Source organism: Peromyscus maniculatus, chromosome 5, assembly GCF_049852395.1.
Source record: "Peromyscus maniculatus bairdii isolate BWxNUB_F1_BW_parent chromosome 5, HU_Pman_BW_mat_3.1, whole genome shotgun sequence".
Classification (NCBI taxonomy): Eukaryota; Metazoa; Chordata; class Mammalia; order Rodentia; family Cricetidae; genus Peromyscus; species Peromyscus maniculatus.
Window position 1 is genome coordinate 57,957,984 of NC_134856.1, and position 72,089 is coordinate 58,030,072.

The window sequence follows — 72,089 nt, forward strand, 5'->3', positions numbered from 1 at the left end:
GGGGTAGGGACAGGTCAATGTCAGGTTTAGGGGTGGACCTTTCCCCTGATCAGTGTCTGATCCCAAGAAATTCCTTTTAGACAAAAGCCAACATTTCCTCAGGGGTTTGAGAAAATATTTTCTACTTGCTAAAAAGAGCCATTCTCCTTATTTCTGCCAAAAAGGACCTTTGGCTCTTCAGTACATACACCTGTGGTACCTTTAGCACATCAAGGTCAATGCTGGCCTCTGGGCTCCTTCAGTTCCTACTCACAAGTACTTGTTAAACCAGTGGTTTCCCCCCTTTAACACACTGTGCAGAGCTGCTATTTTAGTTTCTTTACTGGACTCTGTTCATTCAGTCACTAGCCTTATCCTCTAGCCAGAAGGCTGGCCAGGGAGAAGAGAGGCAGTGGGCACAGACTGCAGTTGTACAGATTGACGTGATAAGAGTTTGCAGAGCCATTGGATGCTCAGAGACTCTCTTTCCACAGTGAATGTCATGGCCAGGGGGAGGTTTAAAGAGGAGGCAGAGTAGGAGATCCTTGAGGTACAACATACTGGCCACTCCCACCTCAGCCTCCATCTCTCCTCCACCTAATCACCCAACATGGCTGCACCCAGGAGCCCTCACTAATGATCCAGCCGCAGACTCTCAGGGCCATGTCCTTGGGCCCTGCAACCTTGAAGTCCCAGCTATACAGGTGGTACCCAACACCTGTATCTTTTGGAGGCCACCAAGGAAGAGGTGGGCAGGGAAGGGCAGAGCAGGGCAGAGCAGGGTAGGGGAGAGCAGGGCAGAGCAGGACAGGGGAGAGCAGGGAAGGGAAGGGCAGGGCAGGGCAGAGCAGGGCAGGGCAGGGCAGGGGAGAGCAGGGCAGAGCAGGGAAGGGCAGGGAAGGACAGGGCAGGGCAGGGCAGGGCAGAGCAGGACAGGGCAGGGCAGGGCAGGGCAGGGCAGGGGAGAGCAGAGCAGGACAGGGCAGGACAGGGCAGGACAGGGCAGGGCAGGACAGGGCAGGACGGGGCAGGGCAGAGCAGGGCAGGACAGGGCAGGGCCAGGACGGGCAGGGACAGGCAGGGCAGGGCAGGGCAGAGCAGGGCAAGGCAGGGCAGAGCAGGGCAGGCCAGAGCAGGGCAGGGCAGGCCAGGGCAGGCCAGGGCAGGGCAGGCCAGGGCAGGGCAGAGCAGGGCAGGCCAGGGCAGGCCAGGGCACGGTAGCCATCCAGGAGCCTTGGGGCCTGGAGCTGCTCTTCCAGTGCCTGTTGAAGGGAACTGGGAAAAATGCAACAACAATCAAAATGCCCACAGCAAATTGTGGGCCATACGTTGAAGAGACTTGTTACCATGGACGTTAAAAGCCACATTTCTGTAGGGAGTAATTTTTAATGCTGTCTTTTCTGACAACTCCCTTTGCCATGGGCCATCTCAACCCTGCTTTCTCTAGGTGGAAGAAACGGACATACAGACAGGCTAAACAACCAGCCACATAGCAGAGCCTTTCGTGGTTCTCCTTTTGTTTCCCCGTGGGACTTGTGGCTTTTGCACTCTGTTGTTCAGACCTACATCTTATCCCTCCAAATGTGATTATTGACATTCCTGGGCAAAGCTGGTAGTCTCCTTGCATAGCCCTTTGAAGTTGCTCAGAAGGGGCAGTCACATGTCCTAGAAGGATAAGGAACTTATCAGAGTGACTTTTCCCTTCTAGTTACTTCTATGCACATTTGAAGGAGGGAGGTTGTCAAAGATATGTTTGCAGAAGTCTCTCTGCAAACACAGAAGTTAGAAGTACTCACAAGAATGTATACACATAGCTCTAGGATGAACCTCTGCACTAAAGGAACTAATGGGCAGGTTGCCAATTAGTATCCACACCCACCATACCTGACAGGTAAAGTCCTTCTCTGGTTTGACTTTTAAGGAGCCTCTCCTGACCTCCAAGGAAGGGTCACCATGAGGTTAACATTCATCTTTAGGGCTATGATTTCAGATCCACTTCTCCATATTTTAAAATTCAAGGGGCAGGAAAGTCACAGAAAAATACTTTCCAATGAAGTTAAGTTTTTATTTAATAGATAGGAAGAATTAGGATAGCACTTGATATGGCAAGACACTATCTGATCAATGTGTGGACAGAATTCTATAGTGTGTTAGTCCATGGGTGTCAATTTGTCTTGTACGACTGTATGGAAAAGCACAGGGTGGGGTCAGGGAGAAACAGGAGCTCTTGTGGTACTGATATGCTGTGGTTAGGCATGTTATTAATTACTTTCACATCTTCCTGACTTATGGCAATCTCACTGTTCCAAAGTGGTGTCTTAGCATCTTTATTACATTGAGTTTCCAAGCCCAGCAACATAGTAGGGGAAAATGGATTTTTAGCTCACAGGGCCAGGTTACAGTGCATTTTGCAGAAGTCAAGGCAGGAACACAGCTAGTCACATCACATCCATAGTCACCAGTGAAGAGAAACTCATTCACCCTGTGGCCCACTTGCCTTTGCTGATGCTCTAGGTTTTATCACTGTTACACAGTTCAGGTCTCAGCCAATGAAACGATTCTGCTAATTATCAGGGCAGGTCTACCTATCTCAATGAATAATCTATAAAACACACAGATATGCACAGACTCAACCTGATTAAAATAATTCCTCCACAACTAGGCAGTGGGACCAAGTCCTGTGCTCATTGCATGAGTTGGCTGTTTGAAACCTGGAGCTTATGAAGAGACACTTGGCTCAGTCTGGGAGGAAGGGACTGGACCTACCTGGACTGAGTCTACCAGGGTGATCGAAGTCCTCGGGAGAGGATTTGCCCTGGAGGAGGTGGGTATGGGGGGTGGGCTGCGGGTAAGGGGAGGAGGTGTGAGGGGGGAGAATAGGGGAACCCATGGCTGATATGTAGAACTGAATAGTATTGTAAAATAATATATATATATATAAGAAAGAGAAAAAGGGAAAAAAATAATTCCTCCCTGGGAGTCCTTCTTCCCAGTTGGCTCTTGTTTGTGTCAGTCTGATAACAAAATCTAACATGTACAATGCCTCAGCATCATTTCCTCACTTAGACCAGATTTATTACCTGAGTCTAGAGTCTCCAATGAAACTGTAGGCTGGATGCTCTTATATAGGAAAGGACTTGCAGAGGAATTTCCTGAATGTGTCTTTCCCATAAGGAAACCCAAGATACATATGCCAGATTACAGGTTTCTGATGACCTTCAGTACACAGTAAGAGCAGGCCACATTGAACTGCTCCACACAGTGGACATCACCCCAGGATACCCATGCTGACCACACAGAATTTAGTCACACTGTAAGCCCCTCACTCTCCTTTAGGTACTTGTTCTAAGCTGTGCCAGCTTCTTTCTGTGGCACAACCAATGCCTGACCCTTTGCTGTTTCCATCCTAAACCCAACAGAACACATCTATTTTTTTAAAGTGGTGATAACCAGGAGTCTGTCCCCAGCATATATGATGGACTTTCCTCTGGTGCATCATATCCTCTTCTGCGCCCTTTCTTCTAGGACACATGGAACCAGGAACTGCTGTGGGCACTCTCAGTGCATAGTGCTGAGGAGAGCCAGGCACTGAGATGGACCTGAAGACTTTCCACTTTCTGAGAGAGGCCTCCATGAACATCACCATGGATACACCTCTGATTAAAGATATCATCCACGCTTCCAAGGTCAGCAGGAAGCTGTTCTCTGACTTGTTTGTAGAGGTCCAGTGGTCCTTGTGCTCATGAATGCCTATGATTTGTTTTCTGATCAGTGTGTTGTGTTCAAAGGGCAGGTTTGCTGTATTGATAAGTATTTTGGTTTTTAGGAAGTTACAGTAGCCAAAATTGGACATAATAAAAACAAAATATGTGTTCTGGCTAAAAGTAACATGAAAGAAGAGATAGAGGAGCTGGACAGACACACAGGCATGCAGACAGCCAGACACACACCCAGCCACCCACAAAGACACTCACACATCCCTGAGCCAACCACCACACACAAAAACATTCAAGGAGAAGGGAGCAAGGTACCAAGATTGGGGTGGAAGATGTTCCTGGCCAAACGGGGCCAAAAAAATGGAGCTTGGGTCTTTGTGCTCTACTGGTACATGGTGGTGGTGGTGGTGGTGGTGGTGGTGGTGGTGGTGGTGGTGGGTTCTAGGACAGAATTATCATGGGCTATCCTTAGTTCCATCCAGCCACAACTCCCACAATCAAGGAAGAGCCAAGAGTCCACTTTTTTCCCTGCCTACCTCTGGCTCTGACAGGAACATTCTTCTTGAGCAGACACCAAGACATCCACACATGCCCACACACACACATCCACTTTGCAAGCACTCACAAACCCCTCCTCCTCTCCTTCCTCCTTCACCTTTTCCTCCTCTTCCTCCTCTGCTCAGGACATCCTTCTCCTCCTGCTGATCCTCCTGGAGAATACAAGAAGACTGGACAGCGGCAATCTGGTTAGAGAGAGTTCCGGGGATGTGGGTGGCCAGGATGGATTTTGCTTCTCTTTTTGGAACTTGGAATGGCAGCTCTTCAGTTCCTAGTTGTAATCCCAACCCACCTCTACCCTCCATGTGAAGTGCAGACCCACCCCTTCCCCAGGAGGAGGGAGAAAGGCACACTGGCCAGTGTGGAAGATGCTCCTCAGCCTCCTGGACCTACAGAAATTGGAACTTGGATCTTGGTGCTCTGCTCTTGCATGTTGACAGGGGGAGCAGTTTCCAAAGAGAAGGCCTAGGGATGTAGCTCTGGGAGAGTGCCTACCTAACATGCATGGGGCCCATGTTTGAGATCCATCAACGCAAACACAGACACAGACACACAGACAGACACACAGAAACACATACACAGAGAGTGATATTTTATTTGTATGTTAATAAATAAAGCATGCCTGGATATCAAGGGGGAAAAGGTCAGCCATTTTTAAGTAAACATAGAAGTCAGGCAGTGGTAGCACATGCCCTCAATCTGATCAGGTGGCAGGCAGGGTCTATGTGTGTTCAAGGACACACTAGGGAATAGCCAAGCGTGGTGACACATGCCTTTAATCCCAGTACCAACCATAAGACCTGGAGGTCTGTACAGACAGGCAGTAACAAGGAAGAGAGGTAGATGGGCTAAAAAAATGAGAGGGTAGAACAGCAAGGCAATAAAGGTGTGTGTAGACAGGAAGTAACACATTTTTGGTAGCTGCCAAGCTGGAGAGTTAATGTTGATGGCTATCACTAGTTCCCTGATCTCTAAGGCTTTCTCCCCTATATTTGGCTGCATCTTTTATTAAATAAGACCACATAAAAATTCAGCTACATTTGATATCCCATAGTGGGGCAAGAATTCATAAAAAAAAAAAAAGTCACTGTGTTGTGGCCTTGCTGGCCCCAGCTAAGCCAGAGCAAAAGGCCAGAGTTTCGCTCAGCTGAAGATGCTAAAGGGTAGAGCTGCAAGTGGCCAGACTGCTTGTGGGGATCCAGAGCCCCTGGCTCAGGAGCCTGGCTCAAGCCGGAGAACATGGCTGGACTTTCTTTAGCTGTTTTTTTCTCCTGGTGGCTAGTAGGCTCTCTCAGGCGCTCTCAATCTCTCTCTCTCTCTCTCTCTCTCTCTCTCTCTCTCTCTCTCTCACCCTGGATTACCACCATGCTAGGTAGCTGCTTTGAATCTCCCTCAGACTTCTACTATTCTATGCAGACTTTGTAAGTCAATTAAGATATCAGATATCTTAAAGGGAGAAACTAGTTAAAAGAGAAATTTTTTTCCACATAAAAAATGGGAAATCCACACCAGATAATAATCAAACACTAAACATTCAGAACAAAGAAAGAATATTAAAAGCAGCAAGAGAAAAAGGCCTCATAACATGTAAAGGCAGACCTATTAGAATCATACCCAACCATCAACAGACACCCTAATATCCAGAAGGGCCTGGACTGAGGACTTGCACACTACAAGAGACCATGGATGTCAGCCAGCAAAACCATCAGCCACCATAGATGGAAAGAAAAACAAGATATTTCAGAACAAAATCAAATTGAAACAATATCTGTCCACAAACCAAGTCCTATAGATGGTACTAGAAAGAAATCTCCAACTCCAAGAAGTTAACTACAACCCATAAAAACACAAGCAATAAATAATCTCACACCACCAAAACCCAAAGAAGGGAAACACACACACACACACACACACACACACACACACACACACACACACAAACACAGACACACACTACAACCACCAACAACAAAATAACGGGAATTAACAATCATTGGACATTAATATCCTTCGATATCCATGGTCTCAATTCACCAATAAAATGATACAGTCTAATGAATTGGATACAAAAACAGGATCCAACATTCTGCTGAATACAAGAAACACACCTCAGCCAGGTGGTAGTGGTGCATGCCTTTAATCCCAGCACTTGGGAGGCAGAGGGAGGTGGATCTCTGCTCAAGACCAGCCTGGTCTACAGAGCGAGATCCAGGACAGGCACTAAAACTACACAGAGAAACCATGTCTCAGAAAACCAAAAAGAAAAAAGAAAAAAAAAAAAGAAAGAAACACACCTCAACATCTAAATCAGACATTACCTCAGAGTAAAGGGTTGAGAAAGATTTTCCAATGAAACAGATCTAAGAACCAAGATGGCACAGCTATCCTAATATCTAACAAAATAGACTTTCAATCAAAATTAATCAAAAGAGATGAAGAAGGGCATTTCATATTCATCAAAGGAAAAATGCACCAAGATGATGTCTCAATTCTGAACATCTATGCCTCAAATGGAAGGGCACCCACATTTGTAAAAGAAACATTCCTAAAGCTAAATCACTCAGAGCCCCACAGAATAATAGTGGGAGACTTCAACACCCCACTCTCAACACAGGACAGATCATCCAGACCGATCATCCAACTAAACAGACAAATAAGGAACTAACAGACATTACACTCAAATGTTCCTGACAGATAGTTACAGAACATTTTATCCAAACATTGAACAATGTTCTACTGAGTTACCACTGGGTCAAGGAAGAAATAAAGAAGTTAAAGACTTCCTAGAATTCAATGAAAATGATGCAAAAACATATCCAAACTCATGGCATATAATAAAAGCTGTCCTAAAAGGAAAGTTCATAGCACTAAGTGCCTTTATAAAAAATGTGGAGAGATTCCATACTAATGACTTAACAGCATATCTGAAAGCTCTAGAACAGAAAGAAGCAGACACACCTAAGAAGAGTAGATGGTAGGAAATAAGGAAACTGAGGGCTGAAATGAATGAAATAGAAACAAAGAGAACAATACAAACAAGCAATAAAACAAAGAGTTGGTTCTTGGAGAAAATCAACAAGAGATAAATCCTTACTCAACTAACTAAAAGGCAGAGAAATGATACCCAAATCAACAAAACCAGAAACAAAAAGACTCCAAGGAAATACAGAGAATAATAGCACCTTTGTATCTCATCTCTATAACAACTCTTGCTACAAAAGCTTTGGCATAAATCATTCTTCTTCACATACCAACTAAATGGACATTAGAAAAATTTTCAGAGGTGATTTCTTTCAGTAGATTTTGTGTTCTGTCTGCCTTTCATACTCCAGTGATACCCCTAGTGTAGACAAGATGCTGGAGCTCTCATATCCATTTGATAAATGAGAGTGCAGCAAGAGTTAAATCAGAAAATCTGATGAGAGAAAGAAGTGGGTCGATAGGGCCTAAGCTGGAATTATATGCTGTTTCAGACCCAAACAACACTGACTGTGAGACTCCTTTATAAGTGTATAATCCTTTAACCACTGCTTTCATCTTATTCATTTAGCCCAAAATCTCTGAGGCTCCAACCTTGAATTTAACGAGTAAAAGTGTGTTTTCATATTAGGCCACCATGAATATAACTGCCATGAGCCGGAGAATTGTGACACTTCTTAATATTAACTCCATGGAAAATATACTGAGAAAACTGCTGGGATCCATGGCAATTCTGTCATTTTATGAGAAGTCTGTATACTGTAGACTCATATGAACACATAAATAAAAAGAAAATGTCTATATAACATGATTTACTCTTTTGTTTTGTTGTAATGAGGAGGTGAGGGTGTAGGTAATATGCCCAAATGCATCAGAACATGCACTAAATAAGTGTGATTTTATATCATATCAACTATTACAATACAACACCTTTTTTTTTTTTTCAGATAAAGCCCAGGTTTATTGAGTAAAGCACTCCTGGATAATGTTTCCCCTCCCCATAAGTTCAAATATGTCCTTGAATCATTACTGACATCCAAGCCAGGCTGAATAAGAAACAAGAAAATCTCAAGGGAATTTGTGAAAATATGAAAAACAAAATGAGGAGCAACAATCCACCATCCTTCCACAGACACTCTTACTTAAAAAGTATGATCACACACTGCATGATATTTAAATAAAAAATGGACCATTTAGATGAGGATCCCATTCTATACATTACAGCATAAAAATACATATCACTAAGCAAAAGCACAATAAAAGATGAACAAAAGCCACTGAAGACTTTAGGAAACCCAAAATAAACTTCACTAAATGGATTTGCCACACATGGCACACTTTAGTTTCTACCTCAAATGTTTCAAAATAGAAACCATAATGAAGTGGTCTGTACCAATAGTCTTGAGTGAACATAGGAAGTAATTTACCTCTTTCAAGGCTATGATGAACTATAAATGAAACAAGATTTTTTTCTTGAAGCCATGGAAAACTGTGATGTCTAAAGGCTTTACCAAATCATTTACATGAATAGGGGTTTTCTCTTGTATGAGTTGGTTCCAATTTCCTGACTTCAAAGTGACATAAATAGGCTTTAAAATATTTACAGGGCTAGAGACATCGACAGACAGTTAGGAAAAGTTCATTCCCAGGTCCTAAGTCTGGTTTTTGACAACTTCCTGTGATTCTTGCTAAAATTAGATCCAAGGCTCTAACATTATTGGGTACCAGCATGCACATTCACATACGTACACAGATATATACTGACACCACATAATTAAAATTAAAACAACTCTTTAAACAAACAATTATTAACTGATGAAAGTTTTTCTATTCTAAGCATTTTTTCCTATAACACAGGTGTTGAGGTATCTAACGGATTACTTTCAGAGCTTTTCGTCAGCATGAATTGGTTCATGTAACAGAAAACAAACATGTAGACTTGAAGCCAGAGAAATCAACCCTTCTAAGTTGGTGGTATCATTTGGGAAGATTTAGAAAATGCTGCCCTGCTGTCAGTAGGGGTAGGCTTTGAGAATTTACATCCACACACCATTTCCAGTTCCAACTCTCTACTTGGTGCTGCAGGTTAAGGAAGTGAGTTCTTAGCCTCCTGCTTTAGCTGCCATGTCTGGCATTTGTTGCCATGCCAATTTCATGGTCATCTTGTATTCCTCTGGAACCAAGAGCCAAATTTAACTCTTATAAATTGACATAGACATTATATTATAATAACAGAAAAGTAACTGATACAAATCCATCAAGTTTTACACCTTAATTATTTAATGTAATTTAAGAAAAATATAAAATCTAAAAGAGTTACATTAACATCGAAATATATAGTATGAGAGTTCCAGCTCTGGAGAGAAAGATACCCTGACTGTCAGAAGTCAGGCTATACCTACAGCTGTGAAAGGAAAGTATCCTGGATATCTACAAGTGTGAGGAGAAAGGTATTCTGATTATTGGGAAGTCAGGCTATACCACAAGCTGTGGAGGAAGGGTTCCCTGGATACCTACAGATCTGAAAAGAAAGGTAACCTGGATAACCAAAGCAGTGAGGAGTAAGAAATACTGACTGTCCCAGAAGTCAGGCTACACCCAAATCTATGTCCCAGTGGGGAATGGTTTCCCCTCAGTATGTGGTAATCCTGCTCCTCTCTGAGAGGGAGCCATTACAGCAGGGTTCCTCACCACTCTGCTAAGATATATCCAGTGGAGATATCCATTGCTGCTCTGCTCCACTTCCCTAAGGGAGTTTCACAGGAGATTTGTCCATCACTTCTCTGTTGCACTCCACAAAGTGTTTCCCAGCAGAGTTGTCCATTTCTTCTGAATTCTGGACCAGATTGTTACTTCTCTGCTTCACTGATGGGGAAACCCAGAAGGAATGTAGCAGTTCGTTCTGGCTCTGGGGAATAGATGTCAACTCTGCTCTCCTCCCTTAATGGAGTTTCCCAGCAGAGGTATCTGTTGCTTCTCTGCTCTACTCCCAGAGACATTCCAAGCAGAGCTGCCATGTGCTTCTCTGATCCACTCCACTAGGAAGGTTCCCAGTAGAGGTGTCCATTGATTCTCTGCTCTGCTCCAACTAGGGAATTCCTGAGCAGAGATTCTACTCAGCTCTGGCAAAAGAAGTTCTTCATCCAAAACTTATTCAAGAGATTCATTTGGGAGGGGGAATCCAGGAGGGTGGTTCCCTCTCCCGGGGTGGAAAAAGGCAGCTCAAAACTGAACAGGCACAACACTTACATGGGGCTTCTTAGGTCCGAGTTTTTTCAGGGAGATTTCTCAGCATGAGAAGTGGTCAGATTTCAATCCCTGAAATTGAAGAAACTCAGAGATAGGCTGGATTTTGTCCTCAGTGACAGTTGATTTTGTGCTTAGGGATTGGTTGGTTTCATGCTCACTTGGTCAGGGGTAGAGTGTGTTTCTTAGGCTCTGGATTCAGGGCCAAAGTGTGTGTCTTTCACTGATTCAGGTTTCAGAATCACAGTGTCTTTCTTTTTTTTTTTTTTTTTCATAATAGGACACCATCTTTTATTTCTTTAAAGTTAGACTAAAGTATTTTTTTTTAAGATTTATTTATTTATTATGTATCCAGAATGTATGACTGCAGGCCAGAAGAGGGCACCAGATCTCATTACAGATGGTTATGAGCCACCATGTGGTTGCTGGGAATTGAACTCAGGACCTATGGAGGAGCAGTCAGTGCTCTTATCCTCTGAGCCATCTCTCCAGCCCCACAGTGTCTTTCTTTAGGCGGCCATTTTACCCTACAAATAGGGTTTTATAAATCATATTTTTCCATGATCTGCGGGGGTAAACAATATAAAAATGGACATCATAAAGCTTGAAAAGATTGCTGTCACTGTCAAATTATTTTCTACAGCATAAATACTCTTGAGTAGTTGAATGCAAGTGTCTTGGATAAAGATGTTATCAAATATTTTATAAGTACTTCCAACAAGTACTCAAAGTCTCTATAATATGCAAAGGCTCTAACAGATAGATTACACTCAAAAAGATCTACTCCTCTATAAAGTGCATAACTTTACTACACTAACTATATTTTTAGGGTTTGTCTGCAGTATGAATTTTTCTCATGATTTCAAAGACTACTCATACAGCCAAAGCCTTTACCACACTGATTACATTCATAGGGTTTCTCTCCAGTATGTGTTCTTTTATGCATTTCAAGAGCATTGTTACAAGTAAAGGCTTTACCTCATTGATTACATTTACAGGGTTCCAATCCAGTATGTGTTCTTTTATGCCCTTGAAGATGGTTGTGTCAAACAAAGGCTTTACCACATTGATTACATTCATAGGGTTTCTCTCCAGTATATGTTCTTTTATGGATTTCAAGAGTATTTTTATGAGTGAAGGCTTTATCACATTCATTGCATTCATAGGGTTTCTCTCCAGTATGTGTTCTTTTATGTATTAGGAAATCCTTGTGATGTGCAAAGGCTTTACCACATTGATTGCATTCATAGGGTTTCTCTCCAGTATATGTCCTTTAATGCCTTTGAAGATGGTAGTGTCGTACAAAGGCTTTATGACATTGATTACATTCATAGGGTCTCTCTCCAGTATGTGTACTTTTATGTATTTGGAGACCGTTGTGACGTACAAAGGCTTTACCACATTGATTACATTCATAGGGTTTCTCTCCAGTATGTGTTCTTTAATGTTTTTGGAGAGAACTGTGACGTGAAAAGTCTTTACAACATTAATTTCATTTACAGGTTTTCTCTCGAAGATGTGCTCTTTTATGAATTTGGAGATAACTGTGATGAGAATAGGCTTTACCACAAAGATTACATTCATAGGGTTTCTCTCCAGTATGCAAACTTTTATGTCTTTGAAGATTACGGTGGTTCGCAAAGGCTTTACCACACTGATTGCATTCATAGGGTTTCTCTCCAGTATGTGTTCTTTTATGGATTTCAAGAGTATTTTTACAAGTGAAGGCTTTACCACATTGATTGCATTCATAGGGTTTCTCTCCAGTATGTGTTCTTTTATGCAATTGAAGAACATTTCTTTGAGTGAAGGCTTTACCACATTCATTGCATTCATAGGGTTTCTCTCCAGTATGTGTTCTTTTATGCACTTGAAGAACATTTCTTTCAGTGAAGGCTTTACCACATTGATTGCATTCATAGGGTTTCTCTCCAGTATGTGTTCTTTTATGCCTTTGAAGATGGTAGTGTCGTGCAAAGGCTTTACGACATTGATTACATTCATAGGGTTTCTCTCCAGTATGGGTTCTTTTATGTATCTTGAGATTATTGTGACATACAAAGGCTTTACCACATTGATCACATTCATAGGGTTTCTCTCCAGTATGTGTTCTTTTATGGACTTCAAGACTATATTTATAAAGGAAGGCTTTACCACATTCATTGCATTCATAGGGTTTCTCTCCAGTATGTGTTCTTTTATGCCTTTTGAAATCCTTGTGATGTGCAAAGGCTTTACGACATTGATTGCATATATAGGGTTTCTCTCCAGTATGTGTGCTTATAAGAATTTCAAGAGTACTTTTATGAGTGAAGGCTTTACCACATTCATTGCATTCATAGGGTTTCTCTCCAGTATGTGTTCTTTTATGCGATTGAAGAGCATCCTGATGTGCAAAGGCTTTTCCACATTGATTACATTCATAGGGTTTTTCTCCAGTATGTGTTGTTTTATGGTGTTTTAGAGTACTGTCTGTTGCAAAGGCTTTACCACAAAGATTACATTCATAGGGTTTCTCTCCAGTATGTGTTCTTTTATGGACTTTAAGAGAACTGTGCCATGCAAAGGCTTTGCCACAAAGATTACATTCATAGGGTTTCTCTCCAGTATGTGTTCTTTCATGGCTTCGAAGATGACGGTGTAGTGCAAAGGCTTTACCACATTGATTACATTCATAGGGTTTCTCTCCAGTATGTGTTCTTTTATGGATATCAAGAGTATTTTTACGAGTGAAGGCTTTACCACATTCATTGCATTCATAGGGTTTCCCTCCAGTATGTGTTCTTTTATGCATTTGAAGAGCATCCTGACGTGCAAAGGCTTTACCACAAAGATTACATTCATAGGGTTTCTCTCCAGTATGTGTTCTTTGAAGATGACTGTCATGTGCCAAAGTTTTATCACATTTAGTATACACAAGTTTCTCTCCAGTATGACCTCTTTCATGCCTACAAAGATAATTGGCACATGTAAGGGCTTTACAATATTCAATACAGGGTTGAATCTTCATATCTGTATGAATTAATTTTACAATTAGGTCCAATTGTAAAAAGGAATATGATCTTTAGGATTTATCACTGTGTTTACACTCATGTTGTTCCCCTTCATTAAGGGTTGTTTTGCATCTTTGAAAATACCTGTAATGGTAAGATCCTTTATTACATGGTTCACATTTACTGAGTCTCTTTTCTATATTAGATTTTTCATACATTTGAAGAGAACTGGAAAAACTCAGAGTTTTATCACCCTTATTGCGTTCATAAATTTTCCTATACTTTGAGTAATACTACATTTACTAGTCGAACTAAAACAAACAGAAATATTTACACAGTCCTAGTATTCACAGGGCTTTTCTGCAGTGTGAGTTTGTGGATGTATTAACAATGAAGCTGGAAAACCAATTACTTGTATACTTGAATCAAATTCAACAGTTATACTCAACATGGGGAATGCTACATATCTTCTAATGTTTCTGAGAGGCATATTACATCTGTCCATATACCTGTGCTCATATGGCTCATATCCAAAGTAACATATGATGGACCTAGTAAAGGAAGAATAACAAAAGGTTTCCGCATTGAATTCACAGTTTGATTTTTTATTCCACATAGAAATGTGGTATAGGGATCAAGGTTTCTCCACAACAAATGTCCCTCGACTCTTCATTTTAAGTGTCCTACTCATTAAACTTAGCACAGTCACAACAAGCACATGACTAACACTAGCGTTACTATGGACTATTTGGCCATTAAAAAGGTATGGAGACATACTTATTACCTCTTGAGCATACCATTTGTAATATGAGTAGTATGAAACTAAATAGATTGGCAGTTCTACACCATAGCTCTCATGGAGCTATGGTTCAAATGGTAATATCTGTTAAAGCATTGTTTCCTTGTCTTCTTTCTTTAAAAAATGCTTTGCAAATGCAATTTGCCTACCTGAAATTGAGGTATATGGTTCTGTGAGAATTTAGTAATCATCATTGCACATGAAACTGTGCTTATTTACACTGTTGCTTTTGTTTAAAGCTTACAGGACACATTACATTTCTTTGGAGGCACATTTGTATCAGCTTGCACATCATAATTACCTTCCATGTCTTCTAGAACTTTGACAAGGTTCTTCAATATTATGGTCTTCCCAACTGTACCCTAAAATATAGTACCAAAAAATGTATGATATATTATTGAAAATTATGGAAAATTTAAGTAACTATCTTCAGTGAACCTTAGAGCCATGCCTGATTTATTCTCCTCACTCCTCTTTCTAATGAAACTATAGAAGAGCATCAAAAAACAAGGAACACCTGTCTCCTTATTTTAGAATATGAAGAAAAATTCACTCTTACCTATGGTAGTGAGGTTCCTGTAAGTCTCCAGCATAACATCTTTGTAGAGCTTCTTCTGAGAAGAATCCAGCAAAGACCACTCTCCCGAAGTAAAGTCGATATGTACATCATCATAGGTCACTGCATTCTAAAACATGCCATACATGTGTAAAACACAAAGTATAATACTGGTAACATTATAAATATATAGTTCTTTGACAGTATAATCATATAATTCTTGTACTCCCCAAACTTATTCCATGATATAGACATTATAATGTAATCACCAAGTCCCTTTGGAAGGAAACTGAATAGGAGGTTCACCTCTGTCATTTCTGTACCCTGTGAATGGGATATCATCTTGCAAGAGAAATGCCTATTAAAAAACATAGACAGACAAGTAAACAGATCCACAGTACACAGTACACATGAGAGAAATTGTATGAACAATTACTAACTACAAAAAATAAAAATAAGATGAACAAGTTGGGTATATTGGCTCATACCTTTAACCAGTCCACTCAAATCCAAGGCAGGTATATCTGCCTCAGAGCTGAGTGCCAGCCTAGTCTATGCAGCCAGTTCCAGGACAGTCAGAAGTATATGTAAAGACTCCCATTCAAAAATCAGTGAAACACACAAAAAATATATAAAGAACTCAGAGTTTTTTGCTAATGTTTCTACAAAGAGTTCTGTATTTATCTTCTGGAAGCTTAAAGTGCCCCTATTGAAACTTACAAAAACATCAATAGATTTGACTAAAAGGCACTGCATATTTAAACATATGGACAGATGAAAACATTAGCAATATAATGTTAATCATAATTGATCAAGATAGGGCAGTAGAGATGGCTAAGTAGTAAAGAGCTCTTGCTGATCTTGCATATAAGTGAACTCAATTGCCAGCACTCACTTGCAGGATCACAACTATGCATTATCCCAAGTTCAGGACTTTTGAGACTGTCTCTTGATCACTATGAGGACAGGTACCCATGTGGTACATATCCATACAAACAAGAAAATACGCAATATCATTTAAATTTTTAAGACAAACACACCAGGCAGGAAGGTGATGTATCTGCAATCCAATGACTCAAAAGGCTCAGACAGTATTAATGTCATGAATACATGCCATCCTGAGAAAGAGAATGATACCCTCTGCCAAATTCTAAAATTCAAGATATGAATGAAGCTCTGCCTCTGCTTCCCAAGTGATGTGATTAAAGGCATGCGCCACCACAGACCGACTGATAACTGTTTTTGTTGTGTATACTTTTACTGTGTTAAAGTTAAAACTATTCATTTTTATTTACCAAAAAAGAAGAAATGTTGTGGAATACTTTTTTTTTTCTCTCTGAGACAGCGTTTCTCTGTGTAGCTTTGCACCTTTCCTGGGACTCACATGGTAGCCCAGGCTGGCCTCGAACTCACAGAGATCCACCTGGCTCTGCCTCCCGAGTGCTGGGATTAAAGGCGTGCACCACCACTGCCCGGCGTGGAATACTATTTTAATATGGGTTAATTTGTATATGCTGTGGAACATTTCTTTTAATGCAAAGATTTGTTACATTCTTTTATGCTGCAGTTGTTTAAATCTATAAAGCTGTGATGCTTTGCCTGTCTAAACTACCTAATTGGTCTAATAAAGACCTGAATTGTCAATAGATTGGCAGGAAAGGATTGGTGGGGCTGGCAGGCAGAAAGAAAAAAACGGGAGGGGAAATTTGGGATGAAAAATGGAAGGAGCAAGAAAAGGAGAGGATAGCAGGGCCCAACAACCCAGCTACACAGTAAGCCTGAAATGCCCTTCCAGACATTCCTTTTACCTCACTCCTGAGGACTGGGAATCCTGTGGTAACCTAAACCCTTACGAATGAGACAGAATGGGGAGTGTATGGCAGCTAAACTGGAGAGCTGCTCTAATATCAAGGTCAGTGGAGACAGTAGAGAGGCAATCCATGGAAACCACAAGGTCCTGGAAGTGAAGACCTACTCCTGCAGAGAAGGTATTCTACAGCTGTTGGGAAGCCAAAGGCAGAGCTGGCAGGGTAGACAGACCCTACCTAGCCCTGCAAGATTTCAGGTGAAGGAAGAAACATAGACAGTAGACATGTTAACATAAGGTTTTGGGGGGAGGAGTCTAAGGAGTCCTATCCCTAGACAAAATTCTACAGGAATCTAATAACTATAGAGATAGAGTACTATTCTTTTCCAGGCTTGAGCCTTCTAGTTGGTTGTCCAAAACAAAGTGGTCTGCCCTGACATCATATACATACATGAAAGACCAAATAGACTTAGCAGCTTATATTTAAATATTTATGTGCCTAGAAATATAAATCTATATGCAATAATAATAACAAAAGAAAAAGAGATAACCAATTTAAGATGTAGTAAGTATGGGGAATGAAGTGACTAGAAAGAGGAAGGAGAAAGAAGTTCTTAGGTGTTTATATTTTAAATATTAATCTTAGGCCACAGAAATACATAGGGAAAATAAAATACAAATGGCTGACAAATGATTAAAAGTGTTTTATATACTTAGCTATTGGACAAATGCAAATGACAACCTCTGTCCCTGTGGAGGTTGGTGTTAAATCTTCAGCTATGTTTTTCAATGGTAATACCAATAATGTTCATGAAATTAGTAAAATTCCATGGGAAGGAATATGAATAGAGAATACATAGAATGCAGAGATTAAAAGGGTGCAATGGCATGGGGGGGGGTAAAGTGGGATGGGGGACTGTGCTACAGGTCGCAGGAATATATCCTAAGAACTCAGCTGGTTAGGGCAGAGCCACTACCTAAAGGGATCAAGGAATTCCTTCAGAGGAAGCCCAATTCCAAGGAGCATTTGGTGTTATTTAGCTGTCTTCTGTTATGAAAATCATGTGTGCCATCATAGCGTTCGCTATTAATTTTTTCCCTAAGAAGTGCTAACAGTGTGGACTGATCACTATTTGGACATATACATTCAAAGTATTTGGAGAACAGCCTCAGGAAAGGTTTCCTTCCCCGCTCCTGCCCCAGCCCATCCATTTCTCCCCTTTCAGCACTGGAATCAGATATCTCCCTTAGCCACTTTCAAGGACTAAAAGAAATAACAATCCAGACCACCACATGCTAGTCTCCTGATTACAGGTAAATTCCACAAGGAGATACCACCTAGGTCAGGTGGAACTTAAGCAATAGCTTTACACAATTTAGTTTGGACCCTCCTTTTTTACAGCCTTACTAATGCTACAGAGCCCTAATCTCTTCTCTCTCTCTTGGTTTTTTGAGACAGAGTATCTCTGTGTAGCTTTGGTGCCTGTCCTGGAACTCACTCTGTAGCTCAGGCTGGCCTGGAACTCACAGAGATCCATCCACTTGCCTCTGCCTCCTGAGTGCTGGGATTAAAGGAGTGCGCCGCCCCCCGCCTGGCGACCCCAAACTTCTTACCTAACCACTTCTCGGAATGTCGACTGAGCACATGAATCCCCTTTTTCATACACTAACCGGTCATTAGCACTCAGTTGACCTCTTCTTTTACCACTCCCATTTTGGGTTGTAAAAGGCCTGACAGTCTCTACCTGAGGAAAATTCTTACCTACCTTTATGACCCCATAGAATTCAAGCCTGGTGGCCTTCTCTGCCAGAGGATTGCTATTGCTTGGGTTTATAATTGGATTTCTGGGAGACTTGGGGGGAATGTAGAGAACTTACAGGAGAAGAACTGAGGGGGGAAAAGAGGATTTTGACCAGAGAGAATGTGTGGAAAAGAACCTAGATGAGGCAGAATTAAGACAAGAGAATTAAGATAGAAATTAGAGGGAGGGGTAGATAAATATATAGAGAAATCAGTCAAGAAAGGAGCTAGGTATGGAAACAGAACTGAAGCTATGTAAATAGGATGTTATAACAGAGGAATTAAAGCAAGTGGGCTATAGAGCTTGGTGTGCTGAGATTTTATTTCCCCAAAATAGTCCTCGCCGTTTGCAGTTTACTCTCCTGAGCCCCTGGGATGTATAGTATTAAGGATCATCCTTCTAATATTATACAAGAGGACTTGAAGTAGGTCATCAGAGGGAGAAGGGAAAGAAATAAATAAAACAAAAGACCTTTTGAAAAACATATGGAAAGCTGGAGAGATGGCTCACAGGTCAAGAACACTGGGTGTTCTTCCAGACATCGTGGGTTCAATTTCCAGCAAATACATGGTGGTTCACAATCATCTATAACAGGATCTGATGTCTTCCTCTGGCATACAGGTATACACGCAGAGAAGTCATACATAAAATACAAATAAATAACATTTTAAAAAACATGGAAATTACGATACATTAATATCACTAACATATACTCACATGCAGAGAAACACAAACAAACACATGGAAAGGGTAAAATAAGGAGAGAGGAGAGAGAGACAGAATTAAAATGGAGTTACTCTGAAAAAGAGCATTATCCCTACAAAACACCAGAGGGTAACAAATAAAAACTCTGCCATGTATGAGTTACTTCTTTGGGAGTTCTTGGCAATTAGATCCCAAAGACTCCTCCAACATTACACCAAATTGCTCTTGGTTATCCTACAGAACTTGATGGTAAGACTTGATTGCCAAAGACACCATATGTTTGAGCCATAGAGCATGGCAAAATCAAAGGGGTAAAGAAGCAGAAGCTTTATCCTTACTGACTTGCTTTCACAGTGCTGGAAGGTGTTATGCAAGTTACTGGAAGAGACAAGTAATCATCACCCGTGCCAAACTACAAACACTTCAAGCTGCAGTAATGACTGACCTGGCAAGAGCTGCCCACTGCTGCGACAGTAACACAAATATCATAGGAGTAAGCAATGACTTCCTGACTGTATCTGAGTCCCTCTCCACAGCAAGAAACACATACCCGGCATGATTATCAGACTAAGAACCTAAAAATAGATAAGGCACAAGCCTTAGGGAAGAATGTATTACTATTATGCTACTAAGTGGACATAGCATTAAACTGACTTAAAACAACTTACCATTACATTGACAGCTGAAAGGATCTCCCATCCCTCAACTAGACTATGATTGACATGGTGACACGTATCTGGCCAAGGTGCAGAGAATAAACAACTGGGGAATGCTCAGTCTTAAAGCCACAGATATAGCTCAATCCCCTCCTAAGTCTCAGGGGTCATTGTGGAAGATGTGGTAGGAAAAACATAAAAGACAGAGGTGTGCTCTCTTCTCCCAGACCCAATCCCCAGAGACTTGTCTCTAGTGCTGGAACAGATCACCAGCTGAAGCCTCCCTTCCCACTCCCTGTCCACATATCCTGTGGATCCCACAGACCATCCTCTCTAAATCTCTCTCCCCACACTCCTTGCTTCATCCCAGCCACCAACACCAGCAGGCATTCCCTGTGAACACACCAGCAGAGCAGGCCAATAAATCAGGTGACACACAGTCATCACACTATCTCAAGATCCAGAGATGAAACAGAAACCAAGGAACATACACATACCCAATAAGGACAAACCCAGACCTAGAATCATCCCAAACTCAGATGCCTAGAAGCCAGCACAGGAACATAATAACAGCCAAGGCTTAATGTGTCCACTAGAGCCCAGCTTTCCTGGGCTCAATCACAGCAGGCCCTGAATATTCCCACACACTTGCAACACAAAGAATGACTTTAATGCCAACTATATGAAGATAATGGAGGTCCTTAAAAAGGAAAGGAATAAATCCCTGAAAGAAAGCCAGGAAAACACACACAATGGTTATTGGAGGAAATGAATAAATTCCTTCAAATAAAACCAAGAAAAAGGAAACAAACAATTGAAGGAAATGGATCAAATTGTTCAAGACCTGAAAATAGAAATAGAAGCAAAAAGAAAATGCAAATTGAGGGAATTCTGGCAATTAAAAGTTTAGGACTGCAAACAGGAACTACAGAGGCAAGCATCACCAACAGAATGCAAGAGATGGAAGAGTGAACTGTAGGCACTGAAGACAAGACAGAGAAAATAAAAATACTGGATGCTCCACTTTCCTATCTAATTCTACAAGAAGCAGTTAACATAGTTCTTCGGATCGGACACTAACTTTCAATTATTCAGAGGACTACAAGACATAGATTTGCAGCACTCAAAAGTTGGGAGGAAAACTGCCATGAATTGGTGGACAGCCTGGGCTACATAACAAAAGAACAAAAATAAAATTCCATTCAGGATAGTAAGAAAAGGCAGAAAAAAATGCAAGTCACTGAAAAACTCTAAGACCTCAAAATGGCATGAGCTGACAACATGTATCTGGTTCATGTATGGGAAATAACTTTTACAAACTTGTATAGCCACTGTGAAAATCAAAATGGCAGTTGCTCAGAATATTGAGTGTAGATCAGCCCCAAGATGCCACTATACCACTCTTGGGCATCTAGCCAAAGGATGCTCCACCCTACCACAGGGAAACAAGCTCAGCTATGTTCACTGCAGCTTTATTCCTAATAGCCAGAAACTGGAAACAGCATAGATGTCCCTCAACCACAGAGTTGATCAAGAAAATGTGCAAAAAAAAAAAATTTTAAAAAAGCCGGGCGGTGGTGGCCCACGCCTTTAATCCCAGCACTCAGGGAGGCAGAGCCAGGCGGATCTCTGTGAGTTCGAGGCCAGCCTGGGCTACCAAGTGAGTTCCAGGAAAGGCGCAAAGCTACACAGAGAAACCCTGTCTCGAAAAATCAAAAAAAAAAAAAAAAAAAAAAAAAGAAAGAAAAGAAAATGTGCAATATTGATACAATGGTGTGTTACTCAGTTATTAAAACAAGGAAATCATAAAACTTGCTGGACAAATGGATGGAACTAGAAAAAAAATTTATTCTCAGTGAGTTAACTGAGACCCAAAAAGACAAACATACTATTAACTCCCTTCTAAGTGGATATTGGCTGTAAAGTAAAGGATATTCATTCTACAATCCACAGACTGAGAAAGGCTAATTAACAGGGAGGGCTCCATGAGGAGACACATGGATCTTCCTGGAAAGAGGAAACAGAATAGATTTTCTGGATAGACTAGAGGTGGGTGGGGAGGGGGCAGGAGAGAGTTGCAAGGAGAAATGGAGGTAGACAGAATGGGGAGACCACTGGATGGGAGACAAACTGTGCCAGGAAAAGTGTGGTCTTGACCAATGTTACCCAGCTACCTATGATTCTATGTATATAGTAATTAAATAAACATGGATTTCACAACTTCCAAAAAATTAACTCAAAGTGATCCTTAAACTCTTATGTTTCTGACCCTCAAGCTACTGGTATTTCTTCCAAAGACAGAAGCCCCATGCTCTAATGCTTTCTGTAGATGGATGTGATCTCTCAGCCCCATATGGCTCCTTGTGGTTTCAGGTAAACCCAGCCCCACTGATGCCCAATCCCAAAACAACACAGAAAAATAATTTAAAATCTGCTTCCTGACACATGGATCATGGCACAAGATGTGGAATCTGATCTATCCACCTGCCCAGCACCATGGACACCTGAGAAATCTCTACAGATCAGAAACTCCCTTTGTCCCCTGGAAGTGAACTTCACTGAATCATACCATGGTGACGGGTGGTAGCAGAAATTTAGAAGTATTCTAATCATGTATTGCTGAAGGATGATCCATATCACCGCTTTCAACCACTTCCTAAACTATTTGTAACATTTAGAAGATAAACGTGAAAGTGGAATGCAATATTCAGAACTTCTAGGAACCAAACCTTCACTTTTTCCAATTTGTTTTTCTACCCAACAACAGAAGCTATGCTTGTGTGTGCTCACTGGACAGTGATATCACAAAGCACTGTATCCTCCCAGCCAAGGCTACACAGCCACATCATTCCCAGGAAATCCCATACAGGGAGGCTCAGAGGAAAAGGACCACTGTCCAGGTCATCACATGGACCAACAGAACCACAGACTGACTCATGGTCCATTCAAGTCCCAGCAGAAATGACAGCACAGCAGACCTGCTCTGAACACCCCACACTCATGATGGTATTGCTTGTCATCTTCCTTACAACTCCCTACAGCAGAAGCAGAGAAGAATCCTGAAAAAGAACCTGCAAGCTACTACTGTTATTGCTAAGACTTGACAGAGTCCCTCATTAGCTATGGCCACCCTATTAGCAGCTCCACTACTGGGTGAGCAGAGACCAAATGACTCAGGCAGCACAGGCCTTCCCAGGCTGTCGTTACACCCCAGGAAACAGGCCCCAAGTAAGGAAAGTTTGTATTTTAGTAGGCATTCTTCCAACTCTCCCAGAGTACTTCTCATTCATCGCACAAGGCATAGGGTCCTTTATGTGCACATTCCATTACACACTCAATGTCCAGTGCAGCCAACTCTTTGCTTCTTAGTTGGACAGTCCTACAGCCAAACATAGGTCACATTCAAATAGTGACTGCTGTTAAAGCAAAACAACAAGGAGGGGTCATGGTAGGCGTGGAGGCAACAAAGAGACTCTGCTTATGATGTAGCTTTTATCTCAAACAATGTTTTGAAAAGTTGAAACAGGCTTTAGAGCCATATGCTCCAGAGATTAGGGATTTGTATGAGAGCCCACCAGGGATGACTCACACTTTTTCAATCTCAGCTGTAGATCTTAAACCTGAAAAATAATAGTCCTGTTAGGCAGGGCCACAACATTTTACAAAGATCCTCTGTTCTGGTTGAAGTAGTGCAACTGTAGAAATTGGGTTACATGTTAAGGTCAGGGCTTTACCCAGATTCTTGATTGCTATCATCTGTGGACCTCAAGAAATGGCCAGTCAGGACATTTATTGATGTCTAAAAGTGATTACCTGACTCCATATTGCTAAAATCAATACTGCCAAAGCAGGAAAGATCTCACCCTCCTTCCTGCATTCCTTCTCTGCGCTGTGACTACATCAGCCTCAAAGTTGGTCAGGGAACTCAACTCTTGCACAGGTCCTTTGTGGTGGTATTGTGTTCCCCAAAATATTGTGTACTCTAATAAATTTATCTGGGGTCAGAGAACAGACAGCCACTAAATACAAAGGCTAGAAAATGGTGGCACTCACACCTTTAATCCTAGCATTCCAGAGACAGAAATCCCTCTGGATCTCTGTGAGTTCAAGGCCACATTGGAAACAGCCAAGCATGGTGACACACACCTTTAATCCCAGAAAGCCAGGCTTTAATCCCAGGGAGTGGTGGTAGAAAGCAGAAAGATATATAAGGCGTGAGGACCAGAAACTAGAAGCTTTTGGCTGGTTCGGCATTTGGCTGGTTAAGCTTCAGGCTTTCCAGCAGCAGTTCAGCTGAGAGCCATTGGGATGAGGACATAGAAGCTTCCAGTCTGAGGAAACAGGACCAGCTCAGGAACTGGCAAGGTGAGATAGCTGTGGCTTGTTTTGTCTCTCTGATCTACCAGCATTGACCCCAATAACTGGCCTCAGGTTTGATTTTATTAATAAGAACTTTTAAGAATCCTGCTACAGTCCTTCTTCATTTGTAATTCCCCAGTAAGAGAGATTGGGGGACACTCATTCCCTGCCCTCTTATCCTTCTCACTGACCAGTCAAGGCCCAGCCTGGAAGAAGTTGCAGGACTGCCTTCCCAGCACTGGGCAGCAGAGGCAGGATTAGGTATTCAGAGTAATTCTCAACTTCATAGCTCCAGGCAAGCCTGGGCTACAGGACATATTGCTCTAAGCAGAAATAAATAAATCAATAGCACTTGAGAAAAAAGGGATGTCATTCTTAATGAACAAGAAACATTAGAGATATAAACAAATAGAGAAAAGAGGAATAATACACATAATTTAAAAAATGTTAAAAAATACCAATAAGTAACATTTTTAAATGATTAAAAATGATATATTTTCAAGATTAAAAAATTTATCTGCCGGGCATTGGTGAAGCATGCCTTTAATCTCAGCACTGGGGAGGCAGAGCCAAGTGGATCTCTGTGAGTTGGAGGCCAACCTGGGCTACCAAGTGAGCTCCAGGAAAGGCGCAAAGTTACACAGACAAACCCTGTCTCGAAAAACAAAACAAAACAAAACAAAACAAAAATTTATCTTTATTGACTTAGAAAAAGAATAGGTCCTTACTTAACAAAGAGAAGGCCATTAATAAGTGATTGATCTTGCCTGTAAGTACATGTTGGCTGCTGAGATCTGTAACCTGACACACAGAGTTACAGACAATGGACTATTTCTCAAACCTCTAAGCTGACATATTTGTGTGAATCAGGGCTGATCGTATCTGCACGGATGCAAATTCAATATTCACTACCTCAGGGAACTATCTCAAATTTTACACCCACCAATTTGGTCTGTTTTCATTTACATGACGTGAATGAATACGTGCTGGGAAATTATGAATTAACTCCTCCAGCCACAATCAGGTCCTTTTTCATAATGGTGACTCCAGCAGCTGACTGCCTACCCTGTTTCCCCCTGCAGTGTACACAATAAACTATTCCTCCTAAACTGGTCTGAAGACAGAAGCCATGAAGCACATGAAAATCCTTTTCCTGTAACTGCAATAAACAGTCTACTACATGACTCAAATGGAGAACTTTAAATTCTGAGGTGGTAGTCATTTAATTTAAGAATTTTTGGAAGTGTAATATAGGACAACAAGGTCATTGCCCTGGAGTGCAACAGTCTGAATTCAAGGCCACCTGAGTCAATAGAAGACCGCTTGTCTCAGAAACATTTTGCTAAAGGCTGGAAATATAGCTGCTCTGGAAATACTTTGTCTTCCCAGGGAGAAATCACTCCACACACTTAGGAGATTAATATAGAAAACTCTCTTTAATGATAGCATGCTTCTATCTCTGTCTAATGCTCACAGAGGAGCCAACCTGGACCGAGTCTGCATTCCACTTATGCTGTCATCCTTAGGGTTCTTTTAGGTTCATGCCCCAGGCTACACTTGGAACAACTTACATAGGGACAGGAGACTGCAAGTTTGAACAGCAGCATCATGTATACACTTCCAGGGGGAAATGGAAGGAAGTGGGGAACTTCTATGAAGTCAGCAGAAACTGTCACACAAGGGGACAAATTCAGGAGGAGTCTAATCAAATAATACGCACAAGGGGACAGTGTCTTAAGGACATTGCTGACTCAGCCTACAGTGGCCCTGGAACTGACAACCACAGCTCCATGTGGTGGGAAGAGTTGGGTTCTCAGGATCTGAAGCAACCCCTCCACAAAGGCCCTAGCCCCAGACCATTACCAGCTCTATAGTCCTGGTTTTAGAGAAGGAAGTCTGTTTCATTCTCAATATATCAATAACTTAGGCCAAGCTCTCATTGACTGGGCCCCAGGCTGGTATTCCCTCTCCCAAGAATGTTCTTCCTCCCTGCCTGAGGGCCTAAATGAAAGCCTTGCTTGACCAGGCCAGTCCTTAACACAACAGTGTTTTGCTTTTCAAATAATTGTCACCTGGTGTCATACTGCTCATCTCTCAGAACTAAGCTTTTCTCAAGAGAAGTGGAACTTGAAGGCACACCAGGCCTTAAGGGAGGTTGTGACCCTGTAATGCCTCCTTGAACAGCTTGTTAGAGGCCTGTTCTTTGATACAGGAATGGGCCTAGTGCCTGGTAGTCAGGCAGGGGTGTCTCCTTTGTGATGGTTTGAAGCCAAATGTCTGGACAATCCTGGTGAAAAAAATATGTATTATGGCATCCTTATCTCTACCAGGCCTGGTTAGCACAGACTTATGTTTGGGGTGTTTTAGAGGCACTCCTCCCTTAGCTAAATTCTACTTTTTTGGACTTACTACCTATTAAGCCTTGGTCAATCCTTTCCATCACCAGTTCAACTCTACTCTTCATCACAGGGAAGTAGAGGAGTGCTACCCAACACAAGAGATGCCCTTTTCAACCTCCACAAAATTAACGGTACATGATCTTACGGGTAAAGGTTAAATGCAAAGAGCTGAATGTCTAGAAGATACTGGAACAATAGGCCTCTCTAAGTTTGGAATCCTGCCTGCCATGGATGCAACAAAAGCATGGTGTTGTTGACTACTAACATGTTTCTACACACAGCTCCCTGTTCCCAATGTTCTGCAAAGAGGCAACCCATAGAGTAAAGTTATTCCAAGGCCTGTGCCACGGTTCAGGGAGTGCAAGGACCACGTGGGAACTCACAGAGCAGGGAATTTGGCTGCAGATTCACACCCAACCCTGAGGAGGACCCAACACACTGGATCTCCCATGTTCCTATCCACTCTTCCTCATCTGGGGACAGCAACCCCTTGCTTACCTTGACATGGCTTCGCAGCTCTTCCATGGCCCCCTCAAGGCTTCCAGCAGCAGCACTCACTGCACAGCACATGTAAACACTGGCGCCAGCTCCTCTGCTAAGCCAATCCCATAACCTGGCAACCTGAATGGAACTGGACCACTCTGACTGGCAGTTCAGCCCCGAGGCCCTGATTGGCTAGTGAGGCCTGAGTGACAAGACCACCTCCCTTAGGGTTACAGTGTGCTTAAAGACACAGCACAATGGTTGCTGTCTCTGCCTCCCTCCCCAGACCCAGACCTTTTCCAGATCTGCAGAGATATGCATTTCAATAGCACTTGCCCCTGGCTCCTAGAGGAGCCATTGCCACTTCCCATTCTTCCCCGGGGACACCACATGACTAATTTGCACAGCCTTTTCCTCAATGTGGAGTGGAGTGATTTCCTGTCCCACAGGTGAAGGGTGCCCAGAATATTCACAGTTTTAAAGAGAGATTTAAGGACACAAAAGGAGATGTTTGTTCGGTGGCTTCACGCTGAGGTGAGGTGAACTGAAGGTCCTTTTACCTGTTAGTCACAGGCACTTCAGAGAACAAGGGGAGAAATGCAGGCACCAGATAAAAACACAGAATGATAGATTTGTCTCCCACCAGAAGGCTCAATGATGGCTCCATTGCTGTCGGAGTTTTCTTCCGGAATTCTGGCCAAAGTCTTGACAAATGAATAATTATAAAAAGAGTTGTCTTCAGGGTAAGTTGAATAGTTAGAGAATAATGGAGCAAGGAAGAATGTCTTTATGAGAACTATTGTTCACCAGCACATCTTCTTCAGTGGGCAAGTGAAAACAAAAAAAAAAAAAAAAACACACAACTGCATTATTTAAGGTTCTCTTCATGAGCAAGACTAGTAAAAATCAATCTATCCATGTGTGTAAAAAGTGAATTTATTCGAATGTCTCCCAAGCCGTGATCCAGACAGTCCAACAATGGCTGTCTACCAATGGAACATTAAAGACTCCAGTAGATGTTCAGCCCATGAGGCATGTCTCAGCTGGTCTTCAGTATACACCAAAATTAACAAGATGTAGGCTGCAATGCTAGTAAAGGAATGAACTTGGTAGCCAGACCTGGGGCAAGCAGACAAAGAGAGAGAGAGTTTCCTTCTTCAATATCGTTTCATATGTAGTCTGCAACAAGAAGGTGTGATCCAGATTAAGGTGGATCTTATTATTTGTTTCAAGAGGTGGGTTTATTTTATTTTACTGTTTTGTTTTGTTTTTGTTTTTGTTTTGTTTTGTTTTGTTTTGTTTTTGGTGTTTTTGAGACAGGGTTTATCTATGTAGCCCTGAAACTCATTCTGTACAACAGGGTGGCTTCAAACTTAGAGAAGTTGACTTCCTCTGCCTCTTGAATCCTGGTGTGAAAGCTGTGCGCTGCCACCAAGATGCCAAAGGTGGATCTCATCACCTCAAATGAGCCAGATTTAAGATGGGTCTTTAAGTTCAAAACCTTTAAGAAAATTCCCTGACAGGTGTACCCAACAAATTGGGTTTTCGTTCATTCCATAGATAGTCCATTAAGGTACCAAAAATAGCCATGACAACAGCCAAGACAGAGAACTGAGAAAGATTTCTTACCTGCAGGAGGGAAGGAGAGCATGGGAGTCATTTCCAAAGCAGTGTTTTCCTAAACAAAGGAAGCATGGGGACTTACTGAGGGAGTCTGCACACGTTCATGGAGAGTTCTGCCTATTCCTAAGCATGCTCAGTTAGCAAATCCACTTCTAAACACGATCACAATGGAAAAGCAGGGACATTTGGGACATTCTTAGCTCAAAGTCATGCCAGAACATATATATATATTATCAAAATAATGGAAGGAAATGACTTCTGGTATGTTCATCTTGTACCACAAGGTCTTAGCTGAAAATCAAGGAAATGACACTATGAAAGTAGATTGCTTTGGAGCTTATGCTACATGTCAACCTTGATGTTTGATCTAAAAGATAGCTGTACCAATCCGCAGTTCTCACAGATACAAAAGACAGAGAACACAAATACAGAAAACATCAAGGAAAAGTCACCTAGCAGCACTGTATACTCTGCTCTTAGATGAGTGGTTATGATGAGCTCTGTTAACCTCAGAACAAAGCTGCTTTTGCCTCTGAGCAGGCTGGCTCAGGGGAAGGCCACAGCTGCTTCTATGCAAGCCCAGAGGAGTTTGTTTTACCTAGCCCTGGCTGCTGTCTGTCTCAGAGCTGTGACATCACTATAGAAAATTCCATTCTTTCCTTTTTCTAATTTTAAAAAAAAATTTCTAGTTATATGCTGTTTTTCCTGAATGTGTCTGTGCACAATACCTAAGACACCAGAAGACAGGAGATGCCCGAGCCTGGAGCTACAGCAAATGGTTAACTACCATGTGGGTTCTGGGAATGGAACCTGGATCTTCTGTAACAGCACCCAGTGCTCTTAACTGCTGAGCCACCTCTCCAGGCCCTCCTTTTTTTTTTTTTATTAAATTTTTTCTATTAGAACATATTACATCAATTTCCCCTCTTTCCCCTCCCTCCATTTATTTCCACATACTTCCTTCCAATTTCCTCCTTGTTAAGTATATATGAATAAGTACACTGAAATATATGAATACATACTGCCCAGTCCATTTTTGTGATTTGTATGTATATGGTTTAAGTCTGACCATGTTGTACTTAGGGAGCTCTTCCCTGCCTGAGAATAATTCACTCACCTGAAGTAGAGTCCTACTTTGTAATCAGCATCAGTTGTCTGACCTGAACTAGGCTGCCTTGTATAGGAATCATAATCAAGAACAGACAATTTGGATTGGAAAATGCTTGAGTAGTTAAGAGTACTGAAGAATCTTCCAGAGCACTCAGCTTCCATTCCCAGTACATATGGAAGCTCACTACTGTCTGTAACTCCAGTTCCAGGGGTTCTGACAGCATCTGGCCTCCATCGTCACCTGGCATGAGTGGAATACAAAGACACAGAAACAAAAAAGCCATACACATAAAATCATGACTGAAATTAGATTTTTTTTTAAAGCCACAACAACAAAAACCATAAGAAGAGATGACTTGCAACATGAAACTTATTTTTCGAACTGTGTGTGATGGTGAACTCTTTTATTACAGAACTCCAGACACAGAGGCAGGAAGATAACTGGAGTTTTAAAGCATGTGCTACATAGAGAACTTAAACACACATCCACCGTCCACAGAATGTTAAAAAAATGAATAATAAAGAGTACAGGACTTTTGGGACAACATCTCTTAAAGTCATTTCAGCTGCCAGCTCTTGTTCCCTGTGACATCATTCTCAGAAATGAATATATCCAAACACATCAGCAGAGCCAGGTGATCTCCATGAATTCACACTTGCTTAGCCTACAGAGTGAGTATGAGAGTAAGACATGTCTAAATAACACACAGTAACATACACACACACACAAACAAATACACACACATATTTAATATAATTTTGCTTTGTTGTTTTAGACAGGATCTCATTAGAAAGCTCCAGCTGACCTGGAATTCCTTATATATAGTTTAATGAACAGTACATACATTGAATCTTATAAAACAAATTCTGATAAATATTTCATTCTATAGCATTGGCTCATTATTCAAAGCATGACAGTTTTCTATACAAGAGGAAGCTTCCAAACAATATTTACTTCATATTTACTTGTATTTGAAGAGAACTGGAAATGGGGAAATTTTACACTGTTTACATGCCTATAGGTTATTTTTCTTCATCCAATCATTCTATGTAATCAATGACAATCTTTTCGTAAACTCTTTCTATTTTAGAAACATTTTAACAAGTGTGTAAATTGAGCTGATTGCACATTTTGTTTTAATGCTAAGATTCCAACTTTTGAAGCTTAAACAATGCTTATTGAAGTAAATATTCCAGCTACCAGTAAACCAATGAATTTTTAAAATCTATTATGTATACAGTGTTCTGCTTCCATGATACCTACAAGCCAGAAGAGGACACAGAATCTCATTATACATGGTGACCACTGCTCCTAGGAGCTCACAGACTGTTGATCCACAGCTAGGGAGCCTGCATGGGACCAACCTAGGCCCTCTGCATGTGGGTGACAGCTGTGTAGCTTGATGAGTTTGTGGGGCTCCTATCTCTGGGATCAGGACCTCTCCCTGGTGCTTGAGCTGGCTTTTGGGAACCTATTCCCCATGCTGGATTGCTTCTCCCAGTTTTGATGCAGGGGGAGGATCTTGGTCCTATGATGACTTGATGTGACATGCTTTGTTGACACCCATGGGAGGCCTGCTCCTCTTTGAATGGAGAGGGAGGAGTGAATGGGGACTTAGTAGAGGTGGTGGGAGGGAACAGGAAGAGACTAGGGAGGTGAAACTGCAGTTGGGATATTAACTAAATGAAAAACTTTAAGTAATAAATAAAAAAATGTTTTTCTAAAATTGTTAAAAAATTTTCCAAGTATTGATTGAAGTTTTAGGAAGATCACACTTTTTCTTATTTGACTGGGACCCAAAAAAGAAAAGGAAGTCATTGAAACACAATTATAGTATTATTTGTTGTGCTAACAACAAATTGAGTTAAATAGCAGTAATTGTTATGTTACATGATGTACTGAATGAATGAATATACTGGATTCCTAGGTTTTCTATTCACAACACAGAAGGACCAACTACACAAGTCTGCATAGTAGGAGCCATTGTTCATTGTATCAAAAGTAAAATCTGAAGAGTGTTTCTTGTAGATTTCCTCTCTGAAGGGTAACTAATCTGGTACTAAGTATTAATGTTCACAAGGAAGTATGATATGTTCTCCTATTTTTTAAGCTACGTGAGGAAATAGTGAAGCCATACTCTTGAGAAAGGCTAAAAGTATAACTTTGTTTCTACACCATAATTTATCAGACCATGAAATTTTTGGTGGGGCCCACCCAAGGCTCCATGATAAAGTACGTGAAGTATTTAGTTTACATTTAACCCAAGGTGGGAATAATGACAAGGTAGCTCCTTGTGCTCCAATTGCACAGAAAGGCAACTGAATCAAAACTCTTCCTGTAAGTGACATAGTAAAATGACTTTTAGACATGTAAAAACAGCTTAGTCAGGAACCCCACTACACCCAAGGCTGCACCTGATGACCAGAACCCAGTGACATCACTCATTCAAAACAAGCAGACTCCATGACACCCACTGGACAGTCTATAAGAAAAGACCAAGAGATATGCTCTGCACATCTGGAAAGATGCCACCTTGATCTGCCCTGTGTCTAGAGCATCTCTTCCAGGATGCTAACCCTCAAACCAGAGACTTCTGAGAGACTGCACCTTCACCAGCAGTAGAAGCTTTAAGAAAAGCTGTCATGCCCAGCTCAGAAGACTCATGTGCTCACAAGAACGATGAGATAATTTCGGCACTTCAGTGACCCTGTTGAACTTACTCATGAGGCCACAGCTGAGAACCCCTGGTCTTATTCTCTTCCCATCCCCCTTTTGCCCAGGAATAACCAGATGAGCAAAGGTAATTGGTTCTCTTCTACCTTGAACATCATTCTAACACACAGGCCAACTTAAGGGCACAGTCTGGTACTTTTGTCCTGGTCACTCTACAGAGTTTGTTTCCATGAAAAAAACACGGATTTTCTCAAAGAATTGGAATATTTAAGATGCCTTAGCTTTGAGAGACAGTGCCATTGAAAGAGTTCTTGGACAGTCTTAGCAATGAGTCTGTGGTTGCAGGGCAGATGTTTACAGTGTTCTCAGAGATGTGATCCACAGCAGGAGTGGGGGGTTCTGAGTGCAACTACTTTGGATTCTGTCACAGGCAAGTAGTTGTGCACAGAGGACTGTCAGGGAGGGGAGATGTTCTTGGTCTTGAAGCCTGATTCAATAAATGCCTCTGAAGTCATTAAGGGAAGCAGGGTAACTGTGCAGTTTAGTACAACTGGCAGTGACTTCTAGGGTGAGAGCACTGTTCTTGCCAAAAAGCTCCAAGAGCCACAGCTAAAACTCTTTATGCACAGCCCCACCCCTGCAAATGTCCACCTGCCTTTGACTCTGGGGCTCAGATACAGGTGAGCAGGATGCTATTATTATCTGTTCAGCAGGTTGGGGGATTTTGCTGCAAGATTTTCTTTGTGAGAAATTCTTGGAATTCAGACTGATGCTGGAGATGTTTCTAAATTGGAGATGTCTAAGTTTGGGGGTTGTGGTTTTTATTGTGTCCATGGTTTATTTTGTAATTTTCAGGACACACTAGACTGGGGCAGTAGAAGAATGGGTCATGGGAACTATGGGAGTCCAGCCCCTTGATAGTCCTCTCCCAGGGTGTGGGAAGAATCTACAACCAGCTGATAATCTAATCTATGATGATATGAAATGAATCTATGTACACAAAACTCTTTAGTCCATACACTTTATTCTTCTCAGTCACTTCTCTCTCTACACAGCAATGACTGTTCTCATGCTTATCTCCTTTCTTGCCTGATTTCTCTCTACATTAATCTGCTATCCCCTCTAAATTCTATCTTAATTCCTTCATCTTAGTTCTCCCTCATCTAGGTTCTCATCCATCTAGATCTTTCCCATATTAGTTCCTCTCCCCTTTCCTTCTTCCTCATCTTGTTCTTCCTCCTCTGTTCTTCCCCAACTGGCTCTTCCTCATCTTCCATCTTGTTCCTCTAGGACTCTCTTCTACCCCTTCAATCTACTTCTTCCCCATCTCAGTTCATTCCTCCCCAGTTCTTACCCATCTACTTCTTCCATTCTCTTTTCTCTTCTCTGTCGAGCCCTTCTCGGAAATTAAAACTGCCCTTTAATCTCTTTGATCCTTCACTCTCCAAGCTGTCTATGCTCCTGCTGTTTCTGCAAGTGTGCTCAGTCACTAGGCAACTTGGCTGGGCAACTTCCATCACAGATAGATGGACTTGTAAGTTGGAACCCTTAGGTTCTGAGTTAATTGATAAGGGTGGATCTAAAACTAGACATAAGACTTTGGAAAGGGGAAGGTTAAGCTTAATTAGCACATCCACCAGGCCTCAAACTGGTAGTCTGGATGCTTAAGTCTGTTCTTAGAGAGTACAGAAGTACCTCTGATAAAATACTTTAGTCCATTCAGGGATGGTCCTGGGCAGAATACTGCTAATGATGATAATGACAGAAAGGCCTGAAATTAGGGATCCTGGCTCCATTGATGCATAGGAAGTTGTCTAAATATTCTTTTAGTAGCGAGGAAATGCTACCCAAATGATGGAAAAGCCACAATAGCACACAAGAAATGCATAGTAGGGAATGGTTAATAATCAAAAGTTAATATCACCAAGACTCCTTAGCCTCAGCTTGACCTCTGGAAGACCCTTGGCTTCTTCTAGGTGTTAACTTGTCATAATCAGCTGAAATCCCACTTCATATATTTTTATGGCTTGAGCAAATTGGGGTGTTTCTTCAAATAGTTTGAGGATTAGCCTAATTTCTCTCTCCTCACCTGCTCCCTCATCCAGGCAACACAATGGCCTCTGGGATGGGGATGGGGTAGGGACAGGTCAATGTCAGGTTTAGGGATGGACCTTTTCCCTGATCAGTGTCTGATCCCAAGAAATTACATTTAGACAAAAGCCAACATTTCCTCGGGTTTGAGAAAATATTTTCTACTTGCTAAAATGAGCCATTCTCCTTATTTCTGCCAAAAAAGACCTTTGGCTCTTCAGTACATACACCTGTGGTACCTATTAGCACATCAAGGTCAATGCTGGCCTCTAGGCTCCTTCAGTTCCTACTCACAAGTACTTGTTAAACCAGTGGTTTCCCCCCTTTAACAAACTGTGCAGAGCTGCTATTTTAGTTTCTTTACTGGACTCTGTTCATTCAGTCACTAGGCTTATCCTCTAGCCAGAAGGCTGGCCAGGGAGAAGAGAGGCAGTGGGCACAGACTGCAGTTGGACAGATTGACGTGATAAGAGTTTGCAGAGCCATTGGGTGCTCAGAGACTTTCTTTCCACAGTGAATGTCATGGCCAGGGGGAGGTTTAAAGAGGAGGCAGAGAAGGAGATCCTTGAGGTACAACATACGGGCCACTCCCACCTCAGCCTCCATCTCTCCTCCACCTAATCACCCAACATGGCTGCACCCAGGAGCCCTCACTAATGATCCAGCCGCAGACTCTCAGGGCCATGTCCTTGGGCCCTGCAACCTTGAAGTCCCAGCTATACAGGTGGTACCCAACACCTGTATCTTTTGGAGGCCACCAAGGAAGAGGTGGGCAGGGAAGGGCAGGGCCAGGCAGGGCAGGGTAGGGGAGAGCAGGGCAGAGCAGGACAGGGGAGAGCAGGGCAGAACAGGGCAGGGCAGGGCAGAGCAGGACAGGGGAGAGCAGGGCAGAACAGGGCAGGGCAGGGCAGAGCAGGGCAGGGCAGGGCAGGGCAGGGGAGAGCAGGGCAGAGCAGGGAAGGGCAGGGAAGGACAGGGCAGGGCAGGGCAGGGGAGAGCAGGGCAGAGCAGGGAAGGGCAGGGAAGGACAGGGCAGGGCAGGGCAGGGCAGAGCAGGACAGGGCAGGGCAGGGCAGGGCAGAGCAGGACAGGGCAGGACAGTGCAGGGCAGGGCAGGGCAGGGCAGAGCAGGGCAGGGCAGGGGAGAGCAGGGCAGGGCAGGGCAGGGCAGGGCAGAGCAGGCCAGAGCAGGGCAGAGCAGGGCAGGCCAGAGCAGGGCAGGACAGGGCAGGGCAGGCCAGGGCAGGCCAGGGCTGGCCAGGGCAGGCCAGGGCAGGGCAGGGCAGGGCAGGGCACGGTAGCCATCCAGGAGCCTTGGGCCTGGAGCTGCTCTTCCAGTGCCTGTTGAAGGGAACTGGGAAAAATGCAACAACAATCAAAATGCCCACAGCAAATTGTGGGCCATACGTTGAAGAGACTTGTTACCATGGATGTTAAAAGCCACATTTCTATAGGGAGTAATTTTTAACGCTGTCTTTTCTGACAACTCCCTTTGCCATGGGCCATCTCAACCCTGCTTTCTCTAGGTGGAAGAAACGGACATACAGACAGGATAAACAACCAGCCACATAGCAGAGCCTTTCGTGGTTCTCCTTTTGTTTCCCCGTGGGACTTGTGGCTTTTGCACTCTGTTGTTCAGACCTACATCTTATCCCTCCAAATGTGATTATTGACATTCCTGAGCAAAGCTGGTAGTCTCCTTGCATAGCCCTTTGAAGTTGCTCAGAAGGGGCAGTCATATGTCCTAGAAGGATGAGGAACTTATCAGAGTGACTTTTCCCTTCTAGTTACTTCTATGCACATTTGAAGGAGGGAGGTTGTCAAAGATATGTTTGCAGAAGTCTCTCTGCAAACACAGAAGTTAGAAGTACTCACAAGAATGTATACACATAGCTCTAGGATGAACCTCTGCACTAAAGGAACTAATGGGCAGGTTGCCAATTAGTATCCACACCTACCATACCTGACAGGTAAAGTCCTTCTCTGGTTTGACTTTTAAGGAGCCTCTCCTGACCTCCAAGGAAGGGTCACCATGAGGTTAACATTCATCTTTAGGGCTATGATTTCAGATCCACTTCTCCATATTTTAAAATTCAAGGGGCAGGAAAGTCACAGAAAAATACTTTCCAATGAAGTTAAGTTTTTATTTAATAGATAAGAAGAATTAGGATAGCATTTGATATGGCAAGACACTATCTGATCAATGTGTGGACAGAATAATATAGTGTGTTTGTCCATGGAGGTCAATTTGTCTTGTACGACTGTATGGAAAAGCACAGGGTGGGGTCAGGGAGAAACAGGAGCTCTTGTGGTACTGATATGCTGTGGTTAGGCATGTTATTAATTACTTTCACATCTTCCTGACTTATGGCAATCTCACTGTTCCAAAGTGGTGTCTTAGCATCTTTATTACATTGAGTTTCCAAGCCCAGCAACATAGTAGGGGAAAATGGATTTTTAGCTCACAGGGCCAGGTTACAGTGCATTTTGCAGAAGTCAAGGCAGGAACACAGCTAGTCACATCACATCCACAGTAACCAGCAAAGAGAAACTCATGCACCCTGTGGCCCACTTGCCTTTGCTGATGCTCTAGGTTTTATCACTGTTACACAGTTCAGGTCTCAGCCAATGAAACGATTCTGCTAATTTTCAGGGCGGGTCTACCTATCTCAATGAATAATCTATAAAACACACAGATATGCACAGACTCAACCTGATTAAAATAATTCCTCCACAACTAGGCAGTGGGACCAAGTCCTGTGCTCATTGCATGAGTTGGCTGTTTGAAACCTGGAGCTTATGAAGAGACACTTGGCTCAGTCTGGGAGGAAGGGACTGGACCTACCTGGACTGAGTCTACCAGGGTGATCGAAGTCCTCGGGAGAGGATTTGCCCTGGAGGAGGTGGGTATGGGGGGTGGGCTGCGGGTAAGGGGAGGAGGTGTGAGGGGGGAGAATAGGGGAACCCATGGCTGATATGTAGAACTGAATAGTATTGTAAAATAATATATATAAAAAATTATATATATATATAAAAGAAAGAGAAAAAGGGAAAAAAATAATTCCTCCCTGGGAGTCCTTCTTCCCAGTTGGCTCTTGTTTGTATCAGTCTGATAACAAAATCTAATATGTACAATGCCTCAGCATCATTTCCTCACTTAGACCAGATTTATTACCTGAGTCTAGAGTCTCCAATGAAACTGTAGGCTGGATGCTCTTATATAGGAAAGGACTTGCAGAGGAATTTCCTGAATGTGTCTTTCCCATAAGGAAACCCAAGATACATATGCCAGATTACAGGTTTCTGATGACCTTCAGTACACAGTAAGAGCAGGCCACATTGAACTGCTCCACACAGTGGACATCACCCCAGGATACCCATGCTGACCACACAGAATTTAGTCACACTGTAAGCCCCTCACTCTCCTTTAGGTACTTGTTCTAAGCTGTGCCAGCTTCTTTCTGTGGCACAACCAATGCCTGACCCTTTGCTGTTTCCATCCTAAACCCAACAGAACACATCTATTTTTTTAACGTGGTGATAACCAGGAGTCTGTCCCCAGCATATATGATGGACTTTCCTCTGGTGCATCATATCCTCTTCTGCGCCCTTTCTTCTAGGACACATGGAACCAGGAACTGCTGTGGGCACTCTCAGTGCATAGTGCTGAGGAGAGCCAGGCACTGAGATGGACCTGAAGACTTTCCACTTTCTGAGAGAGGCCTCCATGAACATCACCGTGGATATACCTCTGATTAAAGATATCATCCACGCTTCCAAGGTCAGCAGGAAGCTGTTCTCTGACTTGTTTGTAGAGGTCCAGTGGTCCTTGTGCTCATGAATGCCTATGATTTGTTTTCTGATCAGTGCGTTGTGTTCAAAGGGCAGGTTTGCTGTATTGATAAGTATTTTGGTTTTTAGGAAGTTACAGTAGCCAAAATTGGACATAATGAAAACAAAATATGTGTTCTGGCTAAAAGTAACATGAAAGAAGAGATAGAGGAGCTGGACAGACACACAGGCATGCAGACAGCCAGACACACACCCAGCCACCCACACAGACACTCACACATCCCTGAGCCAACCACCACACACAAAAACATTCAAGGAGAAGGGAGCAAGGTACCAAGATTGGGGTGGAAGATGTTCCTGGCCAAACGGGGCCAAAAAAATGGAGCTTGGGTCTTTGTGCTCTACTGGTACATGGTGGTGGTGGTGGTGGTGGTGGTGGTGGTGGTGGTGGTGGTGGTGGTGGTGGTGGGTTCTAGGACAGAATTATCATGGGCTATCCTTAGTTCCATCCAGCCACAACTCCCACAATCAAGGAAGAGCCAAGAGTCCACTTTTTTCCCTGCCTACCTCTGGCTCTGACAGGAACATTCTTCTTGAGCAGACACCAAGACATCCACACATGCCCACACACACACACACACTTTGCAAGCACTCACAAACCCCTCCTCCTCTCCTTCCTCCTTCACCTTTTCCTCCTCTTCCTCCTCTGCTCAGGACATCCTTCTCCTCCTGCTGATCCTCCTGGAGAATACAAGAAGACTGGACAGCGGCAATCTGGTTAGAGAGAGTGCCAGGGATGTGGGTGGCCAGGATGGATTTTGCTTCTCTCTTTGGAACTTGGAATTGCAGCTCTTCTGTTCCTAGTTGTACTCCCAACCCACCTCTACCCTCCATGTGAAGTGCAGACCCACCCCCTCCCCAGGAGGAGGGAGAAAGGCACACTGGCCAGTGTGGAAGATGCTCCTCAGCCTCCTGGACCTACAGAAATTGGAACTTGGATCTTGGTGCTCTGCTCTTGCATGTTGACAGGGGGAGCAGTTTCCAAAGAGAAGGGCTGGGGATGTAGCTCTGGAAGAGTGCCTACCTAACATGCATGGGGCCCATGTTTGAGATCCATCAACGCAAACACAGACACAGACACACACAGACAGACAGGCAGACAGACAGACACACACACAAACCCAGAGACACATACACACACACACACACACACACACACACACACACACACACAGAGTGATATTTTATTTGTATGTTAATAAATAAAGCATTTCTGGATATCAAGGGGGAAAAGGTCAGCCATTTTTAAGTAAACATAGAAGTCAGGCAGTGGTAGCACATGCCCTCAATCTGATCAGGTGGCAGGCAGCGTCTCTGTGTGTTCAAGGACACACTAGGGAATAGCCAAGCATGGTGACACTCGCCTTTAATCCCAGTACCAACTTTAGAGACCTGGAGGTCTGTACAGACAGGCAGTAATAAGGAAGTGAGGTAGGTGGGATAAAAGCATTGAGAGGGTAGAACAGCAAGGCAATAAAGGTGTGTGTAGACAGGAAGTAGCACACTTTTGGTAGCTGCCGAGCTGGAGAGTTAATGTTGGTGGCTATCACTAGTTCCCTGATCTCTAAGGCTTTCTCCCCTATATTTGGCTGCATCTTTTATTTAATAAGACCACATAAAAATTCAGCTACATTTGATAGCCCATAGTGGGGCAGGAATTCATAAAAAAGAAAAGTCAGTCTGCTGTGGCCTTGCTGGCCCCAGCTAAGCCATAGTTAAAGGCCAGAGCTTTGCTCAGCTGAAGATGCTAAGGGGTAGAGCTGCAAGTGGCCAGATTGCTTGTGGGGATCCAGAGCCCCTGGCTCAGGAGCCTGGCTCAAGCTGGAGAACATGGCCGGACTTTCTTTAGCTGTTTTTTTCTCCTGGTGGCTAGTAGGCTCTCTCAGGCTCTCTCAATCTCTCTCTCTCTCTCTCTCTCTCTCTCTCTCTCTCTCCCTCTCTCTCTCTCACCCTGGATTACCACCATGCTAGGTAGCTGCTTTGAATCTCCCTCAGACTTCTACTATTCTATGTAGACTTTGTAAGTCAATTAAGATATCAGATATCTTAAAGGGAGAAACTAGTTAAAAGAGAAATTGTTTTCCACATAAGAAATGGGAAATCCACACCAGTCATCAATCAATACAATCTCTCACAGTTATTGCAACCAACCAGTATGATCTGGTCAAGCCATCAATTGAGGCTCCCTCAAATGACTCTAGCCTATGGCATGTTGATAGCTGAGGCAAACTAGGACATACAGACAATATATGAGAGCATTTTAAAAATTCAAAACTAATGGATTAACCATATAAACCACTGAAGTACCAAAATCCTAAAGAAGGATGATAGCAAAAACTGGACGACACAGATATGCCAAGAAATAAGCAAAGGAAAGATTCTATGATCAATTGGAGAAAAGTAAAGCAGTTTCTCCACAGATAGTCCCCAAACCAACAAAAACTTTAGGAACTCATAACAATACAGTAAATTTTCAGAATACAAAAATAGGTGAATGTCTATCATTTTCAGAGAAACTAAAATATAATTAGGTTTTAAATAATAAAATTAATTAGGTAATAATTAATAAAATAACCAAACAATGATGGCACTACTGATAAAGGGAGACACCAGGCAGACCTATACATATAACACTGTCTTTTAAACAAGAACTACAAGATTATAATCAAATCAGAGAAATCACTGGCCAGCATGGGTCCTCTGTTCTCCAGTTCTCTCCATTGCCAAAGGAGAAAATGGGTTGGGAGTGCAGTGCTGTATCACCAAGATGGGAGGGTGTGGCTTAATGCATTCTGATGTGTCAACACTGTAGAAACTAGTTCTGACTGCTGAATACATGTCATTCCCTCATGAGAAAGAAAATTATGCCTGATAGGATCACTTAGACACCATTTTGTTTTTTATGATTAATGATTGAAAGAAAGTCTGCATTAGAGTAAGGAAATGAAAACTTTTAAAAACAGAAGCAAGATGACATATTTTAAAGAATCATTGCATGATTTGTATTATACAGCATGCAAAGCAACTAGTTTTGTTCTAATTGCTTCATAACCCACAAGAAATTTTGAAAACAATTATCCCCAGCTTTAGGTGTCTATTTGGGGGTGTGAGAGAATGTCTTCCATGAGTTATAGGTGACACACCAGCAAAGAGCGTGTCAGACCCCCTGGATATGGAGTAGCAGGTGGTGATGAGCCTCCCAATTTGGATGTTGGTATCTGAATACAGTCATCCCCAAGAAGAATACTTGCTAAGTGACCTGCCCAGCCCTCATTGTACTTTTTATCCAATAAGTTAAAAGATTTTTACAGATTAACCATGACAACAGCAAGCAAAAATAACCCAAATAAAGAAGAGTAAATAAACAACCCCTGGGAAATTGATGCATTAGTATTAAGATGTTGCATATGCAAGCAAGACACTGCCCACTACCCACTGAACCCCTTTAAGCCTGTTCAAATATCTCAGACTGCACATAGCACACTTCCCAGCCCTGACTCCATATCCTGGGCTACAATTTTGGAAAAAGACTTCTGCTTTACCAAGTAACAGGTAGGACACTGCCCACAGCCAGCTAACACTCCTTAAAGCCCACTCAGCACATCAGACAACATAGCCTCTCTTTGGTTCCAAACTAGGGCACACAGCCCCAGCAGCCTTACAGGAAGTGAGGCTGCTCCTATGAACACTAGGTAAGACACTGTCCACTGCACACTAAACCCATTTAAGCCTGCTAAAAAATCTTAGACTGCACACAATGCCCCACCCCAACCCATGGTGCGATATCCTGCTCTACAACTTTGGAAGACTTCTACTCTACCAGAGGCCAGGCAGGATCTAGGACTCCCAGGTCAAAAACTTCAGAAGAATTCAGCCTTCCTGGAGCACAGGTCAGATCTAGGTTCCCCAGCAATGGCAGCTATACAGGAAGAGAGGCTGGTCCTAGGGACCCCAAATGCCAGACAAGATCTAGGGACTCCAGTATGTACTCCCTCTCCTGGGCTCCATATCCTGGTCTACAACTTCGGAATAGGACTTTGGTCTTAGCAACGATCAGGCCAGATCTAGGGATCCCTATCCCCAAGAAACCTAGGGTGACACCCTGATGAAATGAAAGTTGGGCTTATCAGTAGAACTCTTGGCCACTTAGGCCAGAAGACCAGAGGGGAAAGAGAAACAAAGGAACAAAACACACATCTAACAATGACAATTACATGAATTGACAACTATACCTAATATCACCCCAAATCCAGATGCCTAAATGCCAGTGTAAAGAACACAATCAGTATTAGAAAGTGCAGTATGGCATCACCAGAGCCTACCTACTCTACAGCAGCCAGACATGAGCAATTCAACAGAGCTGAAGCATAAGAAAATAACCTTATGAAGATGATAGATGTCCTTAGGGAGTATATGAACAAATCCCTTAAAGAAACAAAAACTTGGAAGAAAACAATAAATCCCTAAAACAAAACCAAGAAAAAGCAAACATTCCAAGATTTGAAATGAAAATAGAAGCCATAATGAAAACAAATGGAGGGAATCCTGGAAATGGAAAATCTGAGTAAGTGAACAGTAACTATAGATACAAGCATCACCAATAGAATACAGGAGATGGAAGAGAGAATCTCAGGCACTGAAGACTCAGTAGAGAAAGTAGATTCTTCACTCAAAGAAAATATTAAATCTAAAAAATTCCTACCACAAATTATCCATGAAATCTGGGACACTATGAAAGGACCAAACAAAAGAACAACAGAAATAAAAGAAGGAGAACAAAACCAGCTCAAAAACTCAGAGAATATATTTAAATTAAATCATAAAGGAAAATTTTCCCAACTTAAATAAGCACATGCTTATAAAGGTACAAGAAGCTTACAGAGTATCAAATAGGTTGGACCAGAAAAGAAAATCCCCTTACCACATAATAATCAAACACTAAACATTCAGAACAAAGAAAGAATATTAAAAGCAGAAAGAGAAAAATGCCTCATAACATGTAACGGCAGACCTATTAGAATCATACCCAACCATCAACAGACACCCTAATATCCAGAAGGGCCTGGACTGAGGACTTGCACACTACAAGAGACCATGGATGACAGCCAGCAAAACCATCAGCCACCATAGATGGAAAGAAAAACAAGATATTTCAGAACAAAATCAAATTGAAACAATGGCTGTTCACAAACCAAGTCCTATAGATGGTACTAGAAAGAAATCTCCAACTCCAAGAAGTTAACTACAACCCATAAAAACACAAGCAATAAATAATCTCACACCACCAAAACCCAAAGAAGGGAAACACACACACACACATACACACACACACACACACACACACACACACACACACACACACACACACACTACAACCACCAACAACAAAATAATGGGAATTACCAATCATTGGATATTAATATTCTTCGATATCCATGGACTCAATTCACCAGTAAAATGATACAGGCTAATGAATTGGATACAAAAACAGGATCCAACATTCTGCTGAATACAAGAAACACACCTCAGCCAGGTGGTGGTGGTGCATGCCTTTAATCCCAGCACTTGGGAGGCAGAGGGAGGTGAATCTCTGTTCAAAACCAGCCTGGTCTACAGAGCGAGATCCAGGACAGGCACTAAAACTACACAGAGAAACCCTGTCTCAGAAAACCAAAAAGAAAAAAGAAAAAAAAAAAAAGAAAGAAACACACCTCAACATCTAAATTAGACATTACCTCAGAGTAAAGGGTTGAAAAAGATTTTCCAATCAAATGGATCTAAGAACCAAGATAGCACAGCTATCCCAATATCTAACAAAATAGACTTTCAAACAAAATTAATCAAAAGAGATGGAGAAGGGCATTTCATATTCATCAAAGGAAAAATGCACCAAGATGATGTCTCAATTCTGAACATCTATGCCTCAAATGGAAGGGCACCCACATTTGTAAAAGAAACATTACTTAAGCTTAAATCACTCAGAGCCCCACAGAATAATAGTGGGAGACTTCAACACCCCACTCTCAACAGTGGACGGATCATCCAGACAGATCATCCAACTAAACAGACAAATAAGGAACTAACAGACATTACACTCAAATGTTCCTGACAGATAGTTACAGAACATTTTATCCAAACACTGAACAATGTTCTACTGAGTTACCACTGGGTCAAGGAAGAAATAAAGAAGTTAAAGACTTCCTAGAATTCAATGAAAATGATGCAAAACATATCCAAACTTATGGCATATAATAAAAGCTGTCCTAAAAGGAAAGTTCATAGCACTAAGTGCCTGTATAAAAAATGTGGAGAGATCCCACACTAATGACTTAACAGCACATCTGAAAGCTCTAGAACAGAAAGAAGCAGACACACCTAAGAGGAGTAGATGGTAGGAAATAACTAAACTGAGGGCTGAAATGAATAAAATAGAAACGAAGAGAACAATACAAACAAGCAATAAAACAAAGAGTTGGTTCTTGGAGAAAATCAACAAGAGATAAATCCTTACTCAACTAACTAAAAGGCAGAGAAATGATACCCAAATCAACAAAACCAGTTCATTGATTTACAGGGCTAGAGACATGGACAGACAGTAAGGAAAAGTTCATTCCCAGGTCCAAAGTCTGGTTTTTGACAACTTCCTGTGATTCTTGCTAAAATTAGATCCAAGGCTCTAACATTATTGGGTACCAGCATGCACATTCACATATGCACACAGATATATACTGACACCACATAATTAAAATTAAAACAACTCTTTAAACAAACAATTATTAACTGATGAAAGTTTTTCTATTCTAAGCATTTATTCCTATAACACAGGTGTTGAGGTATCTAACGGATTACTTTCAGAGCTTTTCGTCAGCATGAATTGGTTCATGTAACAGAAAACAAACATGTAGACTTGAAGCCAGAGAAATCAACCCTTCTAAGTTGGTGGTATCATTTGGGAAGATTTAGAAAATGCTGCCCTGCTGTCAGTAGGGGTAGGCTTTGAGAATTTACATCCACACACCATTTCCAGTTCCAACTCTCTACTTGGTGCTGCAGGTTAAGGAAGTGAGTTCTTAGCCTCCTGCATTAGCTGCCATGTCTGGCATTTGTTGCCACGCCAATTTCATGGTCATCTTGTATTCCTCTGGAACCAAGAGCCAAATTTAACTCTTATAAATTGACATAGACATTATATTATAACAACAGAAAAGTAACTGATACAAATCCATCAAGTTTTACACCTTAATTATTTAATGTAATTAAAGAGAAATATAAAATATAAAAGAGTTACATTAACATCTAAATTTATAGTATGAGAGTTCCAGCTCTGGATAGAAAGATACCCTGACTGTCAGAAGTCAGGCTACACCTACAGCTGTGAAAGGAAGGTATCCTGGATATCTACAAGTGTGAGGAGAAAGGTATTCTGATTATTGGGAAGTCAGGCGATACCCGTAGCTATGGAGGAGGGGTACTCTGGATATCTACAGATCTGAAAAGAAAGGTACCCTGGATAACCAAAGCAGTGAGGAGTAAGAAATACTGACTGTCCCGGAAGTCAGGCTACACCCAAAGCTATGTCCCAATGGGGAAAGGTTTCCCCTCAGTATGTGGTAATCCTGCTCCTCTCTGAGAGGGAGCCATTACAGCAGGGTTCCTCACCACTCTGCTAAGATATATCCAGTGGAGATATCCATTGCTGCTCTGCTCCACTTCCCTAAGGGAGTTTCACAGGAGATTTGTCCATCACTTCTCTGTTGCACTCCACAAAGAGTTTCTTCTGAATTCTGGACCAGATTGTTACTTCTCTGCTTCACTGATGGGGAAACCCAGAAGGAATGTAGCAGTGCGTTCTGGCTCTGGGGAATAGATGTCAACTCTGCTCTCCTCCCTTAATGGAGTTTCCCAGCAGAGGTATCTGTTGCTTCTCTGCTCTACTCCCAGAGACATTCCAAGCAGAGCTGCCATGTGCTTCTCTGCTCCACTCCACTAGGAAGGTTCCCAGTAGAGGTGTCCATTGATTCTCTGCTCTGCTCCAACTAGGGAATTCCTGAGCAGAGATTCTACTCAGCTCTGGCAAAAGAAGTTCTTCATCCAAAACTTATTCAAGAGATTCATATGGGAGGGGGAATCCAGGAGGGTTGTTCCCTCTCCCGGGGTGGAAAAAGGCAGCTCAAAACTGAACAAGCACAACACTTACATGTGGCTTCTTAGGTCCGAGTTTTTTCAGGGAGATTTCTCAGCATGAGAAGTGGTCAGATTTCAATCCCTGAAATTGAAGAAACTCAGATATAGGCTGGATTTTGTCCTCAGTGACAGTTGATTTTGTGCTTAGGGATTGGTTGGTTTCATGCTCACTTGGTCAGGAGTAGAGTGTGTTTCTTTGGCTCTGGATTCAGGGCCAAAGTGTGTGTCTTTCACTGATTCAGGTTTCAGAATCACAGTGTCTTTCTTTAGGCGGCCATTTTACCCTACAAATAGGGTTTCATAAATCATATTTTTCCATGCTCTGCGGGGGTAAACAATATAAAAATGGACGTCATAAAGTTTGAAAAGATTGCTGTCACTGTCAAATTATTTTCTACAGCATAAATACTCTTGAGTAGTTGAATGCAAGTGTCTTGGATAAAGATCTTATCAAATACTTTATAAGTACTTCCAACAAGTACTCAAAGTCTCTACAATATGCAAAGGCTCTAACAGATAGATTACACTCAAAAAGATCTACTCCTCTACAAAGTGCATAACTTTACTACACTGACTATATTTTTAGGGCTTGTCTGCAGTATTTTTCTCATGATTTCAAAGACTACTCATACAGGCAAAGGCTTTACCACACTGATTACATTCATAGGGTTTCTCTCCAGTATGTGTTCTTTTATGCATTTCAAGAGCATTGTTACAAGTAAAGGCTTTACCTCATTGATTACATTTACAGGGTTCCAATCCAGTATGTGTTCTTTTATGCCCTTGAAGATGGTTGTGTCAAACAAAGGCTTTACCACATTGATTACATTCATAGGGTTTCTCTCCAGTATATGTTCTTTTATGGATTTCAAGAGTATTTTTATGAGTGAAGGCTTTATCACATTCATTGCATTCATAGGGTTTCTCTCTAGTATGTGTTCTTTTATGTATTAGGAAATCCTTGTGATGTGCAAAGGCTTTACCACATTGATTGCATTCATAGGGTTTCTCTCCAGTATATGTCCTTTAAAGCCTTTGAAGATGGTACTGTCGTACAACGGCTTTACGACATTGATTACATTCATAGGGTCTCTCTCTAGTATGTGTACTGTTATGTATTTGGAGACCGTTGTGACGTACAAAGGCTTTACCACATTGATTACATTCATAGGGTTTCTCTCCAGTATGTGTTCTTTAATGTCTTTGGAGAGAACTGTGACGTGAAAAGTCTTTACCACATTGATTTCATTTACAGGTTTTCTCTCCAGGATGTGCTCTTTTATGAATTTGGAGATAACTGGGATGAGAATAGGCTTTACCACAAAGATTACATTCATAGGGTTTCTCTCCAGTATGCAAACTTTTATGTCTTTGAAGATTACGGTGGTCTGCAAAGGCTTTACCACACTGATTGCATTCATAGGGTTTCTCTCCAGTATGTGTTCTTTTATGGATTTCAAGAGTATTTTTACAAGTGAAGGCTTTTCCACATTGATTGCATTCATAGGGTTTCTCTCCAGTATGTGTTCTTTTATGCATTTGAAGAATATTTCTTTGAGTGAAGGCTTTACCACATTGATTGCATTCATAGGGTTTCTCTCCAGTATGTGTTCTTTTATGCACTTGAAGAACATTTCTTTCAGTGAAGGCTTTACCACATTGATTGCATTCATAGGGTTTCTCTCCAGTATGTGTTCTTTTATGCCTTTGAAGATGGTAGTGTTGTGCAAAGGCTTTACGACATTGATTACATTCATAGGGTTTCTCTCCAGTATGGGTTCTTTTATGCATCTTGAGATTATTGTGACATACAAAGGCTTTACCACATTGATCACATTCATAGGGTTTCTCTCCAGTATGTGTTCTTTTATGGACTTCAAGACTATTTTTATAAAGGAAGGCTTTACCACATTCATTGCATTCATAGGGTTTCTCTCCAGTATGTGTTCTTTTATGCCTTTTGAAATCCTTGTTATGTTCAAAGGCTTTACCACATTGATTGCATATATAGGGTTTCTCTCCAGTATGTGTGCTTTTATGGATTTCAAGAGTACTTTTATGAGTGAAGGCTTTACCACATTCATTGCATTCATAGGGTTTCTCTCCAGTATGTGTTCTTTTATGCGACTGAAGAGCATCCTGATGTAAAAAGGCTTTTCCACATTGATTACATTCATAGGGTTTCTCTCCAGTATGTGTTCTTTCATGGAGTTTAAGAGAACTGTGCCATGCAAAGGCTTTGCCACAAAGATTACATTCATAGGGTTTCTCTCCAGTATGTGTTCTTTCATGGAGTTTAAGAGAACTGTGCCATGCAAAGGCTTTGCCACAAAGATTACATTCATAGGGTTTCTCTCCAGTATGTGTTCTTTTATGGACTTTAAGAGAACTGTGCCATGCAAAGGCTTTGCCACAAAGATTACATTCATAGGGTTTCTCTCCAGTATGTGTTCTTTTATGGCTTCGAAGATGACGGTGCAGTGCAAAGGCTTTACCACATTGATTACATTCATAGGGTTTCTCTCCAGTATGTGTTCTTTTATGGATATCAAGAGTATTTTTACGAGTGAAGGCTTTACCACATTCATTGCATTCATAGGGTTTCCCTCCAGTATGTGTTCTTTTATGCATTTGAAGAGCATCCTGACGTTCAAAGGCTTTACCAGAAAGATTACATTCATAGGGTTTCTCTCCAGTATGTGTTCTTTTATGGCTTCGAAGATGACGGTACAGTGCAAAGGCTTTACCACATTGATTACATTCATAGGGTTTCTTTCCAGTATGTGTTCTTTGAAGATGACTGTCATGTGCCAAAGCTTTATCACATTTAGTATACACAAGTTTGTCTCCAGTATGACCTCTTTCATGCCTACAAAGATAATTGGCGCGTGTAAGGGCTTTACAATGCTCAATACAGGGTTGAATCTTCATATCTATATGAATTAATTTTACAATTAGGTCCAATGGTAAAAAGGAATATGATCTTTAGGATTTATCACTGTGCTTACACTCATGTTGTTCCCCTCCATGAAGGGTTGTTTTGCATCTTTGAAAATATCTGTAATGGTAAGATCATTTATTACATGCTTCACATTTACTGAGTCTCTTTTCTAGATTAGATTTTTCATATATTTGAAGAGAACTGGAAAAACTCAGAGTTTTATCACCCTTATTGCGTTTATAAATTTTCCTATACTTTGAGTAATACTACATTTACTAGTTGAACTAGAACAAACAGAAATATTTACACAGTCCTAGTATTCACAGGGCTTTTCTGCAGTGTGAGTTTGTGGATGTATTAACAATGAAGCTGGAAAACCAATTACTTGTATACTTGAATCAAATTCAACAGTTATACTCAACATGGGGAATGCTACATATCTTCTAATTTTTCTGAGAGGCATATTACATCTGTCCATATACCTGTGCTCATATGGCTCATATCCAAAGTAACATATGATGGACCTAGTAAAGGAAGAATAACAAAAGGTTTCCGCATTGAATTCACAGTTTGATTTTTTATTCCACATAGAAATGTGGTATAGGGATCAAGGTTTCTCCACAACAAATGTCCCTCGACTCTTCATTTTAAGTGTCCTACTCATTAAACTTAGCACAGTCACAACAAGCACATGACTAACACTAGCGTTACTATGGACTATTTGGCCATTAGAAAGATTTGGAGACATACTTATTACCTCTTCAGCATACCATTTGTAATATGAGTAGTATGAAACTAAATAGATTGGCAGTTCTACACCATAGCTCTCATGGAGCTATGGTTCAAATGGTAATATCTGTTAAAGCATTGTTTCCTTGTCTTCTTTCTTTAAAAAATGCCTTGCAAATGCAATTTGCCTACCTGAAATTGAGGTATATGGTTCTGTGAGAATTTAGTAATCATCATTGCACATGAAACTGTGCTTATTTACACTGTTGCTTTTGTTTAAAGCTTACAGGACACATTACAATTTCTTTGGAGGCACATTTGTATCAGCTTGCACATCATAATTACCTTCCATGACTTCTAGAACTTTGACAATGTTCTTCAATATTATGGTCTTCCCAACTGTACCCTAAAATATAGTACCAAAAAAATGTATGGTATATTATTGAAAATTATGGAAAATTTAAGTAACTATCCTCAGTGAACCTTAGAGCCATGCCTGATTTATTCTCCTCACTCCTCTTTCTAATGAAACTATAGAAGAGCATCAAAAAACAAGGAACACCTGTCTCCTTATTTTAGAATATGAAGAAAAATTCACTCTTACCTATGGTAGTGAGGTTCCTGTAAGTCTCCAGCATAACATCTTTGTAGAGCTTCTTCTGAGAAGAATCCAGCAAAGACCACTCTCCCGAAGTAAAGTCGATATGTACATCATCATAGGTCACTACATTCTAAAACATCCCATACATGTGTACAACAGAAAGTATGATACTGGTAACATTATAAATATATAGTTCTATGACAGTATAATCATATAATTCTTGTACTCCCCAAACTTATTCCATGATATAGACATTATAATGTAATCACCAAGTCCCTTTGAAAGGAAACTGAATAGGAGGTTCACCTCTGTCATTTCTGTACCCTGTGAATGGGATATCATCTTGCAAGAGAAATGCCTATTAAAAAAAATAGAGAGATAAGTAAACAGATCCACAGTACACAGTATACATGAGAGAAATTGTATGAACAATTACTAACTACAAAAAATAAAAAATAAGATGAACAAGTTGGGTATATTGGCTCATACCTTTAACCAGTCCACTCAAATCCGAGGCAGGTATATCTGCCTCAGAGCTGAGTGCCAGCCTAGTCTATGTAGCCAGTTCCAGGACAGTCAGAAGTATATGTAAAGACTCCCATTCAAAAATCAGTGAAACACAAAAAAATATATATATATAAAGAACTCAGAGTTTTTGCTAATGTTTCTACAAAGAGTTCTGTATTTATCTTCTGGAAGCTTAAAGTGCCCCTATTGAAACTTACAAAAACATCAATAGATTTGACTAAAAAGCACTGCATATTTAAACATATGGACAGAGCCGGGCGTGGTGGCGCACGCCTTTAATCCCAGCACTTGGGAGTCAGAGGCAGGCGGATCTTTGTGAGTTCGAGGCCAGCCTGGGCTACCAAGTGAGCTCCAGGAAAGGCGCAAAGCTACACAGAGAAACCCTGTCTCGAAAAAACCAAAAAAAAAAAAAAAAATAAATAAAAAAAAATAAAAAATAAAAAAATAAAAAAAATAAACATATGGACAGATGAAAACATTAGCAATATAATGTTAATCATAATTGATCAAGACAGGGCAGTAGAGATGGCTAAGTAGTAAAGAGCTCTTGCTGATCTTGCATATAAGTGAACTCAATTGCCAGCACTCACTTGCAGGATCACAACTATCCATTATCCCAAGTTCAGGACTTTTGAGACTGTCTCTTGATCACTATGAGGACAGGTACCCATGTGGTACATATCCATACAAACAAGAAAATACTCAATATCATTTAAATTTTTAAGACAAACACACCAGGCAGGAAGGTGATGTATCTGCAATCCAATGACTCAAAAGGCTCAGACAGTATTAATGTCATGAATACATGCCATCCTGAGAAAGAGAATGATACCCTCTGCCAAATTCTAAAATTCAAGATATGAATGAAGCTCTGCCTCTGCTTCCCAAGGGATGGGATTACAGGCATGCGCCACCACCGACCGACTGATAACTGTTTTTGTTGTGTATACTTTTACTGTGTTAAAGTTAAAACTATTCATTTTTATTTACCAAAAAAGAAGAAATGTTGTGGAATACTTTTTTTTTTCTTTTCAGAGACAGGGTTTCTCTGTGTAGATTTGCGCCTTTCCTGGGATTCACATGGTAGCCCAGGCTGGCCTCGAACTCACAGAGATCCACCTGGCTCTGCCTCCCGAGTGCTGGGATTAAAGGCGTGCACCACCACTGCCCGGAGTGGAATACTATTTTAATATGGGTTAATTTGTATATGCTGTGGAACATTTCTTTTAATAATGCAAACATGTGTTACATTCTTTTATGCTGCAGTTGTTTAAATCTATGAAGCTGTGATGCTTTGCCTGTCTAAACTACCTAATTGGTCTAATAAAGACCTGAATTGTCAATAGATTGGCAGGAAAGGATTGGTGGGGCTGGCAGGCAGAGAGAAAAAATGGGAGGGGAAATTTGGGATGAAAGATGGAAGGAGCAAGAAAAGGAGAGGATAGCAGGGCCCAACAACCCAGCTACACAGTAAGCCTGAAATGCCCTTCCAGACATTCCTTTTACCTGACTCCTGAGGACTGGGAATCCTGTGGTGACCTAAACCCTTACGAATGAGACAGAATGGGGAGTGTATGGCAGCTAAACTGGAGAGCTGCTCTAATATCAAGGTCAGTGGAGACAGTAGAGAGGCAATCCATGGAAACCACAAGGTCCTGGAAGTGAAGACCTACTCCTCCAGAGAAGGTATTCTACAGCTGTTGGGAAGCCAAAGCCAGAGTTGGCAGGGTAGACAGACCCTAGCCCTGCAAGATTTCAGGTGAAGGAAGAAACATAGACAGTAGACATGTTAACATAAGGTTGAGGGGGGAGGAGGTCTAAGGAGCCCTATCCCTAGACAAAGTTCTACAGGAATCTAATAACTATAGAGATAGAGTACTATTCTTTTCCAGGCTTGAGCCTTCTAGTTGGTTGTCCAAAACAAAGTGGTCTGCCCTGACATCATATACATACATGAAAGACCAAATAGACTTAGCAGCTTATATTTAAATATTTATGTGCCTAGAAATATAAATCTATATGTAATAATAATAACAAAACAAAAAGAGATAACCAATTTAAGACATAGTAAGTATGGGGAATGAAGTGACTAGAAAGAGGAAGGAGAAAGAAGTTCTTAGGTGTTTATATTTTAAATATTAATCTTAGGCCACAGAAATACATAGGGAAAATAAAATACAAATGGCTGACAAATGATTAAAAGTGTTTTATATACTTAGCTATTGGATAAATGCAAATGACAACCTCTGTCCCTGTGGAGGTTGGTGTTAAATCTTCAGCTATGTTTTTCAATGGTAATACCAATAATGTTCATGAAATTAGTAAAATTCCATGGGAAGGAATATGAATAGAGAATAGATAGAATGCAGAGATTAAAAGGGTGCAATGGCATGGGGGGGGGTAAAGTGGGATGGGGGACTGTGCTGCAGGTCGCAGGAATATATCCTAAGAACTCAGCTGGTTAGGGCAGAGCCACTACCTAAAGGGATCAAGGAATTCCTTCAGAGGAAGCCCAATTCCAAGGAGCATTTGGTGTTATTTGGCGGTCTTCTGTTATGAAAATCATGTGTGCCATCATAGCCTTCGCTATTGATTTTTTCCCTAAGAAGTGCTAACAGTGTGGACTGATCACTATTTGGACATATACATTCAAAGAATTTGGAGAACAGCCTCAGGAAAGGTTTCCTTCCCCGCTCCTGCCCCAGCCCATCCATTTCTCCCCTTTCAGCACTGGAATCAGATATCTCCCTTAGCCACTTTCAAGGACTAAAAGAAATAACAATCCAGACCACCACATGCTAGTCTCCTGATTTCAGGTAAATTCCACAAGGAGATACCACCTAGGTCAGGTGGACCTTAAGCAATAGCTTTACACAATTTAGTTTGGACCCTCCTTTCTTACAGCCTTACTAATGCTATGGAGCCCTAATCTCTTCTCTCTCTCTCTTGGTTTTTTGAGACAGAGTTTCTCTGTGTAGCTTTGGTGCCTGTCGTGGAACTCACTCTGTAGCCCAGGCTGGCCTGGAACTCACAGAGATCCCTCCACCCGCCTCTGCCTCCTGAGTGCTGGGATTAAAGGAGTGCGCCCTCACCGCCTGGCAACCCCAAACTTCTTACCTAACCACTTCTTGGAATGTCGACTGAGCACATGAATCCCCTTTTTCATACACTAACCGGTCATTAGCACTCAGTTGACCTCCTCTTTCACCACTCCCATTTTGGGTTGTAAAAGGCCTGACAGTCTCTACCTGAGGAAAATTCTTACCTACCTTTATGACCCCATAGAATTCAAGCCTGGTGGCCTTCTCTGCCAGAGGATTGCTATTGCTTGGGTTTATAATTGGATTCCTGGGAGACTTGGGGGGAATGTAGAGAACTTACAGGAGAAGAACTGAGGGGGGAAAAGAGGATTTTGACCAGAGAGAATGTGTGGAAAAGAACCTAGATGAGGCAGAATGAAGACAAGAGAATTAAGATAGAAATTAGAGGGAGGGGTAGATAAATATATAGAGAAATCAGTCAAGAAAGGAGCTAGGTATGGAAACAGAACTGAAGCTATGTAAATAGGATGTTATAACAGAGGAATTAAAGCAAGTGGGCTATAGAGCTTGGTGTGCTGAGATTTTATTTCCCCAAAATAGTCCTCGCCGTTTGCAGTTTACTCTCCTGAGCCCCTGGGATGTATAGTATTAAGGATCATCCTTCTAATATTCTACAAGAGGACTTGAAGTAGGTCATCAGAGGGAGAAGGGAAAGAAATAAATAAAACAAAAGACCTTTTGAAAAACATATGGAAAGCTGGAGAGATGGCTCACAGGTCAAGAACACTGGGTGTTCTTCCAGACATCGTGGGTTCAATTTCCAGCAAATACATGGTGGTTCACAACCATCTATAACAGGATCTGATGTCTTCCTCTGGCATACAGGTATACACGCAGAGAAGTCATACATAAAATACAAATAAATAACATTTTAAAAAACATGGAAATTACGATACATTAATATCACTAACATATACTCACATGCAGAGAAACACAAACAAACACATGGAAAGGGTAAAATAAGGAGAGAGGAGAGAGAGACAGAATTAAAATGGAGTTACTCTGAAAAAGAGCATTATCCCTACAAAACACCAGAGGGTAACAAATAAAAACTCTGCCATGTATGAGTTACTTCTTTGGGAGTTCTTGGCAATTAGATCCCAAAGACTCCTCCAACATTACACCAAATTGCTCTTGGTTATCCTACAGAACTTGATGGTAAGACTTGATTGCCAAAGACACCATATGTTTGAGCCATAGAGCATGCCAAAATCAAAGGGGTAAAGAAGCAGAAGCTTTATCCTTACTGACTTGCTTTCACAGTGCTGGAAGGTGTTATGCAAGTTACTGGAAGAGACGAGTAATCATCACCCGTGCCAAACTACAAACACTTCAAGCTGCAGTAATGACTGACCTGGCAAGAGCTGTCCACTGCTGCGACAGTAACACAAATATCATAGGAGTAAGCAATGACTTCCTGACTGTATCTGAGTCCCTCTCCACAGCAAGAAACACATACCCGGCATGATTATCAGACTAAGAACCTAAAAATAGATAAGGCACAAGCCTTAGGGAAGAATGTATTACTATTATGCTACTAAGTGGACATAGCATTAAACTGACTTAAAACAACTTACCATTACATTGACAGCTGAAAGGATCTCCCATCCCTCAACTAGACTATGATTGACATGGTGACACGAATCTGGCCAAGGTGCAGAGAATAAACAACTGGGGAATGCTCAGTCTTAAAGCCACAGATATAGCTCAATCCCCTCCTAAGTCTCAGGGGTCATTGTGGAAGATGTGGTAGGAAAAACATAAAAGACAGAGGTGTGCTCTCTTCTCCCAGACCCAATCCCCAGAGACTTGTCTCTAGTGCTGGAACAGATCACCAGCTGAAGCCTCCCTTCCCACTCCCTGTCCACATATCCTGTGGATCCCACAGACCATCCTCTCTAAATCTCTCTCCCCACACTCCTTGCTTCATCCCAGCCACCAACACCAGCAGGCATTCCCTGTGAACACACCAGCAGAGCAGGCCAATAAATCAGGTGACACACAGTCATCACACTATCTCAAGATCCAGAGATGAAACAGAAACCAAGGAACATACACATACCCAATAAGGACAAACCCAGACCTAGAATCATCCCAAACTCAGATGCCTAGAAGCCAGCACAGGAACATAATCAATAACAGCCAAGGCTTAATGTGTCCACTAGAGCCCAGCTTTCCTGGGCTCAATCACAGCAGGCCCTGAATATTCCCACACACTTGCAACACAAAGAATGACTTTAATGCCAACTATATGAAGATAATGGAGGTCCTTAAAAAGGAAAGGAATAAATCCCTGAAAGAAAGCCAGGAAAACACACACAATGGTTATTGGAGGAAATGAATAAATTCCTTCAAATAAAACCAAGAAAAAGGAAACAAACAATTGAAGGAAATGGATCAAATTGTTCAAGACCTGAAAATAGAAATAGAAGCAAAAAGAAAATGCAAATTGAGGGAATTCTGGCAATTAAAAGTTAAGGACTGCAAACAGGAACTACAGAGGCAAGCATCACCAACAGAATGCAAGAGATGGAAGAGTGAACTGTAGGCACTGAAGACAAGACAGAGAAAATAAAAATACTGGATGCTCCACTTTCCTATCTAATTCTACAAGAAGCAGTGAACATAGTTCTTCGGATCGGACACTAACTTTCAATTATTCAGAGGACTACAAGACATAGATTTGCAGCACTCAAAAGTTGGGAGGAAAACTGCCATGAATTGGTGGACAGCCTGGGCTACATAACAAAAGAACAAAAATAAAATTCCATTCAGGATAGTAAGAAAAGGCAGAAAAAAATGCAAGTCACTGAAAAACTCTAAGACCTCAAAATGGCATGAGCTGACAACATGTATCTGGTTCATGTATGGGAAATAACTTTTACAAACTTGTATAGCCACTGTGAAAATCAAAATGGCAGTTGCTCAGAATATTGAGTGTAGATCAGCCCCAAGATGCCGCTATACCACTCTTGGGCATCTAGCCAAAGGATGCTCCACCCTACCACAGGGAAACAAGCTCAGCTATGTTCACTGCAGCTTTATTCCTAATAGCCAGAAACTGGAAACAGCATAGATGTCCCTCAACCACAGAGTTGATCAAGAAAATGTGCAAAAAAAAAAAATTTTAAAAAAGCCGGGCGGTGGTGGCCCACGCCTTTAATCCCAGCACTCAGGGAGGCAGAGCCAGGCGGATCTCTGTGAGTTCGAGGCCAGCCTGGGCTACCAAGTAAGTTCCAGGAAAGGCGCAAAGCTACACAGAGAAACCCTGTCTCGAAAAATCAAAAAAAAAAAAAAAAAAAGAAAGAAAAGAAAATGTGCAATATTGATACAATGGTGTGTTACTCAGTTATTAAAACAAGGAAATCATAAAACTTGCGAGACAAATGGATGGAACTAGAAAAAAAAAATTATTCTCAGTGAGTTAACTGAGACCCAAAAAGACAAACATACTATTAACTCCCTTCTAAGTGGTTATTGGCTGTAAAGTAAAGGATATTCATTCTACAATCCACAGACTGAGAAAGGCTAATTAACAGGGAGGGCTCCATGAGGAGACACATGGATCTTCCTGGAAAGAGGAAACAGAATAGATTTTCTGGATAGACTAGAGGTGGGTGGGGAGGGGGCAGGAGAGAGTTGCAAGGAGAAATGGAGGTAGAGAGAATGGGGAGACCACTGGATGGGAGACAAACTGTGCCAGGAAAAGTGTGGTCTTGACCAATGTTACCCAGCTACCTATGATTCTATGTATATAGTAATTAAATAAACATGGATTTCACAACTTCCAAAAAATTAACTCAAAGTGATCCTTAAACTCTTATGTTTCTGACCCTCAAGCTACTGGTATTTCTTCCAAAGATAGAAGCCCCATGCTCTAATGCTTTCTGTAGATGGATGTGATCTCTGCAGCCCCTTATGGCTCCTTGTGGTTTCAGGTAAACCCAGCCCTACTGATGCCCAATCCCAAAACACAGAAAAATTATTTAAAATCTGCTTCCTGACACATGGATCATGGCACAAGATGTGGAATCTGATCTATCCACCTGCCCAGCACCATGGACACCTGAGAAATCTCTACAGATCAGAAACTCCCTTTGTCCCCTTGAAGTAAACTTCACTGAATCATACCATGGTGACGGGTGGTAGCAGAAATTTAGAAGTATTCTAATCATGTATTGCTGAAGGATGATCCATATCACCGCTTTCAACCACTTCCTAAACTATTTGTAACATTTAGAAGATAAACGTGAAAGTGGAATGCAATATTCAGAACTTCTAGGAACCAAACCTTCACTTTTTCCAATTTGTTTTTCTACCCAACAACAGAAGCTATGCTTGTGTGTGCTCACTGGACAGTGATATCACAAAGCACTGTATCCTCCCAGCCAAGGCTACACAGCCACATCATTCCCAGGAAATCCCATACAGGGAGGCTCAGAGGAAAAGGACCACTGTCCAGGTCATCACATGGACCAACAGAACCACAGACTGACTCATGGTCCATTCAAGTCCCAGCAGAAATGACAGCACAGCAGACCTGCTCTGAACACCCCACACTCATGATGGTATTGCTTGTCATCTTCCTTACAACTCCCTACAGCAGAAGCAGAGAAGAATCCTGAAAAAGAACCTGCAAGCTACTACTGTTATTGCTAAGACTTGACAGAGTCCCTCATTAGCTATGGCCACCCTATTAGCAGCTCCACTACTGGGTGAGCAGAGACCAAATGACTCAGGCAGCACAGGCCTTCCCAGGCTGTCGTTACACCCCAGGAAACAGGCCCCAAGTAAGGAAAGTTTGTATTTTAGTAGGCATTCTTCCAACTCTCCCAGAGTACTTCTCATTCATCGCACAAGGCATAGGGTCCTTTATGTGCACATTCCATTACACACTCAATGTCCAGTGCAGCCAACTCTTTGCTTCTTAGTTGGACAGTCCTACAGCCAAACATAGGTCACATTCAAATAGTGACTGCTGTTAAAGCAAAACAACAAGGAGGGGTCATGGTAGGGCGTGGAGGCAACAAAGAGACTCTGCTTATGATGTAGCTTTTATCTCAAACAATGTTTTGAAAAGTTGAAACAGGCTTTAGAGCCATATGCTCCAGAGATTAGGGATTTGTATGAGAGCCCACCAGGGATGACTCACACTTTTTCAATCTCAGCTGTAGATCTTAAACCTGAAAAATAATAGTCCTGTTAGGCAGGGCCACAACATTTTACAAAGATCCTCTGTTCTGGTTGAAGTAGTGCAACTGTAGAAATTGGGTTACATGTTAAGGTCAGGTCTTTACCCAGATTCTTGATTGCTATCATCTGTGGACCTCAAGAAATGGCCAGTCAGGACATTTATTGATGTCTAAAAGTGATTACCTGACTCCATATTGCTAAAATCAATACTGCCAAAGCAGGAAAGATCTCACCCTCCTTCCTGCATTCCTTCTCTGCGCTGTGACTACATCAGCCTCAAAGTTGGTCAGGGAACTCAACTCTTGCACAGGTCCTTTGTGGTGGTATTGTGTTCCCCAAAATATTGTGTACTCTAATAAATTTATCTGGGGTCAGAGAACAGACAGCCACTAAATACAAAGGCTAGAAAATGGTGGTACTCACACCTTTAATCCTAGCATTCCAGAGACAGAAATCCCTCTGGATCTCTGTGAGGTCAAGGCCACATTGGAAACAGCCAAGCATGGTGACACACACCTTTAATCCCAGAAAGCCAGCCTTTAATCCCAGGGAGTGGTGGTAGAAAGCAGAAAGATATATAAGGCGTGAGGACCAGAAAATAGAAGCTTTTGGCTGGTTCAGCATTTGGGTGGCTAAGCTTCAGGCTTTCCAGCAGCAGTTCAGCTGAGAGCCATTGGGATGAGGACATAGCAGCTTCCTGTCTGAGGAAACAGGACCAGCTGAGGAACTGGCAAGGTGAGATAGCTGTGGCTTGTTCTGTCTCTCTGATCTACCAGCATTGACCCCAATAACTGGCCTCAGGTTTGATTTTATTAATAAGAACTTTTAAGAATCCTGCTACAGTCCTTCTTCATTTGTAACTCCCCAGTAAGAGAGATTGGGGGACACTCATTCCCTGCCCTCTTATCCTTCTCACTGACCAGTCAAGGCCCAGCCTGGAAGAAGTTGCAGGACTGCCTTCCCAGCACTGGGCAGCAGAGACAGGATTAGGTATTCAGAGTAATTCTCAACTTCATAGCTCCAGGCAAGCCTGGGCTACAGGACATATTGCTCTAAGCAGAAATAAATAAATCAATAGCACTTGAGAAAAAAGGGATGACATTCTTAATGAACAAGAAACATTAGAGATATAAACAAATAGAGAAAAGAGGAATAATACACATAATTTAAAAAATGTTAAAAAATACCAATAAGTAACATTTTTAAATGATTAAAAATGATATATTTTCAAGATTAAAAAATTTATCTGCCGGGCATTGGTGAAGCATGCCTTTAATCCCAGCACTGGGGAGGCAGAGCCAAGTGGATCTCTGTGAGTTGGAGGCCAACCTGGGCTACCAAGTGAGCTCCAGGAAAGGCGCACAGTTACACAGACAAACCCTGTCTCGAAAAACAAAACAAAACAAAACAAAACAAAAATTTATCTTTGTTGACTTAGAAAAAGAATAGGTCCTTACTTAACAAAGAGAAGGCCATTAATAAGTGATTGATCTTGCCTGTAAGTACACTTTGGCTGCTGAGATCTGTAACCTGACACACAGAGTTACAGACAATGGACTATTTCTCAAACCTCTAAGCTGACATATTTGTGTGAATCAGGGCTGATTGTATCTGCACAGGAGAGTCCTCAAATGCAAATTCAATATTCACTACCTCAGGGAACTATCTCAAATTTTACACCCACCAATCTGGTCTGTTTTCATTTACATGACGTGAATGAATACGTGCTGGGAAATTATGAATTAACTCCTCCAGCCACAATCAGGTCCTTTTTCATAATGGTGACTCCAGCACCTGACTGCCTACCCTGTTTCCCCCTGCAGTGTACACAATAAACTATTCCTCCTAATCTGGTCTGAAGACAGAAGCCATGAAGCACATGAAAATCCTTTTCCTATAACTGCAATAGACAGTCTACTACATGACTCAAATGGAGAACTTTAAATTCTGAGGTGGTAGTCATTTAATTTAAGAATTTTGGAGGTGTAATATAGGACAGCAAGGTCATTGCCCTGGAGTGCAACAGTCTGAATTCAAGGCCACCTGAGTCAATAGAAGACCACTTGTCTCAGAAACATTTTGCTAAAGGCTGGAAATACAGCTGTTCTGAAAATACTATGTCTTCCCAAGGAGAAATCACTCCACACACTTAGGAGATTAATATAGAAAAGTCTCTTTAATGATAGCATGCTTCTATCTCTGTCTAATGCTCACAGAGGAGCCAACCTGGACAGAGTCTGCATTCCACTTATGCTGTCATCCTTAGGGCTCTTTTAGGTTCATGCCCTCAGGCTACACTTGGAACAACTTACATAGGGACAGGAGACTGCAAGTCTGAACACTTAGGCAGATGGAGACTTACACAGCAAAGATATTATCAGAATTACTTCTGAAGTACACCAGTGACCTGATACAGCAGGTCATTCTTCAGTGACAGGGTCCTGAGGTGAAAGTGCCAGCGAATGAGAAAGACAGGAAAAGTAGAAGGTAGAAAAGATAAAAGCTGGGGTGGGGAGGTCTTGCACAAGCTTGTCTCATGCCAAGTAAGCTTCATGAGAACAGCAGCATCATGTATACACTTCCAGGGGGAAATGGAAGGAAGTGGGGAACTTCTATGAAGGCAGCAGAAACTGTCACACAAGGGGACAAATTCAGGAGGAGTCTAATCAAATAATACTGCACAAGGGGACAGTGTCTTAAGGACATTGCTGACTCAGCCTACAGTGGCCCTGGAACTGACAACCACAGCTCCATGTGGTGGGAAGAGTTGGGTTCTCAGGATCTGAAGCAACCCCTCCACAAAGGCCCTGGCCCCAGACCACTACCAGATCTGTAGTCCTGGTTTTAGAGATGGAGCTCTGTTTCATTCTCAATATATCAAGGCCTTAGGCCAAGCTCCCATTGACTGGGCCCCAGGCTGGTATTCCCTCTCCCAAGAATGTTCTTCCTCCCTGCCTGAGGGCCTAAATGAAAGCCTTGCTTGACCAGGCCAGTCCTTAACACAACAGTGGTTTACATTTCCAATAGTTGTCACCTGGTGTCATACTGCTCCTCTCTCAGAACTAAGCTTTTCTCAAGAAGTGGAACTTGAAGGCACACCAGGCCTTAAGGGAGGTTGTGATCCTGTAATGCCTCCTTGAACAGCTTGTTAGAGGCCTGTTCTTTGATACAGGAATGGGCCTAGTGCCTGGTAGTCAGTCAGGGCTGCCTCCTTTCTGATGGTTTGGAGCCAAATGTCTGGACAATCCTGGTGAAAAAAATATGTATTATGGCATCCTTATCTCTACCAGGCCTGGTTAGCACAGACTTATGTTTGGGGTGTTTTAGAGGCAGTCCTCCCTTAGCTAAATTCTACTTTTTCAGACTTACTACCTACTAAGCCTTGGTCAATCCTTTCCATCACCAGTTCAACTCTACTCTTCATCACAGGGAAGTAGAGGAGTGCTACCCAACACAAGAGATGCCCTTTTCAACCTCCACAAAATTAACGGTAAATGATCTTACAGGTAAAGGTTAAATGCAAAGTGCTGAATGTCTAGAAGATACTGGAAAAGTAGGCCTCTCTGAGTTTGGAAACCTGACTGCCATGGATGCGCCAAAAGCATGGTGTTGTTGACTACTAACATGTTTCTACACACAGCTCCCTGTTCCCAATGTCCTGCAAAGAGGCAGCCCATAGAGCTAAGTTATTCCAAGGCCTGTGCCACGGTTCAGGGAGTGCAAGGACCGCGTGGGAACTCACAGAGCAGGGAATTTGGCTGCAGATTCACACCCAACACACTGGATCTCCCATGTTCCTATCCACTCTTCCTCACCTGGGCACAGCAACCCCTTGCTTACCTTGACATGGCTTCGCAGCTCTTCCATGGCCCCCTCACGGCTCCCAGCAGCAGCACTCACTGCACAGCACATGTAAACACTGGCACCAGCTCCTCTGCTAAGCCAATCCCATAACCTGGCTCCCGGAATGGAACTGGACCACTCTGACTGGCAGTTCAGCCCCGAGGCCCTGATTGGCTAGTGAGGCCTGAGTGACAAGAGCACCTCCCTTAGGGTTACAGTGTGCTTAAAGACACAGCACAATGGTTGCTGTGTCTGCCTCCCTCCCTAGACCCAGACCTTTTCCTGATCTGCAGAGATATGCATTTCAATAGCACTTACCCCCGGGCTCCTACAGCTGACCCTGCCATCTTCAAGCACTCCATAGGCACTTCCCCTTCTTCCTCCAGAACACAATGTCACTAATTTGCACAGCCATTTCCTCAATGTGGAGTGGAGTGATTTCCTGTCCCACAGGTGAAGGGTGTCCAGAATACTCACAGTTTTAAAGAGAGATTTAAGGACACAAAAGGAGATGTTTATTCAGTGGCTTCACGCTGAGGTGAGGTGAACTGAAGGTCCTTTTACCTGTTAGTCACAGGCACTTCAGAGAACAAGGGGAGAAATGCAGGCACCAGATAAAAACACATAATGATAAATTTGTCTCCCACCAAAAGGCTGAATGATGGCTCCATTGCTGTCAAAGTTTTCTTCCGGAAATCAGGCCAAAGTCTTGACAAATGAATAATAGTAAAAAGAGTAGTCTTCAAAGTAAGTTGAATAGTTAGAGAATAATGGAGCTAGGAAGAATGTCTCAATGAGAACTATTGTTCGCCAGCACATCTTCTTCAGTGGGCAAGTGAAAACAAAAAAAAAAACCACAACTGCATTATTTAAGGTTGTCTTCATGAGCAAGACTAGTAAAAATCAACCTATCCATGTGTGTAAAAAGTGGATTTATTAGAATGTCTCCCAAGCCGTGGTCCAGCCAGTCCAACAATGTCTGTCTACTAATGGAATTTTGAAGACTCCAGTGGTTGTTCAGTCCATGAGGCTGGATGTCTCAGCTGGTCTTCAGTATACACCAAAATTAACAAGATGTAGGCTCTAATGCCTATAAAGGAATAAACTTGGTAGCCAGGGATAGGGCAAGCAGGCAAAGAGAGAGTATCCTTCTTCAATATCCTTTCATATGTAGTCTGCAACCAGAAGGTGTGATCCAGATTAAAGGTGAATCTTATTCTTTGTTTGAAGGCTTTTTGGTGTTTTTGAGACAGGGTTTATCTATGTAGCCCTGAAACTCATTCTGTATAACAGGGTGGCTTCAAACTTAGAGAAGTTGACTTCCTCTGCCTCTTGAATCCTGGTGTGAAAGCTGTGCGCTGCCACCAAGATGCCAAAGGTGGATCTCATCACCTCAAATGAGCCAGATTTAAGATGGGTCTTTAAGTTCAAAATCTTTAAGAAAATTCCCTGACAGGTGTACCCAACACTTTGGGTTTTCGTTCATTCCATAGATAGTCCATTTAGGTACCAAAAATAGCCATCACAACAGCCAAGACAGAACTGAGAAAGATTTCTTACCTGCAGGAGGGAAGGAGAGCATGGGAGTCATTTCCAAAGCAGTGTTCTCCTAAACAAAGGAAGCATGGGGACTTACTGAGGGAGTCTGCACACGTTCATGGAGAGTTCTGCCTATTCCTAAGCATGCTCAGTTAGCAAATCCACTTCTAAACACGATCACAATGGAAAAGCAGGGACATTTGGGACATTCTTAGCTCAAAGTCATGCCAGAACATATATAAATTATCAAAATAATGGAAGGAAATGACTTCCGGTATGTCCATCTTGTACCACAAGGTCTTAGCTGAAAATCAAGGAAATGACACTATGAAAGTAGATTGCTTTGGAGCTTATGCTACATGTCAACCTTGATGTTTGATCTAAAAGATAGCTGTACCAATCCGCAGTTCTCACAGATACAAAAGACAGAGAACACAAATACAGAAAACATCAAGGAAAAGTCACCTAGCAGCACTGTATACTCTGCTCTTAGATGAGTGGTTATGATGAGCTCTGTTAACCTCAGAACAAAGCTGCTTTTGCCTCTGAGCAGGCTGGCTCAGGGGAAGGCCACAGCTGCTTCTATGCAAGCCCAGAGGAGTTCGTTTTACCTAGCCCTGGCTGCTGTCTGTCTCAGAGCTGTGACATCACTATAGAAAATTCCATTCTTTCCTTTTTCTAATTTAAAATTAATTTCTAGTTATATGCTGTTTTTCCTGAATGTGTCTGTGCACAGTACCTAAGACACCAGAAGACAGGAGATGCCCGAGCCTGGAGCTACAGCAAATGGTTAACTACCATGTGGGTTCTGGGAATGGAACCTGGATCTTCTGTAACAACACCCAGTGCTCTTAACTGCTGAGCCACCTCTCTAGGCCCTCCTTTTTTTTTTTTTATTAAATTTTTTCTATTAGAACATATTACATCAATTTCCCCTCTTTCCCCTCCCTCCATTTATTTCCACATACTTCCTTCCAATTTCTTCCTTGTTAAGTATATATGAATAAGTACACTGAAATATATGAATACATACTGCCCAGTCCATTTTTGTTATTTGTATGTATATGGTTTAAGTCTGACCATGTTGTACTTAGGGAGCTCTTCCCTGCCTGAGAATAATTCACTCACCTGAAGTAGAGTCCTACTTTGTAATCAGCATCAGGTGTCTGACCTGGACTAGGCTGCCTTGTATAGGAATCATAATCAAGAACAGAAAATTTGGATTGGAAAATGCTTGAGTAGTTAAGAGCACTGAAGTATCTTCCAGAGCACTCAGCTTCCATTCCCCGTACATATGGAAGCTCACTACTGTCTGTAACTCCAGTTCCAGGGGTTCTGACAGCATCTCCTGGCCTCCCTAGTCATCAGGAATGAATGGGGTACAAATATATGCACACAGGGAAAAAAGCCATACACATAAAGTAATGACTGAAATTAGATTTGTTTTTTTTTAAAGCCACAACAACAAAAACCAAAAGAAGAGATGACTTGCATCATAAAACTTATTTTTCGAACTGTGTGTGGTGGTGAACTCTTTTATTACAGAACTCCAGACACAGAGGCAGGAAGATAACTGGAGTTTTAAAGCATGTGCTACATAGAGAACTTAAACACACATCCACCGTCCACAGAATGTTAAAAAAATGAATAATAAAGAGTTCAGGACTTTTGGGACAACATCTCTTAAAGTCATTTCAGCTGCCAGCTCTTGTTCCCTGTGAAATCATTCTCAGAAATGAATATATCCGAGCACATCAGCAGAGCCAGGTGATCTCCATGAATTCACACCTGCTTAGCCTACAGAGTGAGTATGAGAGTAAGCCATGTCTAGTAATACACAGTAACATACACACACACACACACACACACACACACACACACACACAAACACATACATATTTAATATAATTTTGCTTTGTTGTTTTAGACAGGATCTCATTAGAAAGCTCCAGCTGACCTGGAATTCCTTATATATACTTTAATGAACAGTACATACATTGAATCTCATAAAACAAATTCTGATAAATATTTCATTCTATAGCATTGGCTCATTATTCAAAGCATGACAGTTTTCTATACAAGAGGGAGCTTCCAAACAATATTTACTTCATATTTACTTGTATTTGAAGAGAACTGGAAGTGTGGAAATTTTACACTGTTTACATGCCTATAGGTTATTTTTCTTCATCCAATCATTCTATGTAATCAATAACAATCTTTTCTTAAACTCTTTCTATTTTAGAAACATTTTAACAAGTGTGTAAATTGAGCTGATTGCACATTTTGTTTTAATGCTAAGATTCCAACTTTTGAAGCTTAAATAATGCTTATTGAAGTAAATATTCCAGCTAGCAGTAAACCAATGAATTTTTAAAATCTATTATGTATACAGTGTTCTGCTTCCATGATACCTACAAGCCAGAAGAGGGCACAGAATGTCATTATAGATGGTTGTGAGCCACCATGTAGTTTCTGGGATTTGAACTTAGGACCTCTGGAAGAGCAGCCAGTGCTCTTAACCTCTGAGCCAATTCTACAGCCCAAACCAATGAATCATTAAGGAGAAACCCACAAAGACAGCTGACCACTGCTCCTAGGAGCTCACAGACTGTTGATCCACAGCTAGGGACCGACCTAGGCCCTCTGCATGTGGGTGACAGCTGTGTAGCTTGATGAGTTTGTGGGGCTCCTATCTCTGGGATCAGGACCTCTCCCTGGTGCTTGAGCTGGCTTTTGGGAACCTATTCCCCATGCTGGATTGCTTCTCCCAGTTTTGATGCAGGGGGAGGATCTTGGTCCTATGATGACTTGATGTGACATGCTTTGTTGACACCCATGGGAGGCCTGCTCCTCTTTGAATGGAGAGGGAGGAGTGAATGGGGACTTAGTAGAGGTGGTGGGAGGGAACAGGAAGAGCATAGGGAGGTGAAACTGCAGTTGGGATATTAACTAAATGAAAAACTTTAAGTAATAAATAAAAAAATAATGTTTTTCTAAAATTGTTAAAAATATTTCCAAGTATTGATTGAAGTTTTTGGAAGATCACACTTTTTCTTATTTTACTGGGAACCAAAAAAGAAAAGGAAGTCATCAAAACACAATTATAGTATTATTTGTTGTGCTATCAACAAATTGAGTTAAATAGTAATTGTTATGTTACATGATATACTGAATGAATGAATATACTGGATTCCTATGTTTTCTATTCACAACACAGAAGGACCAACTACACAAGTCTGTGCATAGTGGGAGCCATTGTTCATTGTATCAAAAGTAAAATCTGACGAGTGTTTCTTGTAGATTTCCTCTCTGAAGGGTAACTAATCTGGTACTAAGTATTAATGTTCACAAGGAAGTATGATATGTTCTCCTATTTTTTAAGCTACATGAGGATATAGTGAAGCCATACTCTTGAGAAAGGCTAAAAGTATAACTTTGTTTCTACACCATAATTTATTAGACCATGAAATTTTTGGTAGGGCCCACCCAAGGCTCCATGATAAAGTACGTGAAGTATTTAGTTTACATTTAACCCAAGGTGGGAATAATGACAAGGTAGCTCCTTGTGCTCCAATTGCACAGAAAGGCAACTGAATCAAAACTCTTCCTGTAATTGACATAGTAAAATGACTTTTAGACATGTAAAAACAGCTTAGTCAGGAACCAACCCCACTACACCCAAGGCTGCACCTGATGACCAGAACCCAGTGACATCACTCACTCAAAACAAGCAGACCCCATGACACCCACTGGACAGTCTATAAGAAAAGACCAAGAGATATGCTCTGCACATCTGGAAAGATGCCACCTTGATCTGCCCTGTGTCTAGAGCATCTCTCCCAGGATGCTAACCCTCAAACCAGAGACTTCTGAGAGACTGCACCTTCACCAGCAGTAGAAACTTAAAGAAAAGCTGTCATGCCCAGCTCAGAAATCATGTGCTCACAAGAACGATGAGATAATTTCAGCACTTCAGTGACCCTGTTGAACTTACTCATGAGGCCACAGCTGAGAACCCCTGGTCTTATTCTCTTCCCATCCCCCTTTTGCCCAGGAATAACCAGATGAGCAAAGGTAATTGGTTCTCTTCTACCTTGAACATCATTCTAACACACAGGCCAACTTAATGGCACAGTCTGGTACTTTTGTCCTGGTCACTCTACAGAGTTTGTTTCCATGAAAAAAACATGGATTTTCTCAAAGAATCGGGATATTTAAGATGCCTTTGCTTTGAGTGACAGTGCCATGGAAAGAGTTCTTGGACAGTCTTAGCAATGAGTCAGTGTTTGAAGTGCAGATGTTTACAGTGTTCTCAGAGATGTGATCCACAGCAGGAGTGGGGGTTTCTGAGTGCAACTACTTTGGATTCTGTCACAGGCAAGTAGTTGTGCACAGAGGACTGTCAGGGAGGGGAGATGTTCTTGGTCTTGAAGCCTGATTCAATAAATGCCTCTGAAGTCATTAAGGGAAGCAGGGTAACTGTGCAGTTTAGTACAACTGGCAGTGACTTCTAGGGTGAGAGCACTGTTCTTGCCAAAAAGCTCCAAGAGCCACAGCTAAAACTCTTTATGCACAGCCCCACCCCTGCAAATGTCCAACTGCCTTTGACTCTGGGGCTCAGATACAGGTGAGTAGGATGCTATTTTTATCGGTTCAGCAGGTTGGGGGATTTTGCTGCAAGATTTTCTTTGTGAGAGATTCTTGGAATTCAGACTGATGCTGGAGATGATTCTAAATTGGAGATGTCTAAGGTTGGGGGTTGTGGTTTTTATTGTGTCCATGTTTGATTTTGTAATTCTCAGGACACACGAGACTGGGGCAGTAGGAGAATGGGTCCTGGGAACTATGGGAGTCCAGTCCCTTGATAGTCCTCTCCCAAGGTGTGGGAAGAATCTACAACCAGCTGATAATCTAATCTATGATGATATGAAATGAATCTATGTACACAAAAGTCTTTAGTCCATACACTTTATTCTTCTCAGTCACTTCTCTCTCTACACAGCAATGACTGTTCTCATGCCTAGCTCCTTTCTTGCCTCATTTCTCTCTACATTAATCTGCTATCCCCTCTAAGTTCTATCTTAATTCCTACATCTTACTTCTGCCTCATCTAGGTTCTCATCCATCTAGATCTTTCCCACCTTAGTTCCTCTCCCCTTTCCTTCTTCCTCATCTTGTTCTTCCTCCTCAGTTCTTCCCCATCTGGCTCTTCCTCATCTTCCATCTTGTTCCTCTAGGACTCTCTTCTAGCCCTTCAATCTACTTCTTCCCCATCTCAGTTCATTCCTCCCAGTTCTTATCCATCTACTTCTTCCATTCTCTTTTCTCTTCTCTGTCTAGACCTTCTCTGAAATTAAAACTGCCCTTTTATTTCTTTGATCCTTCGCTCTCCAAGCTATCTATGCTCCTGCTGTTTCTGCAAGTGTGCTCAGTCACTAGGCAACTTGGCTGGGCAACTTCCATCACAGATAGATGGACCTGTAAGTTAGAACCCTTAGGTTCTGAGTTAATTGATAAGGGTGGATCTAAAACTAGACATAAGACTTTGGAAAGTGGAAGGTTAAGCTTAATTAGCACATCGCCCAGGCCTCAAACTGGTAGTCTGGATGCTTAAGTCTGTTCTTAGAGAGTACAGAAGTATCTCTGATAAAATACTTTAGTCCATTCAGGGATGGTCCTGGCCAGAATACTGCTAATGATGATAATGACAGAAAGGCCTGAAATTAGGGATCCTGGCTACATTGATGCATAGGAAGTTGTCTAAATATTCTTTTAGTAGCGAGGAAATGCTACCCAAATGATGGAAAAGCCCCAATAGCACACAAGAAATGCATAGTAGGGAATGGTTAATAATCAAAAGTTAATATCTCCAAGACTCCTTGAGCCTCAGCTTGACCTCTGGAAGACCCTTGGCTTCTTCTAGGTGTTAACTTGTCATAATCAGCTGAAATCCCACTTCATATATTTTTATGGCTTGCAGCAAATTGGGGTGTTTCTTCAAATAGTTTGAGGATTAGCCTAATTTCCCTCTCCTCACCTGCTCCCTCATCCAGGCAATACAATGGCCTCTGGGATGGGGATGGGGTAGGGACAGGTCAATGTCAGGTTTAGGGATGGACCTTTCCCCTGATCAGTGTCTGATCCCAAGAAATTCCTTTTAGACAAAAGCCAACATTTCCTCAGGGGTTTGAGAAAATATTTTCTACTTGCTAAAACGAGCCATTCTCCTTATTTCTGCCAAAAAGGACCTTTGGCTCTTCAGTACATACACCTGTGGTACCTTTAGCAAATCAAGGTCAATGCTGGCCTCTGGGCTCCTTCAGTTCCTACTCATAAGTACTTGTTAAACCAGTGGTTTCCCCCCTTTAACACACTGTGCAGACCTGCTATTTTAGTTTCTTTACTGGACTCTGTTCATTCAGTCACTAGGCTTATCCTCTAGCCAGAAGGCTGGCCAGGGAGAAGAGAGGCAGTGGGCACAGACTGCAGTTGCACAGATTGACGTGATAAGAGTTTGCAGAGCCATTGGATGCTCAGAGACTCTCTTTCCACAGTGAATGGCATAGCCAGGGGGAGGTTTAACGAGGAGGCAGAGTAGGAGATCCTTGAGGTACAACATACGGGCCACTCCCACCTCAGCCTCCATCTCTCCTCCACCTAATCACCCAACATGGCTGCACCCAGGAGCCCTCACTAATGATCCAGCCGCAGACTTTCAGGGCCATGTCCTTGGGCCCTGCAACCTTGAAGTCCCAGCTATACAGGTGGTACCCAACACCTGTATCTTTAAAGGCCACCAAGGAAGAGGTGGGAAGGGCAGGGCAGGGCAGGGGAGAGCAGGGCAGGGCAGGGGAGAGCAGGGCAGAACAGGGCAGGGGAGAGCAGAGCAGGGCAGGGCAGGGCAAGGGAGGGGAGAGCAGGGCAGAGCAGGGCAGGGGAGAGCAGGGCAGGGCAGGGCAGGGCAGAGCAGGGCAGGGTAGAGCAGAGCAGGGCAGGGAAGTGCAGGGCAGGGTAGAGCAGAGCAGGGCAGGGCAGGGCAGGGC

General features: G+C 42.0%; 1 protein-coding gene and 1 pseudogene across 2 annotated transcripts; both read right to left on the reverse strand.

Moving 5' to 3' along the window:
- Positions 1-11,832: 11,832 nt before the first annotated feature.
- Positions 11,833-27,680, reverse strand: LOC143273342 (uncharacterized). Its single transcript, XM_076572306.1, has 4 exons — positions 27,511-27,680; positions 14,830-14,956; positions 14,572-14,632; positions 11,833-13,426 (listed from the first exon to the last, which is right to left on the reverse strand). Exons 2-4 carry the CDS (start codon positions 14,861-14,863, stop codon positions 11,971-11,973), a joined length of 1,551 nt encoding a protein of 516 aa, XP_076428421.1. The 5' UTR covers positions 14,864-14,956; positions 27,511-27,680; the 3' UTR covers positions 11,833-11,970.
- An 18,912-nt stretch (positions 27,681-46,592) lies between these two features.
- LOC143273344 (uncharacterized) lies at positions 46,593-50,894 on the reverse strand (annotated as a pseudogene). The gene is made up of 3 exons (XR_013051371.1): positions 50,846-50,894; positions 50,587-50,647; positions 46,593-49,371 (listed from the first exon to the last, which is right to left on the reverse strand). The product of XR_013051371.1 is annotated as an uncharacterized LOC143273344 (transcript).
- Between the last annotated feature and the right edge of the window lie 21,195 nt (positions 50,895-72,089).

Coding starts and splice junctions, on each gene's coding strand:
- LOC143273342 (XM_076572306.1), bottom strand. CDS start 14,863: ATGCTGGAGACTTACAGGAACCTCACTACCATAG. Junction 14,633..14,829: donor CAGGAACCTCACTACCATAG/GTAAGAGTGAAT, acceptor ACTATATTTTAG/GGTACAGTTGGGAAGACCAT. Junction 13,427..14,571: donor AGTTCTAGAAGACATGGAAG/GTAATTATGATG, acceptor TTATCTTTGTAG/GCATGAAAGAGGTCATACTG.